The 68,118-nt window shown below is 39.7% G+C and overlaps 1 protein-coding gene across 1 annotated transcript; it reads left to right on the top strand.

Moving 5' to 3' along the window:
• The first annotated feature begins 18,876 nt into the window (after positions 1–18,876).
• Positions 18,877–49,109, top strand: LOC121388182 (aquaporin-9-like). Its single transcript, XM_041519451.1, has 7 exons — positions 18,877–18,999; positions 25,305–25,431; positions 28,399–28,536; positions 30,474–30,592; positions 36,480–36,697; positions 43,951–44,177; positions 48,215–49,109. The coding sequence occupies exons 1-7, from the start codon at positions 18,877–18,879 to the stop codon at positions 48,256–48,258; spliced, it is 996 nt and encodes a 331-aa protein (XP_041375385.1). The 3' UTR covers positions 48,259–49,109.
• The last annotated feature ends 19,009 nt before the right edge of the window (positions 49,110–68,118 follow it).

Here is a 68,118-nt window from a genome sequence, read left to right as displayed (position 1 = left end):
CCACGTCTCAATGATAGCATATCCATGAGAAAAATAGCGAGATGCCTGCAAGTGAACCATTCTGTCATCCATTAACTGCAAGGGCGTTTTCATTTCACTGGCACAGCTAATGGGCTACCCCTCTCAGACGCAATGTCCACGTGGCCCTTAACTTCTTGTGAATATTATGTTAATCACATGCTGAACAGACCACCGAAAGCCTATATTATCGTAAATTATACATATGTGTAATATTAACATTCTTCCCGTTGTTGGCATAAATATTAAAAGGGCAGACCTTAGTTTCAATCAAGGATGACCGAAAACACTTCGAATGTGCGGAAATGGATACTCTAAACAATAAAATCTATTTAAAGTATGATTTCAGTTATCAAAAACGGCTCTAATAGTAAAAAGTATAAATGTATAAAACGGTTTTGGTGTTTATCACCGCATGAATGGCAAAAATATAATGTTCAATTCTTATAATTCTAAATGCATTAATATTGCCATGATACAAAACAATATTAAAAAACCTAGTCGAACTCTTTTCCACAATGAATCCACAGACTGTAGAATTTTCCTCGTGTTGGGGCCTTTGTCAAAGTAATGCATATACGTGAGGAGTACGTGTCTTTAAATAACTTCCACTGTAAAGTCTTTTTTTGTAAATGTTTTTTTCGATGGCATCTTGGGACATGCTTTTTTCTTCGTAGCGTTTCCTCTTGATTTCGAAAGAGTCACTATTGATGTCGAATTCACACTCGATCATCAGACGTATGCCTTCGTTTTCCAGATCGGGCGACGACTCTTCATTTCCCTCCTGGTACGTTTTAAATCGCAAGTGTCGCTGCAAGCTGATCCTGTGCTCCTGCCCACACGTATCGCAAGATTGCATCATCTTGACGTTTTTCAGATAGGGTTCTGCCTCTTCATCTTCTTCGTCGTCACTTTCGTAAGCGGGTATGTCTAGTAGTTTTCTCTTGAATGCGTCCCTTTGCATGATTAGCATGTAGAGCTCTTTCTTCGACAGTGGTTGCAACTCTTCTGAAACATTCGCCGTTACGTTCGTACTTTTGTACTGTTCAGTCATGCCCGTTTCTAAACCATTGGGTAAATGTTCGGGCGTGGTCGATTTCAAGTCCACCAAGAGATATCCGCAGGGCCTTTAGGTAGCTTCCTCAAACCGTTGCATCAAATGACGAGTTTTTCCGAATCAATCTGCCGTGCCAACGTCAGAACCTGCGGCTTGTCGATGGGGTTGTTGAGCAGCGCCAGGTAATAGCAGTTTCTTCTCTGTGTCCTTACTGCAATAGAGGTTCTGATTGATGACAGTCACCGAGAAATTTCTATAGTGACTTCCTTCCGTAAACAGATCAGTGATGCGAGAATCTTTAATGGTCATACACATCAAGTCGTCCAACATGATGAGATTTCTGACTCTTGGATCCAAATAACGACCCTTTTCCAAATTTTCAGGTATGCCTTGAACAATCTAATTAAAATTAGCTCCACTATTACATGTGGATCTAACAGCAGCCTGTTGGAGCTCATGTCCAGTTGACCTTTCATTCGACCAATCAAAACCTTACTGGCAAAATCATGCCAGTGATTTGAAAAGAATTTGAAAACATTCGGGATTATGCCGAGAGTATACGAAATGATTCGGGTGAATTATGAAGTATGCCGGATACTAATTTCAATATAAAATTTTATATAAAGACTAAAAAATAACCCGTGATGGTATAGCCATAAAATCTGTTTATACTAGTTGTTTATTACTATATAAATAGTCTCGCCTGATATTTTTAGAATTTGTATGCTCCCGAATAACGCTATAAAAGGCGAAGTGTAATTAGTCGATTTTTAAATTGTTATTTATAGATGAAATGTCACCTGGACATGGGAGTCCACGCAATGCTGTTAGATCTACTGGTAGACCAGTAAATCTAATTTTAATCAGATTGTGCCTTGAACAATGATGTTGTAGAGGGGTTGCCATCGTTTGTAGAGACAGATGATACGTTGAAGCGGTGGGAAGATTTTACCATCCCTTAGCCGTTTGAATACCAAAAATGTCGTTCCAAACGAAGTGGGTCCCAACACGATCATGGTGAAGAGATATAACAATGTATTGGGATGCTGCTGCTACTGCTGTTGTTGTTGCTACTGTTGTTGTTGTTGTTGCTGCTGCTGCTGTTGCTGCTGATGTTGCTGCTTCTGCTGCTGGGAAGGTTTTTTTTAGATACAAACCACGCCATCATACTCCCCACTCCCTGTCCAAGTTGATTGCTTTGATACAAGCCACGCCGTCATACTCCCCCACTCCCTGTCTAAGTTGATTGCTTGATACAAGCCACGCCGTCGTACTCCCCCACTCCCTGTCCAAGTTGATTGCTTGATACAAGCCACGCCGTCATACTCCCCCACTCCCTGTCCATGTTGATTGCTTGATACAAGCCACGCCGTCATACTCCCCCACTCCCTGTCCAAGTACATTGCTTGATACAAGCCACGCCGTCATACTTCCCCACTACAGACACACACACACACACAGACACACACACACACACACACAGACACACACACAGACACACACACACACACACACACACACACACACACACACATACACAGACACACACACAGACACACACACACACACACACACACACACACACACACACACACACAGACACACTGAAGGTAGCCCAAGAGATATATATGACGGAACGGGACGTAGCCCAGTGGTAAAACGCTTTCCTGATGCGCCATCGGTCTAGGATCGATCCCCATCGGTGGGCCCATTGTGCTATTTTCATTGTAGCCAGTGCAACACGACTGGTATATCCTGTCTGTGGAATGATGCAAATAAAAGACCCATAAAGACTACTAATGGGAAAATGTAGCGTAATCCAGGTAGGCTATAAATATTAAATAATGTCCTTTCAAAACCAAATGCCTAACAAAAGAAGAAAATCCGTCAAAATTATCATGTTTGACATCAAATAACCGATGATTAATAAATAAATGTTAAACAATTGAAAACCCTTTACAAACTTTAACTTTGATACAAGCGGCTGGTATCATTGACGTCGTTCAATTTTTTATGAACGTTCCTAAATTTTTACATTAAAATTCCTACATCTTATCATTTGAACCCTACGCCTAACCCTAATGTTAAATACTGGGGGTGAGGGAGGGGGGGGGGGGGGTTAAGTGTGTCGGCTGTGGTCAAATGACATTATTATGTGAATACTCTGCGCCCGATACATATATTAAATACTGGTGGTTAAGTGTGTCGGCTGTGGTCAAATGACATTATTATGTGAATACTCTGCGCCCGATACATATATTAAATATTGGAGGTTCAGTATGTCGGCTGTGGTCAAATGACATTATTATGTGAATACTCTGCGCCCGATACATATATTAAATACTGGTGGGTAAGTGTGTCGGCTGTGGTCAAATGACATTATTATGTGAATACTCTGCGCCCGATACATATATTAAATACTGGAGGTTCAGTATGTCGGCTGTGGTCAAATGACATTATTATGCGAATACTCTGCGCCCGATACATATCACAACCGTCACTTTAGAATATGTTCTTCTTGGTTGCCGCAAAAATTCAATGTATTCGCTGATATATATAACGAACAGACCTCTGCGCACCAGGGCGAGTGCACCACGACTGGTACATCAAAGGCCGTGGTATGTGCTATCCTGTCTATGGGATGGTGCATATAAAAGATCCCTTGCTGCCAATCGAAAAGAGTAGCCCATGAAGTGGCGACAGCGGGTTTCCTCCTTCAATATCTGTGTGGTCCTTAACCATATGTCTGACGCCATATAACCGTAAATAAAATGTGTTGAGTGCGTCGTTAAATAAAACATTTCTTTCTTTCTGCGCACCAGACTACAGATTTACTCGTTCTGAAAGGTCACAGTCAAGGCCAATAGTTCTAACGTGCACATTCAGAGCAAGCTGCTATAGCGTAGTGGGCCTGTCCTAGGCGTACGGGCTCCCATTGTGTGTGTGGTGTGGGTGTGGGGGTGGGGGGGGGGGGTAGGGTGGGGGTGGTGGTGGTGGAGGGGTGAGGGTTAGGGGGGCAGGCTGGCTTTTGCCCGAATTAAACGAAAATGCCCGAATCTGGATAACAACATTTATTCATATTAGCCTTACTACCAAACAGCTATATATGGTTGCAAGCGATTCACTAAACAGTTTTCCATGGATTACAACTAACTTTGTGGGTAGAATGATGTAAATACATGGTAAAAAGGTCTCAGGTTAGCACATTTTCCCCGAATGTCTGTATTATTTTTGCCCGAATTTGAGGTTTTGATCCAGCACTAAGCGTACGAACCAGGAGGGCAACTATCCCCCCCCCACCCCACCCCACCCACCTTCCTGGCTCGTACGCTTATAATCACTGCCAGCCCCTCTGTCTAGGACAGGAAAGGGTTCGGGGGAGGGGGAGGAGGAAGGAGAAGGCAGGATACTCGCACACGTTCAAGGTACGACAGGCAGCCCGACCAAGGGTCGGATGCATACGAGGAACCTGGTTGCTGGGACGGAATTTGCAATGTTTGCAATAGGAATTATAGCCAAAGTATAACTTAAAAGTGCTTTCGATTTGGTGACCCTTAAAAGGGCTTTTTATTTTGGTAGCCATGAAAATGTCTTTTATTTTGATAGCTCTTAAAAGGGCTTTTTGTATTGGTAGTCCTTAAAAGGACTTTTTGTTTTAATAGCCACGAAAATGGCCTTTTATTTTGGTGTTATTGGAGAGATTCTATCTTGCTGGTTTGTTCATAATTTCTTTCTGGTAGATTCCTGTGTGATCTTGTGTGAATCTTTGTCCTTCTTGCGCGGAACGTAGCTCAGTGGTAAAGTGCTCGCTTGATGCGCTGTCGGTCTGAGGTCAAACCCGGTCGGTGGGACCATTGGGCTATTTTTCGTTCCAGTAAGTGCACCACGACTGGCCTATCAAAGACGTACTATGTGCTATCCTGCCTGTGGGATGGTGCATATAAAAAAATCCCTTGCTGCTAATCGAAAAGAGTGGCCCACGAAGTGGCAACAGAAGATTTCCTCTCTCAGTATCTGTGTGGTCCTTAACCATGTCCGAGGCCATATAACCGTAAATAAAATGTGCTAAGTGCGTCGTTAAATAAAACATTTCCTTCTGTTTTTGTCAGCCATTTGGTTTTGAAAGGACAATATTTAATATTTATAGTCTACCTGGAGTACAATTTAATTGGTCGAGTGGTGCTTACTTTTTGAGTGCTTGTTAAATTTTGTCAACACCTCAACATTTTACCATTACGATTTTGATCAAGTGTCTAAATGACAATACGTTCGACATGCGCTCATGTGTCGCTAAAAATATGCATTTGCACTCATATTGCCGTAGTCATTTAATTGTGTGGATATGTAATTGAATCCAACATTCAATTTAGTGGCAAGTGGAAGCCTTTTCAGCTTTCCTTGTTAAAACAATTGAAAAATGTGCATGGTATTTTGCTCTTTGACGGGCTACCCCCCAAAAATGAATCGGTAAATGTTCATCACATAAAATATTTTAGGTTTTTTTTTATTAAAAGAGAAAACAAAATATGTCAACACCGTATCATGTTGTCATTTTTTAAATAACCGTATGTTAGATATGAACCGAGAGACCGTGTCAAGAAGACAGAAGATCCCAAAGACGCTTCACTTTCACATATCATGGATCAGTGGCATTCTCAGTAACTCAAAGAATAAAAACATCAAGAAAGCTTCACTATCACATATTATTGATCAGTGGCATTCTTAGCAACTGAAAGAAAATGTTTTGTAGAATTTTGGTTTATTGTCTTTGATTGTACACCAAGTATAAGAATGTTCTATGACCCTCCATCCGTTACGGTGTTGACCAACTATCACACCCTGTTCCCGAAAAAAGTTGATAAAAGTATTAATAGCTTATGATTAATAAATTAATGTGCTCTAGTGGTGTCGTTAAAGAAAAAAAAATCTTCTTCTTCTGTGCCTTAAAAACTATAATTAAAGAATAGTATGAAACTAAAAAATGTATCTTATTTAAAATTGGCAATTATGAAGATTTTAAGAAACAATGGGAGTAGTAGTATAATTTATTTCAAACATCATAAAAGCTTATTAAACTTATAAAATATTGAGATATATTTGTTTCTGAAATACCTTCTAGGCACTTTGTACTCCTTTACAAACCTTTTTGTAACACTTTTTTTTATCGATGTTAATTCAGTACATGACATCTTTTCCATTTCTTTTTCTTTCCTTTTTGGCCACAGATAAAAAAAAAAAAAAAAAAAAAAAACCACACAAAACAAACACAACATTAATAACAAAGATATAGATAAGGTGTGTTGATTATGTCTATTCGTGTGTATATATTTTGCCATTTATATGTATAAATGTAACCAGGTGATATTTTAGTGATTTTAAGCTATTGCACTGCACTCTACACAAACACACATGCATTGAGTTTTAATCAGTGGGTTCATACTTTGGATCAGTAACTGTAGTTTGGGATGGTATTTGACTGTTGACCACTGACCTGTGACACCGACCACGGCTCTGCAATTGGCTAATTTAGCTAAGCCAACTGGTCATCAATTACTATTTTTTTTAAATCTCACCTGGCAAGAAGACATGTTTTTCCTTCTCTAAAAGTTCGCCATCTTTGAAATCCTGAGGTTAGTTTTCTTTATCTTTTCCTATTTGCACTTCTTTATACTAATATGCATAACGTCAAATATCATTAAGAAGTAATTGTAGTTTTGTAAATTATAGTTAGCATCTGTGTGAAGAATTAGACATAAACGTTATTTAGTTTAGAAGTAATGCTGGCTTATTTAATAGGTGGATTATAAATGTAGTTATATCTAAGATGTATATAGGTGTAATAATTAAAGTATAATTATAATAAACCTTGTGGTAGCTTAATGATTAATGATTAATAGCATTCATTTAGCATGTCGATGAGAAATAGAAAATGCTTGTATTTGTATATATTATGTATGCTATGCAACAGTTGTGATCCACGTTTTAGTATTATTTATTTGTCTTATAGTTAACTGATCAAGACCTTCACTCTCTGTGTCGCCCTTACGCCCACAGCGAAAGGTAGATTATTGTTGTGTTTTTTTAGGTCACGACCCGTGCAGTATATTCACTGCTCGTGCTAATTGTGTACTGTGTAAATGTGTATTTTTCATTATATTGTCAATGTAACTTAGTTTAGATTATTTATTAATGTTTAGCTTTATACATTGAGAATATGTTACCATGGATTATTTATTAATGTTAAATTAATAAATATTTAATTATATGCTTTAAGTAGCGCTTATTCAATTAGTGTATCTAATTGTGTTTTCTCTATTTAATCAAGAGTATTTTTTTTTTTTTTTATGCGGATGTATGTATCATCGTGTTTTATATATTTTAAGATTATTGTTATTTTTCACAGGGTTTTGTGATAGACTACGTACCCTCAATAAAGAACCCTATCAAATTGCTTTCGTCTGTTGTTGGTGATTAGTGATAGTAACATATATAATATAAAAAAACAATTGTGAGACAGTGAGCTCAGAGCACCCCAACAATGACACTGCTATTCTATGTTCTGGGCACAATACAAGATTTAATTAAAAAAGGAAATTCTTTCATATTAAAAGGCACTAGATTAATATGTGACCAAAGTTTTATTAAGTTATCTTGAACGGCTCCAGAAACATTTTAGGACGGACGGACAGACGGACGGACGAACGGTGCTAGTTTTAATATGCCTCACAAATTGCATTGCTAGAGATAAAACAGATCACAAGTACAAGAGTGGGAGGGACGTGGAGAGGGGCGACTTCAAATTGTTCGTCACGTGGTTTTTGTAAAGTTAGGTATTCAGATCTCTGTTCAAGGCGAAACACTAATCACATGAATACAAGTAGACTGGAATTCCTACGCGTCGTGGTCGGTGATAAGGCTGTCCGTGTTTTGACGTAATGTCAGGCAACTGCCATCAATCATTTCAGCGAGAAGCAAACGACTGGTGTAGTTAAGTCACCTTGTTTTACTTAAAGGACAGGAATAAAAAAAATGGGTTTAAAGAATGTCGGAAAATATCTAAAAATTAAAAATGACCTTGCGAGAGAAATGCTGGCGGAAATAATTGGGACATTCATTCTTGTGGTAAGTTTTACTTTTTGTGATTTTAAATTATTATATATTTTTTATTAGTTTTTTTGTTAGCACCTCAATGACATTCGTCAGCGGGGCTTTTCTGATATTGATTTGTCCGGCGTCCATCCATCCGTCTGTCAGTCCGTCAACTTGTTCTTTGACGTCTATTTCTCCCTACAGTTTTGATTGAATTGTTCTGAAACTTGGTAGAATGGTTCTTACGGGCACCGTCCACAAACGAATAGATATATTTTGGAAAATGTTAATTTTTTAATTTTTAATTTATTTTGATAAATTTGAAAGTCTGTTTTGATAAATCTGAAACTTGGCACTTTAATTCTCAGGGGCAGTCTTCACAACCTAATATAGAGATATTTTGCAAATTTTGAATTCGTAATTAAAAAAATTAAACATTTTAAAATGGAATTTAACATTAGGGGTATGATTGGATAGTTCTGAAACTTAGTATAAGTATTCTCAGGGGCAGTCTTCACAAACTAATAGACATATTTTTGATTTTTTTAGTTTTATAAAATTTAAAAAAAATGTAAATAAAAATTTAACATTGAAAATGTTTATTAGTTTTCAAGAAAGTTATCACAAACAGGACAGTCTCCAAAAAGTGAAAAAGGTAAAAAACAAAACAAACATTTATTATAATAAAAAGTTATTTTACAAATCTCAGAGTTTTAATTCGATAATTCTTAAACTTAACACATGGGTATTCAAAGGTGGTCTTCACAAATTAATGAATTGTGTACTACTGATAAAATTGACATTAAATAGCGGAACACAGTGATAAAAGGTAAACTTGAAAACAATTCACACCTACCAAAGGAGTAAAAGAAGCAAAACCAAACACAATTATATATACAATATTCAGTTGTCAATGACGACTCCAGATGGGTGAACCTAGGTGAAGAGCAGTGACCGCCTTTACTGGCAGTTAAACGCGCCCATAGACATGAACCTAGCTGAAGAGCAGCGACCGCCTTTACTGTCAGTTAAACACGCCATAGACATGAACCTAGGTGAAGAGCAGTGACCGCCTTTACTGTCAGTTAAACACGCCCATAGACATGAACCTAGCTGAAGAGCAGCGACCGCCTTTACTGTCAGTTAAACACGCCCATAGACATGAACCTAGGTGAAGAGCAGCGACCGCCTTTACTGTCAGTTAAACACGCCATAGACATGAACCTAGGTGAAGAGCAGTGACCGCCTTTACTGTCAGTTAAACACGCCCATAGACATGAACCTAGGTGAAGAGCAGCGACCGCCTTTACTGTCAGTTAAACACGCCCATAGACATGAACCTAGGTGAAGAGCAGTGACCGCCTTTACTGTCAGTTAAACGCGCCAATAGACATGAACCTAGGTGAAGAGCAGTGACCGCCTTTACTGTCAGTTAAACGCGCCCATAGACATGAACCTAGGTGAAGAGCAGTGACCGCCTTTACTGTCAGTTAAACACGCCCATAGACATGAACCTAAGTGAAGAGTAGTGACCGCCTTTACTGTCAGTTAAACACGCCCATAGACATGAACCTAGGTGAAGAGCAGTGACCGCCTTTACTGTCAAACACGCCAATAGACATGAACCTAGGTGAAGAGCAGTGACCGCCTTTACTGTCAGTTAAACACGTCCATAGACATGAACCTAGGTGAAGAGCAGTGACCGCCTTTACTGGCAGTTAAACACGCCCATAGACATGAACCTAGGTGAAGAGCAGTGACCGCCTTTACTGCCAAACACGCCAATAGACATGAACCTATGTGAAGAGCAGTGACCGCCTTTACTGTCAGTTAAACGCGCCAATAGACATGAACCTAGGTGAAGAGCAGTGACCGCCTTTACTGTCAGTTAAACGCGCCAATAGACATGAACCTAGGTGAAGAGCAGTGACCACCTTTACTGTCAAACACGCCAATAGACATGAACCTATGTGAAGAGCAGTGACCGCCTTTACTGTCAGTTAAACGCGCCCATAGACATGAACCTAGGTGAAGAGCAGTGACCACCTTTACTGTCAGTTAAACGCGCCAATAGACATGAACCTAGGTGAAGAGCAGTGACCGCCTTTACTGTCAGTTAAACGCGCCAATAGACATGAACCTAAGTGAAGAGCAGTGACCACCTTTACTGTCAGTTAAACACGCCCATAGACATGAACCTAAGTGAAGAGCAGTGACCGCTTTTACTGTCAGTTAAACGCGCCAATAGACATGAGCCTAGGTGAAGAGCAGTGACCACCTTTACTGTCAGTTAAACGCGCCAATAGACATGAACCTAAGTGAAGAGCAGCGACCGCCTTTACTGTCAGTTAAACGCGCCCATAGACATGAACCTAAGTGAAGAGCAGTGACCACCTTTACTGTCAGTTAAACGCGCCAATAGACATGAACCTAAGTGAAGAGCAGTGACCGCTTTTACTGGCCGTTAAAGGCGCCAACAGACATGAACCTAGGTGAAAAGCAGTGACCGCCTTTATTGTCGGGTAAACACGCCCATAGACATGAACCTAGGTGAAGAGCAGTGACCGCCTTTATTGTCGGGTAAACACGCCCATAGACATGAACCTAGGTGAAGAGCAGTGACCACCTTTACTGTCAAACACGCCAATAGACATGAACCTAGGTGAAGAGCAGTGACCACCTTTACTGTCAAACACGCCCATAGACATGAACCTAGGTGAAGAGCAGTGACCACCTTTACTGTCAAACACGCCAATAGACATGAACCTATGTGAAGAGCAGTGACCGCCTTTACTGTCAGTTAAACGCGCCAATAGACATGAACCTAAGTGAAGAGCAGTGACCACCTTTACTGTCAGTTAAACACGCCCATAGACATGAACCTAAGTGAAGAGCAGTGACCGCTTTTACTGTCAGTTAAACGCGCCAATAGACATGAACCTAAGTGAAGAGCAGTGACCACCTTTACTGTCAGTTAAACGCGCCAATAGACATGAACCTAAGTGAAGAGCAGTGACCGCTTTTACTGGCCGTTAAAGGCGCCAACAGACATGAACCTAGGTGAAAAGCAGTGACCGCCTTTATTGTCGGGTAAACACGCCCATAGACATGAACCTAGGTGAAGAGCAGTGACCGCCTTTATTGTCGGGTAAACACGCCCATAGACATGAACCTAGGTGAAGAGCAGTGACCGCCTTTATTGTCGGGTAAACAAAACACGCCCATAGACATGAACCTAGGTGAAGAGCAGTGACCGCCTTTACTGCCAGTTAAACACGCCCATAGACATGAACCTAGGTGAAGAGCAGTGGCCGCCTTTACTGCCAGTTAAACACGCCCATAGACATGAGCCTAGGTGAAGAGCAGTGACCGCCTTTACTGTCAGTTAAACACGCCCATAGACATGAACCAAGGTGAAGAGCAGTGACCGCCTTTACTGTCAGTTAACCACGCCCATAGACATGAACCTAGCTGAAGAGCAGCGACCGCCTTTACTGCCAGTTAAACACGCCCATAGACATGAACCTAGCTGAAGAGCAGCGACCGCCTTTACTGTCAGTTAAACACCTTTACTGTCAGTTAAACACGCCAATAGACATGAACCTAAGTGAAGAGCAGTGACCGCCTTTACTGTCAGTTAAACACGCCCATAGACATACACTTTACAAAGATTTACAATTGTGTGCTTCGTTTTAAAATCAAAATTAAAATCAGCAAACCTTTTTCTCTCCATTTTTCATTTTTATTTGATCTTGCATTCACATAGTACACACAGAAAATGTGGTTATGATTACAATATATATGTGAGAGAGACAAAATGTATACATACACAAATATCGTTGATATACTTATGACTGTAAAGCCTGACCAATATTTCCACATCTTTTTCTTATTCTGGAAGCGTTTGCTGGATACAAATATAATGAATACAGTTCTATGTGTGTATACGACTTAATATGTTCTAAACATGTTTTTAGAATTAGTAATAAATTTTACATTCTACATATTATATGGATATATTGTGTTATTAGTATTAAACACACATGTATGATATCAGATTTTAGAAAATTAACAAAAAAAGCCCTAACAAAAGGGCATGAATCTCGAGAGGCATAATTATGTTACATTTTGTTTTCAGTACCTCAATGGACCCATACTAAACAGTTCGGACATATTGACATTCAGCAAATAGATGAATTAATGTCTCGTTTGTGTTTCCACAAACAGTACATTGTTCGTATAAATTGCATTGCATCAATTTACTATTTGTATAATATATTCTGTAATTTATTTTAAATTGGAAAGATTGTAATTTTGAGTCATCGGTTATTTTGAAAGGAGTATTGTATGTTTTCCCAATCTTGATCAGTAATTTGTATGTGTAATTTTTGTTTCCATTTTTGTTGTGAAATGATAGGTTTTGCATCCATGTGAATTTGTTCAAGAGCTAATTTATAAAATACCTTTGTTACTTTGTAATTTTTTCATTAATTTTTTCATTTTTTTAAAAATAAATTTATATTTAAATTTGGTACCTACCTAAGTTTGTTAACATTGCCATTTGCGAGTAAGGTCTTCCAACTGTTTGATATTGAATCCAGTAGCACATAGTACTGCAGATAATTTACATTTAAGTTATATTTTCTGCAAAACGTGTCATTAAAAATGAATAAAATCCGCAAACTTTAATAGGCCTAGTCCTTATTAAGTTTGCAAAACTTCCCTCATGTTGCGGCAACACATTTTAATCTAGTCCAAATGCCAATTATGATAACTGGCAACCAAAAACCATAAACATGAAGGTGAAATGCAGTTTATAAACAAGAATGCGATAGGTTGTGGACTCACGACTGCAATATCAAAAGCCGTGGTGTGTACTGCCTTGCCTATAATATGTCACACAGAAGCTCGCTTGCTGCTAGTCTGTGGTAGTTTGCGTAGTTTGTGTAGTTTGTGTAGTTTGTGTAGTCCTTAAACCTGCTTTGAGCTTCCTCTCTTTCTTTTGATGTGTTGTAATAACCAAGATGGTACTTGCGTGTTGTAATAACCAAGATGGTACGTTGCGTGTTGTAATAACCAAGATGGTACGTTGCGTGTTGTAATAACCAAGCTGGTACGTTACGTGCGTGTTGTAATAACCAAGATGGTACGTTGCGTGTTGTAATAACCAAGATGGTACGTTGCGTGTTGTAATAACCAAGATGGTACGTTGCGTGTTGTAATAACCAAGCTGGTACGTTGCGTGTTGTAATAACCAAGATGGTACGTTACGTGTTGTAATAGCCATGCGGATACGTTACGTGTTGTAATAACCATGCTGATATGTTACGTGTTGTAATAAACATGCTGGTACGTTACGTGTTGTAATAACCATGCTGGTACGTTACGTCTTGTAATAACCATGCTGATACGTTACGTCTTGTAATAACTATGCTGGTATGATACGTGTTGTAATAACCATGCTGGTACGTTACGTGTTGTGATAACCATGCTGGAACACGTTACGTGATGTAATAACCATGCTGGTACGTTACGTGCTGTAATAACCATGCTGGTACGTTACGTGTTGTAATAACCATGCTGGTACGTTACGTGTTGTAATACCCATGCTGGTACGTTACGTGTTGTAATAACCATGCTGGTACACGTTACGTGTTGTAATAACCATGCTGGTACGTTATGTGTTGTAATAACCATGCTGGTACGTTACGTGTTGTAATAACCATGCTGGTACACGTTACGTGTTGTAATAACCATGCTGGTACGTTACTGGGTTGTAATAGCCATGCTGGTACGTTACGTGTTGTAATAAACATGCTGATACGTTACGTGTTGTAATAAACATGCTGATACGTTACGTGTTGTAATAACCATGCTGGTACGTTACGTGTTGTAATATCCATGCTGGTACGTTACATGTTGTAATAAACATGCTGAAAAGCTGGGTGTTGTAATAACCATGCTGGTACGTTATGTGTTATAATAACCATGCTTGTACACGTTACGTGTTGTAATAACCATGCTGGTACACGTTACGTGTTGTAGTAACCATGCTAGTACACGCTACGTGTTGTAATAACCATGCTGGTACACGTTACGTGTTGTAATAACCAGAATGGTACGTTACGTGTTGTAATAACCATGCTGGTACGTTACGTGTTGTAATAACCATGCTGGTACGTTACTTGTTGTAATAACCATGCTGGTACGTTACGTGTTGTAATAACCATGCTGGAAAGTTACGTGTTGTAATAACTATGCTGATACACGTTACGTGTTGTGATAACCAGACTGGAACGTTACGTGTTGTAATAACCATGCTGGTACGTTACGTGTTGTAATAACCATGCTGGTACACGTTACGTGTTGTAATAACCATGCTGGTACGTTACGTGTTGTAATAACCATGCTGGTACGTTACGTGTTGTAATAACCATGCTGGTACACGTTACGTGTTGTAGTAACCATGCTAGTACACGTTACGTGTTGTAATAACCATGCTGGTACACGTTACGTGTTGTAGTAACCAGGCTAGTACACGTTACGTGTTGTAATAACCATGCTGGTACACGTTACGTGTTGTAATAACCATGCTGGTACGTTACGTGTTGTAATAACCATGCTGGTACATTACTTGTTGTAATAACCATGCTGGTACGTTATGTGTTGGTCTTCTCTAGTGTTGGGAGTCGTTTATAATCGTTGGGATGGTCTTCGCTAGTGTTAGAAATCGCTTATAATCGATGGAATGGTCATCTCTGGTGTTGGGAATCGCTTATAATCGTTGGAATTGTCTTCTCTAGTATTGGGAATCGCTTATAATCGTTGGAATGGTCTTCTCTAGTGTTGGGAATCGCTTATAATCGTTGGAATGGTCTTCTCTGGTGTTGGGAATCCGTTATAATCGTTGGAATGGTCTTCTCTAGTGTTGGGAATCGCTTATAATCGTTGGAATGGTCTTCCATAGTGTTGGGAATCGCTTATAACCGTTGGATTGGTCTTCCCTGGTGTTGGGAATCGCTTATAATCGTTGGAATGGCCTTCTCTGGTGTTGGGAATCGTTTATAGTCGTTGGAATGATCTTCTCTGGTGTTAGGAATCGTTTATAATCGTTGGAATGGTCTTCTCTGGTGTTGGGAATCGTTTATAATCGTTGGAATGGTCTTCTCTAGTGTTGGGAATCGTTTATAATCGTTGGAAAGGTCTTCTCTGGTATTGGGAATTGTTTATAATCTTTAGAATGGTCTTCTCTAGTGTTGGGAATAGTTTATAATCGTTGGAATGGTCTTCTCTGGTGTTGGGAATCGTTTATAATCGTTGGAAGGGTTTTCCCTGGTGTTGGGAATCCGTTATAATCATTGAAATGGTCTTCTCTAGTGTTGGGTATCGCTTATAATCGTTGGAATGGTCTTCACTGGTGTTGGGAATCCGATATAATCGTTGGGATGGTCTTTTCTAGTATTGGGAATCGCTTATAATCGGTTGGCACCAACCGGCCAACTTTCGATTACACTTTTGGTTAGAATTATACGAACAGAAGAAGGATTTGAATTATAAGGACCATGCACCTATTGTCGCTCATAATCGTTGGAAATGTCTTCTCTAGTGTTGGGAATCGTTTATAATCGTTGGAATGGTCTTCTCTAGTGTTGGGAATCGTTTATAATCGTTGGAATGGTCTTCTCTGGTGTTGGGAATCGTTTATAATCGTTGGAATGGTTTTGCCTGGTGTTGGGAATCCGTTATAATCATTGGGATGGTCTTCTCTAGTGTTGGGTATCGCTTATAATCGTTGGAATGGTCTTCCCTAGTGTTGGGAATCCGATATAATCGTTGGGATGGTCTTTTCTAGTATTGGGAATCGCTTATAATCGGTTGGCACCAACCGGCCAACTTTCGATTACACTTTTGGTTAGAATTATACGAACAGAAGAAGGATTTGAATTATAAGGACCATGCACCTATTGTCGCTCATAATCGTTGGAAATGTCTTCTCTAGTGTTGGGAATCGCTTATAATCGTTGGAATGGTCTTCTCTAGTGTTGGGAATCGCTTATAATCGTTGGAATAGTCTTCTCTATTGTTGGGAATCGCTTATAATCGGTTGGCACCAACCGGCCAACTTTCGATTACACTTTTGGTTAGAATTATATGAACAGAAAAAAAGATCTGAATTATAAGAACCATGCACCTATTGTCGGGTGCACCCTACAAATGGTTAATTTTACCTAATTAATATATTTTCCTTTACGTACAAATAAAAACAAACCCAAACCACATCATATTTATATCAGTTCTATCATCTAAAGTGGAGAAACAGTTACAATTAACATTTGCCCACACAATCGATTATGGATTTTAATTGTGTATCACCAGTACAGTACGTTAGACTCTTAATAGCAACTAATTAATGTTTTAAGAAGAAGAAATCCGCTGCGGCCACTCTTTCCGATTAGCAGCATATGATCCTTTATATGCAGCAAGACAGGATAGTACATACCATAGCCTTTGTTACACTATTTCTGGAGCAATGGCTGGAACGAGAATTACTCCAATTGTATCGACAGACGGGGATCGATCCTGGAGCGACCGACCGACAGAGAAAGAGAAAAAGAGATAGACAGAAAGATAGAGAATGAGCTAAGAGAGAGAGAGAGAGAGAGAGAGAGAGAGAGAGAGAGAGAGAGAGAGAGAGAGAGAGAGAGAGAGAGAGAGAGAGAGAGATTAAGAGAGAGAGAGAGAGATTAAGAGATATAGAGGAAGTTAGAGAAGGGAAAGAGAGAAGGAGGAAGATAAGGGAAAAAACCGCTGAGGTCACATCTGGTGTTGGAGACATGTTACTTTCCACATGATTACAAATACCATATACATTTAGTAGACCATATTTCATTATACCACTTGATTATAAATACCATATTCATTTAATAGACCATATATCATTATTATAGTGACACGACTTGGCCGTGCACTTCTAGAATGATAACTTCAACCTTTCATACTGCAGTATAACGTTATAGCGTTTTCAGTACCTTATGAATAGTTTTATTAGGATATAGCCTATCTCTTATCATAAGGTCAACATGAACAAGACCCTCTTTTCTTTAAATCAACTTATATCATAAAAGTTAAATATTGCGATACGGGAGAATTTCTTGTAACGTCAAACTGAAATGAATTGAGGATTGGATGGTGGAGTACAAGGTCACAGATCACATATGAAATTCGGAAATATATCCAAGCAAGTAGTTTGCTGTTTGACTGTGATTATTTTATGGCAGAGAGCTTTGTAGTGGCAACTATTTGACTGAAATTCCATCCCATGCAAATGTAGTACGTTTAGTGTAAAATAGGTATACTACGGCCAGGTTTAGTGGTGTACTCCGGCCGGGTTTAATGGTGTACTCTGGCCGGGTTTAGTAGTGTACTCCGACCGGGTATAGTAGGTGTACTCCGGCCAGGTTTAGTAGGTGTAATCCGGCCAGGTATAGTAGGTGTAATCCGGCCAGGTATAGTAGGTGTACTCCGGCCAGGTATAGTAGGTGTACTCCGGCCAGGTATAGTAGGTGTACTCCGGCCAGGTATAGTAGGTGTACTCCGGCCAGGTTTAGTAGGTGTAATCCGGCCAGGTTTAGTGGGTGTACTCCGGCCAGGTTTAGTGGGTGTACTCCGGCCAGGTATACTGGGTGTACTCCGGCCAGGTATACTGGGTGTACTCCAGTCAGGTTTAATGTGTGCACTTCGGCCAGGTTTAGTGGGTGTGTTTATTTAAACCAATATCCTGGGAAGAAGAGCTGGGCACGAGGGTTGTCTTTCTCTGGGAATGTTCCCGCCTGGCAGACAAACGTGAAAACCCCCATCCATGGGTCTACTGATATTAATAAACGTGCTATAGTCACTAGCGCTAAACAGAAACATATAACGTAAATAACTGTGGTCTGTGGCCTGTATCTAAATACAAATTATGTTAAGTTTTGTTGTCCAAAACTAGCCATTAAAGATCGATGTCTATTGCGTCCAGAACGAGTTGTCTTCCCACAACAGTGTCGTTCCTCCTGTTTTGTGGTAGTCTACTGCCGCAGGGTCTAACTCAATCTGATTAAAATTAGCTCTACTGGGTCTACCAGTAGATCTAACAGCATTGCGTGGACTCCCATGTCCAGGTGGCATTTCATCTATAAATAACAATTTAAATATTGACCAATTACACTTCGTTTTATAGCGTTATTCGGGAGCATACAAATTCTAAAAATATCGGACGAGACTATTTATGCAATAGGCGAACTTGTTGGTCTATTTCAACATTGAAAAAACAGTGGTAAAAGTGCAGTAATAAACTATGGATTGTATAGTAGTATAAACAGATTTTATGGCTATACTATCACGTTTGTTTTTTCGTCTTGAAAGGAATTTTATATAAACATTTATATTGCAATTACTTTCCGGCATACTTCGTAATTCACCCGAATCACTTCGTATACCCTCGGCATAATCCCGAATGTTTTCAAATTCTTTTCAAATCACTGGCATGATTTTGCAAGTAAGGTTTTGATTGGTCGAATGAAAGCCTTTAAAGGTCAACTGGACATGACCTCGAACGGGCTGCTCTTAGATCCACATGTAATAGTGGAGCTAATTTTAATGCCATAAAGGAAACATATTTTTGAAACTGAAGAGACTCCTGATTGTTGTTGTTCTTGTGGTGACACCAAACAATGGAAAAACCATTGGCGAGTTCTGGAGGACGGGCGCTCACTGAACACTTTGACTGGTTCCTGCGTATCTTCTCCCAGCCCAGTGACCGACCGCGAACATTTGGCATTCAGAACGTGCGCCCAGTAAGCTATATAGGCAGTCTTTCTTTTCATGGCGGCGCCATGTTTGGAATTGTGCTTTTCAATAATTAATTTTAATGTAAATGTTAATTTTATGTCATTCTTTTGCGAAACAGAACGCAACCAATACATTAGCGTGCACTTTTCTTTTAAAATGATTGAAATAAAGGTTCAGTATGTCTATACGTGTGATATGATGGCCGGATGAAACACCACTAAGATCAGCACCAACAAAACATGTCAACATTGTCAGCAGCGAGAGTAGAGTGGAAAAAGACATTAAATAATACCCCCCCAACCCCCCCCCCCAAAAAAAAAAAACCAGTCCCCGAAAACCCCAAACAAAAGACAACAACAAAAAACATCAACAAATCAACAAACCCCCCCCCAAGAAAAACACCCAAACAAACAAAAAAACCCCAACGAACCAAACAAATAAACAAAGAAAATACCCTCCACCCCCCCCCCCCACACCAACAACACCCCTCAAAAACCCCAAAACAACCCAACAACAACAACACACAAGAAAAGAAACCCAACAACAAACAAACAAAGAAAAACAAAACATACTGTATGGTGTCTTAAACATGCTTGAAATACAATATCATCAAATACTCTCATCGAAACGTATACACGTCTGCTTAAAAATACAATATCATCAAATACTCTCATCGAAACGTATACACGTCTGCTTAAAAATACAATATCATCAAATACTCTCATCGAAATGTATACACGTCTGCTTAAAAATACAATATCATCAAATACTCTCATCGAAACGTATACACGTCTGCTTAAAAATACAATATCATCAAATACTCTCATCGAAACGTATACACGTCTGCTTAAAAATACAATATCATCAAATACTCTCATCGAAACGTATACACGTCTGCTTAAAAATACAATATCATCAAATACTCTCATCGAAACGTATACACGTCTGCTTAAAAATGCCCAAGTATGCAGCAAAAAAAAGCATTTATTAAAAATAATAAGTTGGAGAATGGTGGGACATTACCTCACACCCTCCACGCATGGTGGCACCAACATAGGCCTTACCAATAATTTTGGGCTTCTTACCGTTTTGCAGGTGGAAATACACGGAATTGTTAAGAGTGAGGTGTCTACATTGTAGACTGTGGCGAGCGATGTTTCTAGGGGTTGTCGGAAACTATATTTTAAACAAAGAAGAAAACTGTCTTGGAGCCGTGGAGTTTCAAGCACCGAACTCGCCCCCCCCCCCTTCCTTCTGCTCTCACTCTATCTCCCTCCCCCCCCCTCTCTCTCTCTACGGGTTTTTGTATTTACCTCTCTCCCTCTATCCCCCTCTCTCTATGTGGGTGTGGGGGGGGGGGGGGGCTGGCGTGTGTTTAAAAATACTTTATTTTTATTTGTAGAGGAAGAAGAAAGCCGCTGTTACCACAGCTGCCAGTGGAGCCATATTACTTGCCCACATCAAACCTGTTGCATTACTGTCACTCTGTCAGTTCGCAACTCCGCCAAGTATATGTAGTATTCTTTTAAATACCAGAATAGATTTAATACGTAAGTCTGTCATTTCAAGACGTATTCCTCGACGTAACTGTAATTAAGAACACGCAGACAGAAATGAAAAAGAAATTAAAGGGACATTCCTGAGTTTGCTGCATTGTAAGATGTTTCCGACTAATAAAATATTTCCACGATTAAACTTACATATTAAATATATTTTCTGGTTTAGAATGTCAGTGTCTTTATATTTAATGTGTTTCTGGTCGTCTTAATATTTGTAAGAAGCCCAAACTGGATTTTGTCTTCAAATAATTTCGTACGTATGAAAAAATTATATTTTAGGAAATAAAATGAAATTTAACCTAGTATAAATATTAGAACGATCAGAAACACGTTTAATATACAGCCACTAATATAGTATACCGAAAAATATATTTGATATGTAATTACAATCGTTAAAAGGTCTTTGTTAATCGATAACATCTTAAAAATTGCAGGAAACTCAGGAATGTCCCTTTAATGTAAGTTATATTTCATAAAACTACGTAATGACTGTGTACATTTGGTTTTAGTCCGTTGTCTGAAGGAGCCCACCTTGCACACACACACCCCACGAATTGACTAAACTATGGGTTTTAAAAAAAAAGAGTTTTTGACCTATATTTTAGGATTATGAATATTAACATTGATAAACTGGGACACACTATGGCAAAACCATGGTTAAAGTGAACCATGACAGGCCCGTAGCCAGCAAGTTTAGTGTGTGTGTGTGTGGTGGTGGTGGTGGTGGGGGGGATCGAAATTTCATGTTGACGGAACTCATCAAACGCGAGCGCCGAAGGCGCGGAGCCGTAGACGGGGGTGGGGGGGGGGAGGGGGTTCCCCAGATATATATATATATATATATATATATATATATATATATATATATATATATATCTATACACAGAGTCAAACTTGTCCTAGCGGCCACCTGTCATCAACGGTCATCTGCCTTAAGCGGCCACTTTTCCCTCCCAAACGATTTATAATGTAAATGCACCTGTAATAAGCGGCCACCTGTCTAACGCGGCCAGCAGCCACCTAAATCGGATCCCAAATCGCTAAAATATATGTATTAAGCGGCCACAGTAAATGTTTACTGTTATATAAAAGGGATATTTTAACAACAGAGATAAGGTGCTGTGCTCAAAGAACCGATCTTCACATCTTCAGGAATACTAGTACCCATTCAGTCCCGGCATCTCTACTGTGTATCAATTAAGAAAGTATGATTCTGGAATGCATCTAATTGCCTCTGGGCAGGCCACGCATGACATACATGTATGTAGATTCACTTACTATGACAATACACCGCATGAAGTAGGAATTAAATGGAAAAAGAAAACAAAATTGTTGAGAACGGTTAATTTAATACATTTCAGTTGCATTTTTTTCTGAAGTTGATTTATAGTCAGCTCTAAAGCACACATCCGTTAATTAGCAGTACAGACGGTAAAACAAGAAAAAACAACATATTTTAAAGACTTTATATGTGTATATGTGGCAACCTATAATCAGCGGCCACCTGTGTTAATCGGCCACTTTTATTTACTCCCTTGTGTAACCGCTTAAGACAGGTTTGACTGTATATATATATATATATATATATATATATATATATATATATATATATATATATATATATATAACCCCTTGCCAAACAATGTGATGACGCCAATTACACTCGAGAATAATACACTAAAGCTAAGATTCCATTGACGCGATAAGCAGATGCGGCATGCGTGATGCGTGATGCGGCAAAAATGGAACTGCATATAGACGACGCACGAGAGTGATTCCACATGTCCGGCTGCGGATGCGATTTGTCACGCGGCTGCGAACGGCTGCGAATGCGGAAACTGAATCGCTCCATGTAGCGATTCGTGCGGGAACTGAACGCAGCACGCATGCCGCATCCGTTTACCGCGTTAATGGAATCTTAGCTTAACTTTTGTTGCGAAATACACGTTAACAAGTTCCATTAAATTGTGGTATGCAAACTATGCATGTAAAATGGCCTGGTCACAGAGCCACGACAAGAAACCGTTTGTTTTCAGTCAGGGACGAGACGTAGCCCGGTGGTAAAGCGTTCGCTTGATGTGTGGTCGGTCTAGGATCGATCCCCGTCATTGGACCTATTAGGCTATTTCTCGTTCCAGCCAGTGCTCCACAACTGGTGAAACAAAGGCCGTGGTATGTACTATCTTGTCTGTGGGATGGTGCATATAAAAGATCCCTTGCTGCTAATCGAAAAGAGTAGCCCATGAAGTGGCGACAGCGGGTTTTCTCTCTCAATATCTGTGTGGTCCTTAACCATGTCCGATGCCATATAACCGTAAGTAAATTGTGTTGAGTGCGTCGTTAAATAAAACAGTTCCTTCCTTCCTTCGTTTTCAGTTGTACCAATGTATTTATAATAGATGACACATCGCAAAAACTATAACAGATTTAATCCTACTGGAACACATTGACTACTAATCAGGGGTTATTGGATGGCAAACGCACAGTTACATCGACACTTGGTCACAGATGAAATCCGCTGTCGCCACATGGCTACTCTTTTCAAATAACAGCAAGGAATGTTTATGTGCACTTCCCACATCCCACAAACAGGATAACACAAACGACGTCCTTTGATGGACCAGTTATGGATCACTGGTTGGGACGGGAAATAATCAAACGGGCCCACTGAGGAGGATCGAACCTTCAGCAAATGGAATCTCAGACAGACGTTCTTGATACGTCCCGCTTCTTAACTTGCATAAGATCATATCATTTCATTGTATAAGTACAGAGTCGACTTGCATTTTCCTCGGGTGCTGTTGGGCGAATAATGTTGCAACATCTATATCTTGGTCATAATGAATCGTTAGGAGCGCCAAATTAGAAAGGCGGACCTTCCCCATAGAAGCACACATATACTGTATGTAGTCGCCGGATGGTTCTAAAGCTTCGGTCAGACTCGCACAAAGTAACCGGTAATGCGCACGCGATCTTTAGCAGAACGAAGATATTAGGAAATATCGGTATATCACACGGTTTTAGGGCCTGTGCGAGGGAGCTCGGTTTGTCTATGGCCGTCCTACATTTATGCCGCCATTGATCCAATTCTGTTGTCACAAGATGAGGCGTTGGCAAATCATCAACATACATCGCTACATAATACATTGTTATTATTTAACCATACCGATATAACTGATTTGACGATTGGGGCGCGGTCTAGTCCGACAAGTAGCAAACCCGGTTACGTTATCCGGGTCATTTGGAGACAAACGTTTATATGTAAAATCCGATTTTTTGTTTTCATTTGAGCGGAACTCTCAATCTTACGGGCCTGCATGACGCAAGAGTTTTGCATTAGAATTATGGGGTAGGGATAAAAAAAATGGACATAACTTAAGTTTAAATTGACAAAAAATACTCTGTGATCAATATTGGTATTGGTGACCTCTGTTCGTTGATGTGTCTAATCGTTGTGTCATTATGTAGGTCACCAAAGGTCAAAAGGTCACTTATTTCAGGCAATGCTTAAAATCTGACATATAAGCATTTATTTGATTAGTACTCTCTTAATATTCAATTATTTTTGTGTTAACAACTTGATCACTTGCTACTAATGATAAAATGTAGCGGGTTTCCTCTCTAACACTATGATAAAATTACCAAATATTTGACATCCAATAGCCGATGATTAATGAATCAATGTGCTCTAGTGGTGTCGTTACACAAAACAAACCTTTTTTGGTGATTGTCGGGCACTTGTCGTATTATTGTATGAGACGGCCCCTGGAAGACGGAATGGCTGAGTGGGCGATCTTGTGACACAACGCCACGATACAGGTCGGCGAACTTAGAATTCTGCTGTCCGGAGTTTGCCGAAGCTTAGCTGAATGTGGGTGCTGTCGGAATTCTTTCTCTAGTGTGTGTATTAGTAATTAATATCTAAATTTGTTTTGTTTTTTAATCAAGGAACTCGAAAATGGTCGATGTAAATGTATTTGACGTCAAACATAGAATTGTTGTGGTATTAGAGCGGAAATCTTTGTCTACATTTTGGTGGTCGGCGATTGCCAAAAAATTAAATAGCTTGGTCTCTGACTGTAATGAGAGCGTATTTATGTCCAAATGTCCGTCTAGCTCTCTTACAGTCGGGCTAATCCTGCCGGTACCCTCCCTATTTTGGGGTCCCTGTTTACAGGACTAATATAGGGACCCAGATGTTGTAAATAAGAAGCCATATTCAGTATGTAATCTTAGTCGAAAACATCTCACAATGTCAGCAAACTCAGCATAATCCCTCTAAACGTAATTGAATAGTAACCATTATTAAAACAAAACCTTTTAAACATTCCCTGACCTTTGGTATACCAGTCATGGGATACTGGTTGGAACCCCACCCCACATCCGAGAATGGATCCACCTGGAGTTTTCATCCTTTGAACGAAAGCACCGTAGGCGAGCGCTCTACTGACTGAGCTAGATTCCACCCCCCACAACAACGCTCCCTCTCCCGTTAAACCCCCCTCCCCGCAAATAAAAAACATATATTCTGATTTTCGTGTTTCATAGTGTAACAAAGACCATGGTATGTACTATGATGTCTGTATGATGGTGCATATAAAAGATCCCTGGCTGCTAATGGAAAATAGTATAGCCCCTGGCGTGGCGGAAACGGATTTCCTTTCTCATTATCTGTGTACTCCTTAACAATATGTTCGACGCCAATTAACCGTTATTAAAATATATTGAGTGGTCCTTCCTTCTTGTTTCAGACGTTTGCTGTCGGTTCCGGTGCGCAGTATATTCTTAGTCGTCAGGAACTGAGCAGCTATTTCACAATAAACGCCGCTGGAGGAATGGGCTTAACTCTCGGTATCTACTGGGCTGGCGGGGTATCAGGTCAGTCACATTAGGGCTTAACTCTCGGTATCTACTGGGCTGGCGGGGTATCAGGTCAGTCACATTAGGGCTTAACTCTCGGTATCTACTGGGCTGGCGGGGTATCAGGTCAGTCACGTTAGGGCTTAACTCTCGTTATCTACTGGGCTGGCGGGGTATCAGGTCAGTCACGTTAGGTGTAAACGCTTTGTATCTACTGGGCTGGCGGGGTATCAGGTCAGTCACATTAGGGCTTAACGCTTTGTATCTACTGGGCTGGCGGGGTATCAGGTCAGTCACGTTAGGGCTTAACTCTCGGTATCTACTGGGCTGGCGGGGTATCAGGTCAGTCACGTTAGGGCTTAACTCTCGGTATCTACTGGGCTGGCGGGGTATCAGGTCAGTCACATTAGGGCTTAACGCTTTGTATCTACTGGGCTGGCGGGGTATCGGGTCAGTCACGTTAGGGCTTAACTATCGGTATGTATTTTCTCATGATAATATTCATTCTGTAAATACTAAATAGACTGTCAAAATGGGCCTAACATGTCCACAAACCATTACTAATGATAGTAAACATAAAACCTAATGGGATTCAAAATAAAATAAATTAAAAAAAACTAAATAATATTTCTTTTGTTGTTGACTATAATAAATTAATTTTTATAAAGAGAACAAAGACTCTATTAAGACTGAGCTATTGGTGCGCTATATGAGCAGTGTGTTTATACATTGCCGAGCGTATACATATTAGCCTATGTAGCAAATTCAAGTGGAGAACAACGCATAATTTTCTTCCTTAGCAGAAGAGAGTAGGCCCATGATATCATTCTACTGAAAACGAATAATAATGAGTTCGCTACCCGTTACTTCGAGTGGTCTAAGGGAAGCAACTCTCATTAAACCACAGCATACAGGCATTAGGTACCAGTATACAGTTAGCTCCCTTGTGTACCCGACGCGCAAAGAAAGAATGAATGTTTAATGACACCCCAGCACGAAGAATACATCGGCTATTGGGTGTACCGGCGCGCAAGGAGTTCGCTTGTTGGTTTTGCACATATCCATGTTTGAAGGCTAATTATTTAGAATTAGAAGTAAATTATTAGACTTAGTAATAGCCAAGGAGTTATTTTTAAAAATGACAGTTGGTTTTCACGAGCAGTGCAAATGGTTTGGCTGTAACGAGGCTTGATATTCATACACCAGATTTCCCCTGTGACAAATGAGGGTTTTTGTAAGGTTTGATGATCAGAGTTTCCATAAATATATAGAGGATAATAAACGAGATACCGGTTATTATCAGATTTATGTCCCGAGTGAAATTTGATAATAACTGGAACCGTGTTTGTTATTCTATTTATTACCTCAGCTATTTTTTTCTTTCTAAAAACCTTTATTTTCCACGCACATGCACGAAGGCCAACCTGTATAGAAATGATGTAAACCACTAAATACGCACTGTTCTGAGAATTACTATAACGTTGTAATTTAATCACGTTCATAGATAATTAAAAAAACACACAAGTTCTCTTTATTCTGCTTCAAACTCTATAATGAACTGCATTAAAATGACATTTTGTTATTAATTTAACACCAAAAACAGAGACCCGTAAACGCAAACTCTTTAAACTACATGGCGTCATTTTGGGTTTGTCAAATAGTAATGACGTCATATTTAGTACCGACAAAGTCATTGGTTTGTAAGCGTCAAATTGTCCAATAGTATTGTTCGTTAAACCAATGCAGAATATTTCTCACTGAGAAAATATGGAAACTATTTTCCCTGTTATGAGTGACCGCTGGGGTAATAAATGTGTGATATCCGCCAACTCCCGCTTGGGTGTGGTTTGTATGGGTGTGGTTTGTATGGGTGTGGTTTGTATGGGTGTGAACATTGTCAGAAATTAGTTCTGAATTTTAAATATTTTCATTTCATTTATTTCATTTCAACGTATTTTCGTGCTTATATCCAATAAAAATGAAATGTTACCACTCTTTACTTCGAGGGGTCCTAAAAGGGAAGCAACTCTTATTAAACCACGGTAGACAGACAACACGGTCCATGATATGTAATTCAGTCCTAGTTGCAGGAATCAAGCCTGTTTTACATAATTATTATGGAACTTTGACCCCTTTTCAATATTATGTAAACTGCCAGTCAAATGAGTTCTGATAAAAACCCCAAAATAAACCCTAAAATCAAAACAAGAACTCCCAACAACACGGGCGTAGCGTGATCATGACCTGGGGGGGGGGGGGGGGGGGGTGTGTGGATTCGAATATGAACCAAGTGGACCCTTTTCTATTTTATTTTTGCACCACCAGAAACTCCATATATATAAACCTGTATAGGTTTTAGTTCTGCAAACGGACCATTTACTTCAGCGGTGGTGGTGGTGGGCGGGTCGTCCAAACCCCCGACCCCCCCCCCCCCCCCCCCCCCCCCCCCCAGCCTACGCCCCTGAACAAAAACAACAATGGAAAACGTAACAAACGGGTCAGTCAGTCAATGGAACCATATTTGCTGTTTGGCTGAAATAGTTTTCCCAATGTTTTCCCCCAACAATGCCTCGGGCTATTGAGCTGTAATTATGTATATAGCTTTATCGTGTACTATAACAGATCAAGTTTGACTTTATTGACGATTTATTCAGTTTTGACAGAGTTATGGTCCTTGAACCTAGGAGATACGAAAATTAGTTTTCCGGACTTTATTTTTAAAATGCCTCCAGATATTGAGCTGAAATTTAGGGTAATCTATAGCTTTATGTTCTGTTACAGATCAAGATTGACTTTCATGGCGACTTACCCATTTTTCACAGTTATCGCCCTTGAACCTAGGAGATACGAACATTTGTTTGGCCCGGTAGGGGACCTGTATTGCTTTAGCAGCACTTTCAGAATGCTTGTTCATTCATTCACTCACTCACTCACTCACTCACTCACTTACTCACTCACTCATTCATTCATTATTTCTTTCTTTAGGAGGCTATCTAAACCCGTGTGTGGCATTCGTCTTCTGTTTACGTGGTAATACAGCGTGGTGGAAGCTCCTGTACTACGCCGTCGCAGAATTCGTGGGTGCCTTCGTGGCCGCTGCCGTGCAGTTTGGGGTCTACTATGGTTGGTATCCGCGCAGTTGTTAACTGATGCATCTCAGGGGAAGTCCGTAATACAGCTTTTACAACGGAGAATAACGCCATAGATTTATATTTTGTTAAACATATTTTTGTTTTGTAAATGTCAACGTCTGTTTTTATACGCAGTCTGTTTCTAGACGCTATAATCTATAACAAAGAAAGAAATGTTTTATTTAACGACGCACTCAACACATTTTATTTACGGTTATATGGCGTCAAACATATGGTTAAGGACCACACAGATAATAAGAGAAAAACCCCGCTGTCGCCACTTCATGGGCTACTCTTTTCGATTAGCAACAAGGGATCTTTTATATGCACCATCCCACAGTCAAGGTAGTACATACCACGGCCTTTGATGTACCAGTCGTGATGCACTGAAATACCGGCCTCGGTGGCGTCGTGGTTAGGCCGTCGGTCTACAGGCTGGTAGGTACTGGGTTCGGATCCCAGTCGAGGCATGGGATGTTTAATCCAGATACCGACTCCAAACCCTGAGTGAGTGCTCCGCAAGGCTCAATGGGTAGGTGTAAACCACTTGCACCGACCAGTGATCCATAACAGGTTCAACAAAGGCCATGGTTTGTACTATCTTGCCTGTGGGAAGCGCAAATGAAAGATCCCTTGCTGCTAATCGGGAAGAGTAGCCCATGTAGTGGCGACAGCAGGTTTCCTCTCAAACTCTGTGTGGTCCTTAACCATATGTCTGACGCCATATAACCGTAAATAAAATGTGTTGAGTTCATCGTTAAATAAAACATTTCTTTTTTTCTTTCTTTGATGCACTGGCTGGGACGAGAAATAGCCCAATGGGCCGACCGACGGGGATCGATCCCAGACCGACGGCAAAGCGAGCGAGCGCTGTACCACTGGGCCACGTCCCGCCCCTAATCTATAACAAATGAACTATCTGTTTGTAGACGCTATAATCTATAACAAATGAACTGTCTGTTTGTAGACTCTATAATCTATAACAAATGAACTATCTGTTTCTAGACGCTATAATCTATAACAAATGAACTATCTGTTTCTAGACGCTATAATCTATAACAGACATCTGTTTCTAGACGCTATAATCTATAACAAATGAACTATCTGTTTGTAGACGCTATAAACTATAAGAAATGAACTATCTGTAGACGCTATAAACTATAACAAATGAACTGTCTGTTTCTAGACGCTATAATCTATAACAAATGAACTATCTGTTTCTAGATTCTATAATCTATAACAAATGAACTATCTGTTTCTAGACGCTATAATCTATAACAGACATCTGTTTCTAGACGCTATAATCTATAACAAATGAGCTATCTGTTTGTAGACGCTATAAACTATAACAAATGAACTGTCTGTTTGTAGACGCTATAATCTATAACAAATGAACTATCTGTTTGTAGACGCTATAATCTATAAAAAATGAACTGTTTGTAGACGCTATAAACTATAACAAATGAACTGTTTGTAGACGCTATAAACTATAACAAATGAACTGTCTGTTTGTAGACGCTATAATCTATAACAAATGAACTGTCTGTTTGTAGACGCTATAAACTATAAGAAATGAACTGTCTCTTTGTAGACTCTATAAACTATAACAAATGAACTGTCTGTTTGTAGACGCTATAAACTATAAGAAATGAACTATCTCTTTGTAGACGCTATAAACTATAACAAATGAACTGTCTGTTTGTAGACGCTATAAACTATAAGAAATGAACTGTCTGTTTGTAGACTCTATAAACTATAACAAATGAACTGTTTGTAGACGCTATAAACTATAACAAATGAACTGTCTGTTTGTAGACTCTATAAACTATAACAAATGAACTGTCTTTTTGTAGACGCTATAAACTATAACAAATGAACTGTCTGTTTGTAGACGCTATAAACTATAAGAAATGAACTATCTGTTTGTAGACGCTATAAACTACTACGACGGCGGTGTCCGGATGACGGAGGGACCAAATGCGACGGCGGGGATATTCTCGACCTTCCCCAACCCCAACGTGTCCACCCTCAACTGTTTTTTTGACCAGGTATAATCAAGACTGCGCTGTTTCTCTAATGCCTAAAATAGCAACTCAAGTTGCAAACATAGAGAAAACTGCATTTATTATGTACCCATTTAACAAAGACCATTCTGACCGTGCAATAAACACAATATTTTATTGAACATATGTGTACAAAATCTCGCCTACGTAGTTTACGTGTTCACGTCATTTTCTGTCAATTCCACAACATTCAGCATAATTTCCTGACGAAGTAATCTATATTACTTGATTAAACTTTTGTTATTCATAATATACAAAGGTGGTATGTAATAAATACAGAACCATATACCACTTGTTTCATATGTTGTGGTATATAATAAATATGAACCACATACCACTTGTTTTCACCGTGTTGTCGTATGTAATAAATACAGAACCACATACCACTTGTTTCATATGTTGTGGTATATAATAAATACTGAACCACATACCACTTGTTTTCACCGTGTTGTGGTATGTAATCAATACAGAACCACACACCACTTGTTTTCACCGTGTTGTGGTATGTAATAAATACAGAACCACACACCACTTGTTTTCACCGTGTTGTCGTATGCAATCAATACAGAACCACATACCACTTGTTTTCACCGTGTTGTGGTATGTAATAAATACAGAACCACATACCACTTGTTTCATATGTTGTGGTATATAATAAATACTGAACCACATACCACTTGTTTTCACCGTGTTGTGGTATGTAATCAATACAGAACCACACACCACTTGTTTTCACCGTGTTGTGGTATGTAATAAATACAGAACCATATACCTCTTGTTTTTGCCACGTTGTGGTATGTAACAGATACAGAACCATATACCTCTTGTTTTCACCATGTTGTGGTATGTAATAAATACAGAAATACAGAACCATATACCACTTGTTTTCACCATGTTATTTATGGAACTCGTTCATAGTGCGTAATATTTAACCCACTAGACCGCCACGTAGTCTCGTAGTATGATATTCTTACGCACTATAAACTCGGAGAAACAAGTATATATGTGGTTCTATATATGTATGTTACACGTTGTTTCAAAAAGTACCAATGTGAGCGAGTTGATTACGATTTAAACAAAACGTAAAATAAATAGTATGTAGAGCGAACCGAATGTAGAGTTCGATTTCTTACAAATACTAAAAAAACACACAAAAAACCCCGGTACTTACGCTTTTAGTTTTAGTTGTGTTAAGTTAAGTGGATGGTTTTACTGTGATATCTAGTCCATCGCTATGGAACAGCCAATCAATGTCTTGAACTCACCGTCTGATCAAAAATAGCTTACGCAAAATGAGAATTGCGCGAGCAATCCTTGCAATTAAGAAAATTACCACGGCAAAAAACAGTGCCGCAACAAAATAGTGTCCACCGCATTTTCCACGGCAATTTTACCGTTAACATATTTGCAACTGGATTGCAAGTACATTTTAATGATGAGTTTGTTATTTGTTTTGTTTACCAATATGCTGTAAGATTCATTTATGCCAGTGTTGACTGAAAGTGACGTAACAGTTAACACGCGAATGACACGTGCACGATCAAGGACAATGGGGCTGTAAGGGGATGGCAATTTATCATATACAGCGTAGTCAGTCCGCAGTGAACTCCCTTTAATGCTGGATCGAGTTCACCCAGACCGAGCAGCGAAACGTCCGCTAGACTAGTTTAAGCGCTTCGTGGTAAACAAAATGACCACGTCGGGAATCAATCAAATATAGTTCTCGAACGTTAGCGAAACGTTTCCTGGTTGAACTTTGGGCGAGTGCGAATAATTTTAACATGCTCATATACCACTAGAGTTTCGAACATGTCCGTCCCGGGTCCTGTCTCTGGATAGCCAGTGACTTGCTCCGGGACAGAACAAAATTAAGGGGACAATTTTGAAATTTACATCCAAAAATTAAATAGTGGGCCTTTAAAATTTTGATGCGCATCTCTAATTAATATAATTAATAAAGAAAATTCTACTCATTAAATTTGGTCGCTAGATTAGATTGGGCAGTCAAAATGAAATTAGATAGATAACACGCCTGATTTGGGATGGGGGGGGGGGGGGGGGGGGGGTGAAAATGGACAGATTTGAAAAATAGCAATTAGTAAAAGAAATTAGTAGGATTAAAATTAGAAAGAAAAAAGTTACAAGCCAAAAATAAAAAGAATTGACTGCTCGGTCGAATATTTATATAATTTGGAGCATTTTGGAAGGACAGTTCAAAAATAAATAAGAGAAAGAAGAGAGGATCGGACTATTTAATAATATTTAAAAAAAGAAGAAGTAATTTCGACATGAATTTTTTAACGAAGGTCTAAAAGTTTTTGAAGTCCGATCTATACGTCCGCGTGAGTGGCCTCGTTAAGGCCGTTAGGTTGTTACGTCGGCGAGGCTGGAGTGTCCCGGAGGTTCGGCAGCAGATGTTGGCGTCGTAACAGGGTACTGACTACCGTACTGTAGTCGGGGCCGCAGACCGCTCGGATCATCTTATGTAGATTCCAGTTGTCCAACTTGTTCGAAAGTATGGCCTGTCTATAGGTCTGCTCCCTCCGGTGCGTCACGACTACGGTGTGGTGAGTACCGAACATCTTGCTGTGAAGTTCGTACTCGCTGCCGTCCTCCAGGGGTCTCCAGTCCGCGTTGAGGTAACTGCCACGGAGCTTGGTCGGGTCTGTCGTGTCCCCCTGCATGTACTGATGAAGGTGTTTCTTCAGTCCGCTCACTGCGACGGTCCACTCGGACTCTTCACGGGGGTGGGGGGGGGGGGGGGGGGGGGGGGGGGGGGGGTGGGCGACTACATTTAATCTGTTTTCAGTTCACCAAGTATATTTTATTTTTAACAATAAGGAAAAAATACATCTTGAGAGAAAAAAAAAATCCAATATAGTCCACGGCAAAACAAATGCCGCAGAGAATGAAAAACTCCGCGGCAGTCTCAACGGCATTGGTCATTTGCCGCGAGCAATTGCAGGGGTTGGCGAGTTACGCGCCAACTTCACGTTCGTTTACGCAATTATCAGAGGCTTGCCACAGGTGCGTGTGCAGTGGGCTTTTAGGGGGTCAAACCCCCCTACTCGACCCCCTCGACCCCCTCATAAAGTTCGCTCGCTTATATTTTATAAAAGCTAAAGTTTGTTTTGTTTATCAACACCACTAGAGCACATTGATTTATTGAACATCATTTATTTAATGTGAAACATTTTGAATTATTGACATATAGTCTTAAAGAGGAAACCCGCTAATTTAAAAAAAAAAATGTCATTAGTAATAAAGGATCTTTTGTATGCATCTTCCAAGACAGGGGCGGGACGTAGCCCAGTGGTAAAGCGCTCGCTTGATGCGCGGTCGGTCTGGTGTATCGATTCCCGTCGATGAACCCATTGGGCTATTTCTCGTTGCAGCCAGTGCACCATGACTGGTATATCAAAGACCGTGGTATGTGCTATCCTGTCTGTGGGATGGCGCATATAAAAGATCCTTTGCTGCATTCGAATTTTTTTTAGCGGGTTTCCTCTGTTGACTATGAGCCAGAATTACCAAACGTTTGACATCCAATAGCCGATGATTAATTAACCAATGTGCTCGAGTGGTGTCGTTAAACAAAACAAACAAACATCCCAGGCAGTATAGTACATACCACGGTTTTTGATATACCAGTCATGGTGCACTAGCCACAACAAGAAATAGTCTTATGGACCCAACAACCGTGCATCAGACGTGCGCTTTATCGCTGTTACGTCCCACCTTCCCCGGCACGGGTTGGGGGAGGGACCCAGTCAGAGAAATGGTTCACCGAGGGGGTTCTGTTCGTTAAACAAACGTTAACAGAAGATCATTCAGGGTTACGGTTAGGGTTAACACATCATTCAGGGTTATGGTTAGGATTAACAGATCATTCAGGGTTACAGTTAGGGTTAACAGAAGATCATTCAGGGTTATGGTTAGGGTTAACAGATCATCCAGGGTTACGGTTAGGGTTAACAGATCATCCAGGGTTACGGTTAGGGTTAACATATCATTCAGGGTTACGGTTAGAGTTAACAGATCATTCAGGGTTACGCTTAGAGTTAACAGAATATCATTCAGGGTTACGCTTAGGGCTAACAGAATATCATTCAGGGTTACGGTTAGGGTTAACATATCATTCAGGGTTACGCTTAGAGTTAACAGAATATCATTCAGGGTTACGGTTAGAGTTAACAGATCATTCAGGGTTACGCTTAGGGCTAACAGAATATCATTCAGGGTTACGCTTAGAGTTAACAGATCATTCAGGGTTACGCTTAGAGTTAACAGAATATCATTCAGGGTTACGCTTAGGGCTAACAGAATATCATTCAGGGTTACGCTTAGAGTTAACAGATCATTCAGGGTTACGCTTAGAGTTAACAGAATATCATTCAGGGTTACGCTTAGGGCTAACAGAATATCATTCAGGGTTACGGTTAGGGTTAACATATCATTCAGGGTTACGCTTAGAGTTAACAGAATATCATTCAGGGTTACGCTTAGGGCTAACAGAATATCATTCAGGGTTACGCTTAGAGTTAACAGAATATCATTCAGGGTTACGCTTAGGGCTAACAGAATATCATTCAGGGTTACGCTTAGAGTTAACAGAATATCATTCAGGGTTACGCTTAGGGCTAACAGAATATCATTCAGGGTTACGCTTAGAGTTAACAGATCATTCAGGGTTACGCTTAGGGTTAACAGAAGATCATTCAGGGTTACGCTTAGGGCTAACAGAATATCATTCAGGGTTACGCTTAGGGCTAACAGAATATCATTCAGGGTTACGCTTAGAGTTAACAGAATATCATTCAGGGTTACGCTTAGGGCTAACAGAATATCATTCAGGGTTACGCTTAGGGCTAACAGAATATCATTCAGGGTTACGCTTAGAGTTAACAGAATATCATTCAGGGTTACGCTTAGGGCTAACAGAATATCATTCAGGGTTACGCTTAGGGCTAACAGAATATCATTCAGGGTTACGCTTAGAGTTAACAGATCATTCAGGGTTACGCTTAGGGCTAACAGAATATCATTCAGGGTTACGCTTAGGGCTAACAGAATATCATTCAGGGTTACGCTTAGGGTTAACAGAATATCATTCAGGGTTACGCTTAGGGTTAACAGAATATCATTCAGGGTTACGCTTAGGGTTAACAGAATATCATTCAGGGTTACGCTTAGGGTTAACAGAATATCATTCAGGGTTATGGTTAGGGTTAACAGAATATCATTCAGGGTTATGGTTAGGGTTAACAGAAGATCATTCAGGGTTATGGTTAGAGTTAACAGAATATCATTCAGGGTTACGCTTAGGGTTAACAGAATATCATTCAGGGTTACGCTTAGGGTTAACAGAATATCATTCAGGGTTACGCTTAGGGTTAACAGAAGATCATTCAGGGTTACGCTTAGGGTTAACAGAAGATCATTCAGGGTTACGCTTAGGGTTAACAGGTCATTCAGAAAGACCCCCACCCATCTCCAATGGTTAGGTTTAGGGTTAACAGATCATTCAGAAAGAATCACCCCACACAACCAGCTCCAAGCGAATTTTCTTTTTTCCAATGAATTTTCCAAAGTATCACGACCCGACCCCCTTTAAAATCGTCGCTCGTCACAGTACAATCCCCCCTCACACACACACACACACACACACACACACACACACACACACACACACACTGTACAATTTCCTGCACATAGATGTTGATATTTGTTGCCATTATTTTGACTGGCATTTACCTCGCAATCACTGTCCTCAAAATGTTATTACACAATTAAAGAACTACCCCACTGACTTTAGTAGGCTTCCACATTAACATTTATGTCATTAAAAAAACCGTTTTATTTTTTAACACAGGTGTTTGGAACCTTTATTTTGATTGGCTGTATCCTAGCAATCACCGATCGTAAGAACATGTTACCTGACAAAGGCCTACTCCCATTGGCTCTCGGCGGGATCGTTTTTGCCATCGGCACCTGCTGGGCCCTCAACTGTGGTTACGCCATCAACCCGTGTCGAGACTTCGGGCCGCGCCTGTTCACGGTTGTAGCTGGATGGGGCTTGGAACCGCTGAGGTAGGTCATTCTAGACGAGACGTAGCCCAGCCGTAAAGCGCTCTCTCGAAGGAAGGAAGGAAATGTTTTATTTAACGACGCACTCAACACATTGTATTTACGGTGATATGGCGTCGGACATATGGTTAAGGACCACACAGATATTGAGAGAGGAAACCCGCTGTCGCCACTTCATGGGCTACTCTTTTCGATTAGCAGCAAGGGATCTTTTATATGCACCGTCCCACATATAGGGTAGTACATACCACGGCCTTTGATATGCCAGTAGGCGCTCTCTCGATGCCCGGTCAGTCTAGGATCGATCCCCGTCGGTGATCCGATTGGGCTATTTCTCGTTCCAGCCAGTGCACCACGACTGGTATATCAAAGGCCGTGGTATGTGCTATCATCTCTGTGGGATGATGCATATAAAAGATCCCTTGCTACGTATTGACAAATGTTGCAGGTTACCTCTCTAAGACTGTCAGAATTACCAAATGTTTGACATCCAATAGCCGATGATGAATAAATCAATGTACTCTAGTGGTGTAGTTAAACAAAACACACTTTAACGTTTTAACTTTTCTAGTGCATCTTTCAGTGTTTTGAATCAATGCGCCACGACTGGTATATCAAAGGCCGTGGCATACATGTGCTGGCCTGTCTGTGGGAAAGAGCATATTCAATTCAATTCATTTATTTTTCAAAACAATTACGAAAACCCCCCCAAAACAACCCAGCGACATCAGACAAACGTGTAAATATACACGTAACATGGTATTGCATCTATACTAATTATTAAAATATGTAGTAATAGGTTAGGAATAAATAGAAAAGTAAAATAACAATTTCAGGATGAACACAGTTTAGAATTAATTAGCCAGTTCTCTGCGTTTAGTAGATTGGATCAAATTTCTCCCAAGATTGCGTAATTGAGTTACATTTTGAAGACTTACAAGTGTAATCAGTTTAAATGCAGAAGGTTTTTTTTCCAGTAATACTTTTTAATATATGTAGCACGCAGATACTATTAATGTCACAGAGACTGCAGGTCCTAAGTTCAGGTTCAATATTTCTATAAAGGAAGGAAATGTTTTATTTAACGACGCACTCAACACAAATTATTTACGGTTATATGGCGTCAGACATATGGTTAAGGACCACACAGATATTGAAGGAGGAAACCCGCTGTCGCCACTTCATGGGCTACTCTTTTCGATTGGCAGCAAGGGATCTTTTATATGCACCATCCCAAAGACAGGATAGCACATGCCACGGCCTTTGATGTACCAGTCGTGGTGCATTGGCTGGAGCGAGAAATAGCCCAATGGGCCCACTGACGGGGATCGATCCTAAACCGACCGCGCATCAAGCGAGCGCTTTACCACTGGGCTACGTCCCGCCCCCAATATTTTTATAACGACCAGTTGATGAGCATCTTCATAAATCAAGGCTAATATTCGTTCCTCGTATTCAGCCTTGATACATGTAGTCAAGATTACTGATATCCACTACTAACGCCCTCTATTGGATGAAAATTTTTAACACCGATTATGTCCCTTACACGATGACATCGCTGACCAATCACAGCATCGGTAACATGTGACAATCTTGAAAGCAATATCAAAAATTAACCGCCTAAACCTTTTTTTAACATATCGTGACAAACACGACATGTTTTCACGGACGCTGACGCTGCCATCTTTGTTTACAATAACAAGGGAATCTATAAGGAGCGTTGCGATTCGTTGCAATCAGATCTCATCGCATCCAATGACATTTAAGCATTTTGTGGCACGATTTCTTGACGACATGTATCAAGGCTGAATACGAGGAACGAATATTAGCCTTGATTTATGAAGATGGTTGATGAGCAGAACATTTAAATGTACAAATGTAACTTCTAAATGCAAAAGAAAGTTTTTTGTTTGTTAAATACATGTAGTACTGGAGACAATGATTATTAGTTAAATACTTATAATTAAACATTTTGAAGAAACTGAGAGAGAGAGAGAGAGAGAGAGAGAGAGAGAGAGAGAGAGAGAGAGAGAGAGAGAGAGAGAGAGAGTAGTAGTAGTAGTAGTAGTATACTTTTTTGAATAAATCTATCTCTTAAACGAATTGCAACATATGTGATAAATATTGCTTCATTAATAACATTCTGACGTATCCAGACATATGACATGCCAACGTTGTCAAGAAGTTGTTTGACATGTGTAGCCCAATTTACATATTTTCACAATCTTTAATCATTTGTAGATACAGATCCTACAAAATACAATTGTCAGTTCGTAATACTATCAACCAGTATTTTAAAATAGCAATATAACGTGAACTTGACAAAGGGCATCGTCCCAATTCGTGCTACACCATGTGGCTTGTGGATTTTCGACTGACGCCAAGCAAATGTTTACAGAACATGAAGTGAAATTTTTTAATATCCAGTGATTTGGCGAATCCCCATATCTCGCAATCATAGTTAGGTAAAGGTAATATATATGTATTGAACAAAAAAAGTTATGTTTCAACATTAACTTACATATTGTTTTTAGATCTCATGAAGGCATGCACTGAAGACTGTGAACCGGGTTACTGACATTAAATCTAACATTAATTGACAAACATTCGCACATTGTATTTTATACCACCCCCACGACGCTCACAGTCACTGAATTTTATACCACCCCCACGACGCTCACAGTCACTGAATCGCACAAATGTATTTTATACCACCCCCACGAGGCTCACAGTCACTGAATCGCACATTGTATTTTATACCACCCCCACGACGCTCACAGTCACTGAATCGCACATTGTATTTTATACCACCCCCACGACGCTCACAGTCACTGAAGTTTGATCCTCAATACCAAGTGTTCCCTTGGTTTCTTCCTCTCATGGAATCCCAAGAATGAAAACCTGAAAACAGAATTCGCATTATAATGACCTGTTGTTATATGTATGTACAGACGACAAACATACTAAAGACCTTAAAACTGCCTTTTATAATGAAAAATTCTATAGTTATAAAACAATACCACACAAACACATAAACTGTAAAACATACTATAATCATTATATGCCATTATTAAGCCTACAGGTACCAAAACAACAGCCAGGTGTAATTATTAGTGTTCAGTCCGAATATTCGAATAGTCACTCGCTAATTTGCCATTCGAATATCTTAAGTTTTTAAGTCGGATGGGAGAAATGACTCTAAATAATGCGGTTTCTTTTAATTATAAGATCGGTTATGCACAGCGCTTGCCTCGTGTATTCAGTCGGGAAGATAAAGCATGTCTCGAGTTTCAGAATAGTGTACTAGTAGTGACCTGACGCGGGTGGCTGAAATTAATTAAAAACCTATTTTCGCGGTAACACTGGAATGGGGTTGATCTGCCCTAACCAATATGTCGATATCAAATCCTATAAACAATGATTAAAACAAATCTCAGATATCAACAGTACAACAATAGTTGTTCAGATATTATACATTTTTCTAGTGGCCAATTTGATATATTATTTAAAACAAATTTGACAAGATTATCGTACCAAAATAGATACTGAATAACTACGTCAAATTTAAAATGACCACTAAAAACAGGTAGATGGCTTAACATTCGTAAAGAAAACATGCGATGTAGACTTCATAATCCTGATAAAGAAAACATGCTGTGTAAACTTCATACTACTAATAAAGAAAGTACGTGATGTAGACTTCATAATACTGATAAAGACAACATGCTATGTAGACTTCATAATACTGATAAAGACAACATGCTATGTAAACTTCATAATACTGATAAAGAAAACATGCTGTGTAAACTTCATAATACTGATAAAGAAAACATGCCGTGTAAACCTCATAATACTGATAAAGAAAACATGCTGTGTAGACTTCATAATACTGATAAAGAAAACATGCCGTGTAAACTTCACAATACTGATAAAGAAAACATGCTGTGTAAACTTCATAATACTGATTAAAAAAAGTACGCGATGTAGACGTCATAATACTGATAAAGAAAACATGCTATATAAATTTCATAATACCGATAAGGAAAACATGCGAGGTAGACTTCATAATACTGATAAAGAAAACATGCTGTGTAAACTTCATAATACTGATAAAGAATACATGCGATGTAAACTTCATAATACTGATACAGAAAACATTCGATGTAAACTTCATAATACTGATAAAGAAAAAATTTGATGTAAACTTCATAATACTGATAATGAAAACATGCGATCTAAACTTCATAATACTGATACAGAAAAAATTTGATGTAAACTTCATAATACTGATAATGAAAACATGCGATCTAAACTTCATAATACTGATACAGAAAATATTCGATGTAAACTTCATAATACTGATAAAGAAAACATTCGATGTACATTTCATAATACTGATAAAGAAAACATTCAATGTAAACTTCATAATACTGATAAAGAAAACATGCGATGTAAACCTCATAATACTGATACAGAAAACATGCTGTGTAACCTTCATAATATTGATAAAGAAGACTTGCTATGTAAACTTGATAATACTGATAGACGAGATTAATACCATTACTTATTCAATTGTATAAATCAAAATATTGAAAACAGTAGAAGAAAGTATATATGCAAATATTGCAGAACTGATGCTAGCGTGTTTAAATGAAAGGTATGTTATTTCTGTGTAATGCACCTTTATTGAAAAACCTTGCTTTATTTATAACCCTCCCCCAACCCCCCAAAAAAACCCCCAACAACAACAAAACAAAACAACAACAACCCAAAAACTATCCAACAAAACAACCCATCTAAGCCTTGTGAACTTTCTTGTTCGCACATATTAGTTGTTTTGTTTACGTACGAATTGTTGACTATAAGTATTCTGTGTTGATGAGTGCTCGTGTCGTGTATTTGCACTGTCCTCTTGCTACATAGTGTGACGTGTTTGTTAAATAAATCCATCCGAATCCGTCCAGTCGGCAGTTGAGAGCGCGTCTCGAAATCAATTAGAGCTGAGCATTTAGAATGATACATTTTCTAGCAAAAGAATCACCCCCAACCCCCCACCCTCCAACCCCTCTCCAAACCCCCAAAAACAACAACAACAACAACAACAACAACAACCCCAAAACAACCCCAAAACAAAAACAAAACAAAAAACAAAACAAAGCAACACGATCATGTGAACTGATCTCGTGGTTTTCTGTATGAGTTCACATTTATTTTGATCATACTCTTTTAGTCTCTTTTTTGTATTTTGATGTTTGTAATTCAGTATTTATAATTTTGACAAGTGAAAATGCAACGAGTCACTACTGCATTATGATTTGTATTTGTTTCTATAGTAACTTGCTTTTGTGGGGGTTATTCATAGGCGTACGGGCTCCCATTTTTATAGAGGTTTTTGCCTGAATTAAAACGAAAATGCCCGAATCTGGATAACAACATGTATTCATATTATTAACATTGCTGCCAAACAGCTATATAGGGTTACTAACTAATCACTGCGCCACTCTCAAACGGATATGACGTTACTAAAAGTCATTTAACCATCTCACTCAGTTGTTGTTTAATTGATAGTCGAATATTCGCTCGTCATTTCGATCGAATATTCGAATACCATTTTCAGGTCGAATACCGAACGCTAGTAATAATTACATTCTTGCTGTAGTTTGTTTCTAGTTTCTGTGTTTGTATGGTAGTTTTTCAGCAAAACGAAAACGTTTCTTCTATAAAAGGCAACTTCTTGATGTTTATGGTCCCTTACTGGCTCACCTACAGTTTTACGTTCATATTCAATTATATTTTCGATTATAGTGTAGACGTCGTAACAGTTTTTGATAGAAACAAATATTAAGCCCCCCCCCCCTCCCCCACGATGATTTGTTTACAAACTGTACCCACCTAGACCAATGCAGTATATACTCCTTAATATTAAAGACTAATACTATTTAGTTTATTAATGTTTACCCGTTTTTGACGAACCTGAAATCACGAAAATATACTCTTCAAAAAAACAACAACCTGACATTGATTTGCAAAGTTTAATAATAATAAAAAAAACCCTGGTAGACATGATACAAGCAACCAAAGATCAAGACGCCATGGGAAGGGGATTACTCTGTACATGTCCGAAACAGTATATTTGGGAATCCACCTGAAACATGTACACAGGAATATGTGTGACATAGAGGTGGGCAAAATGTCAGTATTGGTTATGACCACCACAAGCCCTGATAACAGCTTGACAACGGCGACGCACGGAAGCAATCGAACGTTGCATAACACGTTGTTGAATGCTCTACCACTCATGTTGCAGTGCCGTAAGAAGTTGCGGATGTGTCTGGGGTGGTGGATTTCTCCGGCGCACACGCTGATCCAGTGTATCACATAGATGTTCTGTTGGGTTTAAATCCGGCAAACGGGCAGGCCAAGGTAATGTCTGGACGTTGTCCTCCACCTGGCACGTGTCCATCTCACCCTCTGCTGGCACCACTTTAGACACCCCACTAAGTGACTTGGGGTCAAAACGTTATGTTGCACTAGCCTTCTAGGGTAAATTCCTGCCTCCCTCAGTCTGGTCATAAATTCTGCGTAGTCCAGGGATTTGTGTCGCTGTGGTTGTTGCTGTTGTGGTTCGGTTTCGAAGATGACACACCCAGAGGTATCGAACTTGAGCGGCAGTGGTTACTCTGGGACGACCTGACCTTGGCCTGCCATTAACTCTTTGAGTGATGTTGTACTGTGCCCATAAAGCAGTAATGGTCTCTCTGGAGATGCCAAAGTGCCTTGCCACAGCTTGTTGATTTGCCCCTGCTTGCAATCTTCCAATGGCATTATTGCGTTGAGGTGATGTCAATCTTGGCATTATTGCGTTATCTACAGGGTCGTTATGCGGTCTGTTTGAATTACTGCTGATGTGGCCTTTTATGCCCCACCAACAGAGGTTTTGGCATGCAAAGTTACAGAACTTCATGATGCACGTGCTTCTCTGAGGATTACACTTTTGCGTTTCAGTACAAACGTTGACTATGGCTACGTTTATGCGAATCGGACGTGTTTTCTAGTGTTTTTGCTCACTTACTTGATTGTCTTTACGATGTCTGTATGATAGCATTTTTAATTGTTTTTTTGTGTGTTTTTTTACCAATATCAAGTTTCTTTTTTTGAAGAGTATATTTAATAAATGGTCCCTGCCCCACGAATTATGTAATTAGTGGAGTCGTTTTACAAAACAAACTTTGACTTTTCTTCTTCTTTCATTTCAGCTTTCGAAACTACAACTGGTTCTGGGTGCCGATAGTTGGGCCCGTGTGTGGCACCCTCCTGGGCTGGCTGGTGTATTGGTTGTTTGTGGAACTTCACTGGGAACCAGACGACATCGATGACGCGAACGCGATCCTGCACGATGACAAACAAATAACTATGTGTCAACAAAATGGAACGCCAAACAGCATGAAAAAGTTTGGAATAAATAATGATGCGTTTATCAGTGGTACGATACTATTTTCTTATATCAATCTTAAAACAGCAGGCCCAAGTTTTTAAACATAACGGCTCATATTTCACTCTCTGTTTGTGATAAATCAGATATTACTTACATCTTGTTGTTTATCTATTCCGAAGTGTTTTGGTCATCCTGGTGTTTTTCATATAACAAAAGGCTTTTTCCATAATTCTGAAAACGCACATTTTTGAAAAGTAACAGTTATGGAGACGAGTTCTAGTCTATTTTTTAGATGGTATTTTCTCATTTCCACATCACAGAGACTCTTGTTTCAAGTTATTGTACAAAACTTTATACAGAAGTGTTACAGCTTTGTAGATTAACTAAACTTAGTGTCCATTTTCACGGGCTGAAACTAGGGTCTGCGCCTTTAATATATTAACTTAAAACCGCCGGGGTTGGGCTTAGTATCGTGACAGACAGCTCGCCTGAGGGGTGGGTCTTAGTGTCGTGGCAGACCACTGCCTGAGCGGTGGGGCTTAGTGTAGTGACAGACCACTCGCATGAGGGGTGGGGCTTAGTGTCGTGGCAGACCACTCGCCTTAAAGATAGGCTTAGTGTCATGACAGATCACCTGTCTCTGGGGTGTGGTTTATTATCTTGACAGACTACTCGCCTGAGAGGTGGGGCTTAGTGTCGTTACAGACCACTCGCACGAGGGGTGGGGTTTAGTGTCGTGACAGACCACTCGCATGAGGGGTAGTGCTTAGTGTCGTGACAAACAGCTCGCCTGAGGGGTGGGGCTTAGTGTCGTGACAGATCACTCGCCTGAAGGGTGGAGCTTAGCTTCGTGACAGACTACTCACTTGATGAGTGTGGCTTATTGTCGTGTCAGACCAATTGGCTGAGAGGTGTGGCTTATTGTCATGACAGACCAGTCACCGGAGGGATGGGGCTTAGTGTCGTGACTGACCACTAGCATGAGGGGTGGGGCTTAGTGTCGTGACAGACCACACGCATGAGGGGTGTGGTTTAGTGTCGTAACAGACCACTCGTATGCGGGGTGGGGTTTAGTGTGACAGACCACACGCATGAGAGGTGGAGTTGTAGGATTAATACCGTTTGGTAGAGCATTTGTAATGTTCCCATTATAACAATTGGCCCCCACGATTAGTTTATCAAAGGCTATAGAGTATATTCTGTTCTGTTGTATCTCTAGGAAATGCCTATAAAATATATCATGTTCTGTCCTGTATTTGGAAAATGCTTGTAAAAGACATCTTGCGATAGAGTATATCATGTTATGTCCTGTGTCTGGGAAATGCCTGTAATAATAAGCAATAAACAAATTGGGCACTTTTGGTTAAAAGCATGACACTTTGCACATGTATACCGTGATCCACAACAAGCATTTTCAGGTATGGACCCAAGTCAGCAACGCTCCCTGGTGGAAAGGAAGGATCTACAAGTCTCCCACACTCCTTTTAGTGGGGCAGCTGACACAACAATTGGGCGCTTTTGGTTAAAAAGATAAAACTTGACCCATTACAAACATTTTCATATATTGTTCCAAGTCAGGAGAGCACCCTGTTGGCCAGGGAGGATCAACAAATACCCCCAACCCCTTTTAGTTGGGCGGCTAAAAATAAAGTGTGCACTTTCGGTTAAAAGCATGAAACTTGGCACATACATACATTGACCCATTACAAACATATTTAGATATGGACCCAAGTCAGCAGCGCCCCCTGTTCGCCAAGGAGGATCTGCAAATGCCTGTATGTGTAGGGATGTCTTAATTAATCTCTGCTAAGTAGTTGCATTCAAATGCATGATTCTCACCAATTGTTTATGCTACATCAATTCTAAATGCATACAGGGACAGACTGAAGGTGGGGGATTGGTACATAGGTGAGCAATATTTTGGTTGGAAGGAAACCATTAGTATCAATATCTGACGATGTGTGTACGATTGTCGACCAAACCTGAGCACAGAAAGATCCTTGCTAAGTGCAAAGAAAGCGATTGGCAGTGTGGATCAAAAGACGCAAAGCGATGGGAAAGATTAGAAATTGTTGAAAAGACCTTGCGTATTATATCATAGATTACAGATTAAAAGGCAACTTGTTGTGATTAGGGCATTCTGGGTGGGTGAAATGGTTTCCAATGTCTTACCCTTTTTGCAGAAAAGCATCGTCTTTGCTCTGTCAGGATGCTCCAACCCACACCCCCGACTCGTTTTACATTTCCAAAGGAAGCAAAAGTATTGTCACATCACGTGAAGCTGTGGAAGAGAGGCAGGGCCGATTATTTCTCTTTACCCAGGACATCATATATACCATATTGTCTGCTTTCTCGAACACCTTTCCTCACTTTATTTTTGACTTCCTTGTTGCTGCTCGATATATATGTGTTCCATACACATCAACTATTTTATAATGTTCTAACTGTGTAGTGATGTATGTAACAAATATACTGTTGACATTGTGATCAAATATCAGGTTGCTGGTAGGAACAAGATTACAGGGAAGTAGGCAGGCGTTTTACATTATCCAACCATCAAGTAGGAACTTTTTTCATTCCTCACCACCACAATTGCCACTATAGACTGACCTGAAGAATAGGAAATAATCATTGCATATGGTGTCATAGTTATTCTTCAAGGAACCGAGTGTTCAATGCCACCATCTAACGACGAGGTAACAGACACTAGGCTTATAATTCATGTTCACGATGCTATTCTGAACGGTTTTGTCAGCAGTCTGGTGTGCGCTGTTAACTCACGTATGCTTAGCATCCTAATTGACAATTTCCATCATTTGATTACCTTGAATCAAAATGTGACTATTTGGGTTGCTTTTGGTACAGGCAAATACTTTCCATTTTATATATCGGTGGCATATATGACATATTGGGTAAAGATACATTCCTGTCCCTACCTCTAAGGACGTGACACTACCTCTGCTTTCCTGGGAAAATGTGAAATGATAGCCCGAGGTACAAGAAATTGTTACCCTGATATCACCTTTATCTACATGGTGCTCAAACCGTACACTTTCATAGATAAAGATGCTCCATACTTCCAGCTACTGGAATTCTTCACAGACGAGCGACCTAAATCATGCTGACAGTCATATACTGCCAGAAGGGGACGACAAAGGAAACCATTCCACCCACCCAGGATGCATCATTGCAGCACTCAACATGAGTTGCATACCAAGCTGGAATGTGGTCCACATGTGGCGCCAAAAGCTTGCTGTGATTTTGATTCGTGTGGTTGCAAGATTCTGAAAGGATGTTACGTATGATTGATTCATGGAATAAAAGTACAAATCCTCCACACCCCAAATGTTGCTCATCCTGCACGCTTCAAATCTGCATCTCATCTATTTACAATTGCGCTCCTAACTGTGATCCATATCTCATAATGTTTGTAATGGGTCACGGTATCTATGTGCCAAGTTTCATGCTTTTAACCAAAAGTGCACAATTCAGTTAAATATTGTGTGTTAAATGCCCCACTATAAAACAATATCTTGTTATATCATGTTCTGTCCTGTGTCTGGGAAATGCCTGTGAAGATTCCTTGCTATATAGTATATTAAGTTCTGTCCTGTGTCTGGAAAATGCCTGTGAAAGAGTCCTTGCTATAGAGTATATTATGTTCTGTCCTATTAATGTGAAATGTCTGTAAAACAGGAACAGTGGAAGCAAACTGACATTCTGATTGAGATCGAAGCCGAACGTTTCTAGGTGGTTCAGGAGGTATGTAAAAGAGACCTTACTGCTGTGTGCTAGGAGTATGTGATGAGACAGCATAGAATTTCCACTCTCTAGATCGTGTCAAAATAATCATAATTATATGCTAGACAGCCAATAGCCGTAGTCCAAAATATGGTGAGGTGCTATTAAACAAATACTTATATTCCTTTCATAATGAAATTAAAGTGCAATGTTCATGCCTAATTGTTTCCACGAATACGGGGATCAGGAGCTTGTGGTTTGTTGTCGAATTACGCTCTTACACTGTATCTTGTTTACAGATTTTAATTATTTGTGATTTATTTCTGTTTCATTTCGGTTTTCAGAAAATCTACCAGATCCAGTGTCAGACGAATCCACCAAGCTTTGATTTGATTGGCCATCCACTTCGAGGCCATGGATAGCTGTGATAAGAACTTTTCATCTGACCGCACTGACTTGCCCACGATGCTAGATTAACCCCATAACTATTAACTGAAGTCAGTTTCATTGTTGTCCACATACCGCGTAGAGCCAGATTAACCCTATAACTGTTACCAAAGTTAGTTTCAATCATTGTCCATATACCGCGTAGAGCCAGATTAACCCTATAACTGTTACCAAAGTCAGGTTCATCGTTGTCCACATACCGCGTAGAGCCGGATTAACCCTATAACTCTTATTACTCTATACAAGATTCAGGAGGCTGCGTGTTCACGGTCGATCGCTAGACTAGTTTTTGTGCCTGGCGTTCATTATATAAAATAGGTTTGCATGCAATGGGAACCAGTCAAATTATTGGCGAACACTAGGCCTCCTGAATATGCTTCAGTTTTCCAGCCTACTATTCCGTAAACGCCGTCATCAACCAGTTCCAGAGATGGTGAGGAGACAGGCGCATGTGCAGAGGGTGGTTTTAGGGGTCGACCACACCCCCTGCTCCAAGTTAATTTTATTTCCAGGCGAGCATGATCCGACCCCAACACTATTCTGTCGCCACAGTCTAGACGCCTCCCCCTCCTCTGCACAATTTCCTGCAGGTCGATTCCATGAACACGGCTACACTAAGGGAAATAGCGAACACGTGACAGGACACCACCATCATCAGTTCTTCTTCGTCTCCTCGCTGGGCCAATTGAACTATTTCTCGTTCCAGCCAGTACACCACGACTGGTATATGAAAATACCGTATGTGCTATCCTGTCTGTGAGATGGTGTATATAAAAGATCCGTTGCTACTAATGGAAACATGTAGCGGTTTTCCTCGCTTCGACTATGTATAAGTAGCCGATGATTAATAAATAAATAAATGTGCTGTTGTGATGTCGTTAAACAAAACAAACTCAGTGTCAGTGATAACTGTGTGAACAGATACATATATATATATATATATATATATATATATATATAGCTAATCTGGTGGGAAATACTGATCAGTGATATTGGAAGCCGACGCAGTGTTCGCTACAGACGGTAAACGACTGATGGATAGAAATAAAGGATCACACCATCACTAACATGAAACAGTGACTCCAACCAAAACGCTCATCCATAGCGTCAGAAAATTAACAATGTTACTGACATTCAGTCTCACATTACTGATATTCAATCTCACATTACTGACATTCAGTCTCACATTACTGACATTCAAACTCACATTACAGGCATTCAGGGTTATGGTTATAGTTATATTTATGGTTATGGGTATGGCTTAGGGTTGGGGTTGGGGTTGGGGTAGCGTTAGGGTTAGGACTAGGGTTAGGGTTAGGATTAGGGGTTAGGGGTTAGGGTTAAGGGTTAGGGTTAGGGGTTAGGGTTAGGGTTGGGGGTTAGGGTTAGGGGTTAGGGAATTAAACACTTTTGTTATTCTGACTTAAGAAAAAGTAATTATACCATTATGTAAGGGGTATTTCCCTGATAAAAACCACCAGAGCAATTTCCTTATTCGAGCGTCGTATATACTGACTTCCGAATGGGTTCTTGTGTTTAAAGGGTGCACGGCACCCTGTGTGAGTGATATCCATTCATTATTTAATAAAAACGGTGTTTATTCGACCACTTATGACCCACCGTTCGTCAGAAATTCATTCTGGGACAATTTCGGCCCGCAAAAATTGCTTTCAGTTTCTTCACCAAATATTTGGGCCAAGGACTAAAATAAATGTGCCTATAATTCGCCCACACAGTGCGTACATTCGATACATACATTTGTCTTGAAATGTACACATTTTATTTGAAGGGGTGGGGTGAATTAGATTTCAGAACACATATCAATGCTTTCACCACTATAGTGCGTTCTTGTATGGCGGTCATTGCCTCATATACTGACTTCCAGAAAGGGTTCTGATATTTATAGAGTGGAAGTGACTCTGTGTGAGTGGTCCCTATCCATTATGTAAGAAAAACGTTGTTTATTCGACTTTTTATGACTCACCGTTCGGCACAAATCAATTCTAAAAAATTCGGAACCAAAATTGTTTTTTTCATTTATTCACCAAATATTTGGGCCAAGGATTAAAATAAATGTGACTATAATTCGCCCACGCAGTGCCTACATACGATACATACATTTGCCTTTGTATCTGCACATTTTATTTGAAAGGGTGGGGTGAACTAGATGTCAGACCACATATATCAATGCTTTTACCACTATTGTGCGTTCTTGTATGGCGGCTATTGCGTCATATACTGACTTCCAGAAAGGGTTCTGATATCTATAGAGTGGAGGAGACACTGCGTGAGTGGTTCATTATGTAACAAAAAGTTTGTTTATTCGACTGCTATGACTCAGCATTCAGAAAAAATAAATTCTGGAAAATTCGGCCCTAAAATAGATATTTTCACTCATTCACCAAATATTTGGCCCAATGACTAAAATAAATGTCCCTATAATACGCCCACGCAGTGCGTACATACGATACATACATTTGCCTTAAGATGTACACATTTTATTTGAAGGGGTGGGATGAATTAGATTTCTGAACACATATATCAATGCTTTCACCAGTATAGTAAGTTCCTGTATGGGGGTTATTGCCTCATATACTGACTTCCAGAAAGGGTTCTGTTATCTATAGAGTGGAGGAAACACTGCGTGAGTGGTCCCTATCCATTATGCAACAAAAAGTTTGTTTATTCGACTACTTATGACTCACCATTCGGCAAAAATCAAGTTTGGAAAATTCGGCCCCAAAATAGGTTTTTTCACTTATTCACCAAATATGTGAGCCAAGGACTAAAATAAATGTGCCTATAATTCGCCCACGCAGTGGCTGCATTCGATGCATACATTTGGCTATGTATTTACACATTTTATTTGAAAGGGGTGGGGTGAACTAGATGTCAGACCACATATATCAATGCTTTTACCACTATTGTGCGTTCTTGTATGGCGGCTATTGCCTCATATACTGACTTCCTGAAAGGGTTCTGATATCTATAGAGTATAGGAGACCCTGCGTGAGTGGTCCCTGTCCATTATGTAACAAAAAGTTTGTTTATTCGACTGCTTATGACTCACCATTCGGCAAAAATCAATTTTGGAAAATTCGGCCCCAAAATAGATATTTTCACTTATTCACCAAATATTTGGGCCAAGGACTAAAATAAATATGCCTATGATTCGCCCACGCAGTGCGTACATACGATACATACATTTGTCTTGAGATGTACACATTTCATTTGAAGGGGTTGATTGAATTAAATTTCAGAACACATATATCAATGTTTCACCACTATAGTGCGTTCTTTTATAGCAGTCATTGCCTCATATACTGACTTCCAGAAAGGGTTCTGATATTTATAGAGTGAAGGAGACTCTGTGTGAGTGGTCCCTACCCATTATTTAAAAAAAACGATGTTTATTCGACTACTTATGACTCACCGTTTGGCACAAATCAATTTTGAAAAATTCGGACCCAAAATTGTGGCTATAATTCGCCCACGCAGTGCTTACATACGATACATACATTTGCGGTGAGATGTAAACATTTTATTTGAAGGGGTGGGGTGAACTAGATATCAGAGCATATATATCAATGCTTTTACCACTATAGTGCGTTCTTGTATGGCGGCTATTGCGTCATATACTGACTTCCAGAAAGGGGAATGAAATCTATAGAGTGGAGGAAACCCTGCGTGAGTGGTCCCTATCCATTATGTAAGAAAAAGTTTGTTTGTTCGACTACTTATGACTGAGCATTCGGAAAAAATAAATTTTTAAAAATTCTGACCCAAAATAGATTTTTTCACTTATTCACCAAATATTTGGGCCAAGGACTAAAATAAATGTGCGTATAATTCGCCCACGCAGTGTCTGCATACGATACATACATGTGGCTATGTATCTACACATTTTATTTGAAGGGGTGGGGTGAAGTAGATGTCAATTTGTTTATTCGACTGCTTATGAGTCACCATTCGGAAAAAATCAATTTTGGAAAATTCGGCCCCAAAATAGATATTTTCACTTATTCACCAAATATTTGGGCCCAGGACTAAAATAAATGTGCCTATAATTCGCCCACACAGTGCGTACATACGATACATACATTTGCCTTGAGATGTACACATTTTATTTGAAGGGGTGGGGAGAATTAGATTTCAGAACACATATCAATGCTTTTACCAGTATAGTGCGTTCTTGTATGGCGGTCATTGCCTCATATATTTACTTGCAGAAAGGATTCTGATATTTATAGAGTGGAGGAGACTCTGTGTGAGTGGTCCCTATCGATTATATAAGAAAAACGTTGTTTATTCGACTACTTATGACTCACCGTTCGACACAAATCAATTTTGAAAAATTCGGCGTCAAAATGTTTTTTTTACACTTATTAACCAAATATTTGGGCCAAGGACTAAAATAAATGTGGCTATAATTGGCCCACGCAGTGCCTACAGACGATATATACATTTGCCTTTGTACATAGATATTTTATTTGAAGGGGTGGGGTGAAGTAGATGTCAGATCACATATATCAATGCTTTTACCACTATAGTGCGTTCTTGTATGGCGGTCATTGCCTCATATACTGACTTCCAGAAAGGGTTCTGATGTTTATAGAGTGGAGGAGACTGTGTGAGTGGTCCCTGATTATGAAAGAAAAACGTTGTTTATTCGACTACTTATGACTCACTGTTCAGCACAAATCAATTATGAAAAGTTCGGCCCCAAAATAGATATTTTCACTTATTCACCAAATATTTGGGCCCAGGACTAAAATAAATGTGCCTATAATTCGCCCACGTAGTGCTTACATACGATACATACATTTGCCGTGAAATGTACACATTTTATTTGAAGGGGTGGGGTGAATTAGATTTCAGAACACATATATCAATGCTTTCACCAGTATAGTGCGTTCTTGTATAGCAGTCATTGCCTCCTCATATACTGACTTCCAGAAAGGGTTCTGATATTTATAGAGTGGAGGAGACTCTGTGTAAGTGGTCCCTATCCATTATGTAAGAAAAACGTTGTTTTTCGACTACTTATGACTCACCGTTTGGCACAGATCAATTGTGAAAAATTCGTCCGGAAAATTGTATTTTTCACTTATTCTCCAAATATACTGAGCGCAAGTAGAAATTTACTCTGCGTAAATTTGACCGCACAAATTAAATACAGGGTGCATGACTATAAAACTGCTATGTAAGGATGTCGATATCATTTGAGAAGCAATACAGATTGACACAAGTCGATGTGAGGATCAATTTATTGCGTATTACCGCCTGATGTCATGTGATCCCCCAAAACGATTTTCACATGATGAGACATTGGCACGTTCTGAAGTCAATAACGTGTGTGACCGCCTCGCGCCGCCACCACAGCCGCACAACGTCTTCTCATCGACCGAAGAACTCCTCTAAAAATCCGTACCGGAATTCGTCGCCATTGGTTGATCAGTGCCTGCCCATGAGCTTGAAGGGTCTGCGGTGCGTTGACCTGCTGTCTCAGTCGTATTCTCAATTCATCCCAAATGTGTTCGATGGGATTCAGGTCTGGTGAACGGGACGGCCAATCCATGACGTTGATACCGGCATTTCGCAAGAAATTGCGCGTCAAGATCGCTGTATGGGGCATAGCGTTGTCTTGTTGAAATGTCAATCCTGGACCGTGTTATTGCATGGACGGCAGCAGTTCCGGTGTCAACACTTGATCACGGTATTGTGCGACAGTGAGGTTGCCCTGGACGACAAACAATCGGGAACGACCATGGGAACAAAATGAACCCCAAACCATTACGCTGCCGCCACTAAATCTGTCGACCTCCTGAACACAACACTGCGCAAAGCGTTCTCGCGGTCTACGCCACACCCGTACCCTGCCATCAGCAAACCTAAGTGTGAAACGTGACTCTTCACTAAAGACAACGTTATTCCAGCGTCTTTGATTCCATCTAACGTGTCGTCGGGTCCATTCCAAGCGTTGACGACGGTTAAATGGCGTGAAAATGGGTCATTTGTATGGTCTCTTAGCTCGCAGAGCAGCAGTCCGCAGTCGATTCCTCATGGAGAATTGTGACCCCAGAACAATTGACCCCTCCGTATGACGAGTTAACCACGCCCCCCCCCCCCCCCCCCCGTGACACGTGATGCAAGGTTAGACAAACATTCAATAATAGCTGCCAATTCGCATAGGTCGATAGCAAAATCAACCGATCTGCCGATTATGTTTTTGCCTTAATTTATTTACAAATATCGTTGTTTAAATAAAAAGCCGACAAGAGGAGACATTCAAGTATTTCACTACAGGGTACACTTACGATGACAACGTGATTTAAATAGACGAAACCAGTTTTACTTCAGTAAATTTTATCGAAGCACAAGAACCCGGAAGTGAACGTCGAACCAAAAGAACATTTAAAACATCCTATGCTCGTTTTTTTTGTCAGAACTGATAAATTGAAATATCTTGTTTGTTTCTTTTTTCTTCTTCTTTTTCATCTTAATTTTTGTTGTTGTTGTTGTTGTTGCTGTTCGACTTTTATATTAATGGAATCCCGATATGCCGAGGAACAAGAGAATAGAATGCGCGGCAACGACCCGGCCTCGACCCGTTTAAAACCGTGGCGTCTTTATTTTTGGTCGGGTTGCGTTAAATGTTTTGTTTAAAAAAACAAAAGGGAGGGACGTGAGCAGTAACATTAAAATACAAGGCGTGTGGTAATGCTATGAGTGTAACAAAATTTTATGCACGAAAGTCGCCTGTGCCAACATTATGCAGGCAGTGGTTTAGATTGTGGGATTGCGATATTTATGGGGGTGTATTCTTACATAGCTGCACTGCTTGAATCAACCGATATACGGCACTTGCCCTATTTATGAAACCAAAGCCATACACGAAAAAGAAGAAGAAGAAAAAAAAAAAAAAAAAAATTCACAACTGGCGTAGCCAGAGGGTGGGTTGGTGGGGACCACATCTTTGACCCTCCAGTTATGTATACTGACATATTGGCCCGTCTCCGTTCTGACAAGATATATTAGGGCTGTTTACGTTTGGGTGCCCCATCCCTTCTATATAAAATCAGGCTGTCCATCACACCCTTTTGAAAAAGTTGGACACAATTAGGAATGAAAATATAGAAAATGTAGGACAAAAGTAGGAAAACGTAGAACAAAAGTAGGAGTGAAGCAGTATGTAGCGACATTATTCATGCTCAAAACACCGTTTTATGTAGTGCTTAGTTTGTACATGTATTTTGTGTTCTATCAAAAATAATGTGTATCTTATGCAGGCCCGTACGCAGGGGGGGGGGGGGGGGGGGGGGGGGGGGGGGGGGGGGGGGGGGGGGGCGACGGGTGTGTACGCCCCAACCCCCCAAATTACTAAAGGTCCACTTTTCTCTATTAAATTTAAATGTTACGTAATTGTTGTTTTGAGGGGTTATTTTTATGTTGATTGGTCCCATCATGAGCAATTCGCACCCACCCATTAAAAATCCTGCGTACTGGCCTGATTATGTAACGGTCACGTTATAGTCATTTCAAATTGCTGTACACTATATTAATCAATATACATATTTACATGCATAGGAATGCTGATGCACAGTAAAACAGAGTTAACATGATTAATTTAAGTTTTCCCATAATGTATTATAGATTCTGAAGTCATACGTACACATTGTACATTATAATCATATTAATCATTGGAAAATATGTTGGCTTTGAGGGTGTAATTTTAATATGTTGAGATTATATGGTGCCACAAATTGGGAGATGTATCTTGCTGCCAAGAAAAATTAAAATAATTCCCGTAACTGATGACTTTTATAATATTACAAGGAATATGCACACTTTAACAGCAATTCGTGGCATTTTCAAACAAAAAAGTACGAAAAACCAAGTATTCTGAAGAAAAAGTAGGAAAAATAGGACAAAAACCAAAAAGTACGAAAAAGTAGATGGGCAGTCTGTAACATATTTGCCAATTAAGCCAGTACAACAGTGTTTAAATAAATTATAAACTCATGTGTTGTGGCAACAACTGTTGGGAATCAAACTTGAAGCTTCTGCACCCCCCTCCCCCCCCCCCCCCCTAATCTCACACAACCCGCCCATTAGTTATCCTACTGTCACACAAAATGTACTCAAAAAGCTTTATCTGCTCTAGAGGCATAGGCAGATAAAAAATAGTAATAAATATTATAAGACAACCCATGCCTACAGAACAATAATAATACAAAATAAAAATTTAATTAAAAACATTTACTAGCGGAAAAAAGTAACTGTGTATGGTTATCATGTTGATAAAAACATAATTTCAAGACGTAAAACGATGAAACGATCAGATAGCATGGTTAATAGGCAAATCTGCAAAACTTCAATTCATTTAAAATGTCACAGCATCCGTCATTTCATTGGTATTGGGGATGAAAGACACGGGGGTAAAAAACCAGTTCACAAAGTTAATAGCGCGTATGGCCACGGTTTGCGTCGATGCAGGCCTGGTACCGTCGCCTCATAGAGCCTACCAAATTGTTGAAGAATGCCTGGGGAATGCCGTTCCAGATCTGGACTAACGTCTGACCCAGCGCTGCCAACGTCACCGGCTGGTTAGGCAGCGCACGTACACGACGTTGCATCTCATCCCAGACGTGCTCGATTGGTGCAAGATCGGGTGAGACTGCAGGCCACTGCAACACATCGGTATTCTGCTGAGCTAGAAATCCCTTACCACCCGGGCGACGTGAGGTCTAGCGTTGTCTTGCTGAAGCGTGATGTGGCGTTGCTGTCCTTGCACAAATGGGATGACGTGAGCCTGGATAATGTCGTCACGGTAGCCTACGGCGTTCAAATTGCCATCGGTGACCACAATAGGTGTTCGTCCAGTTGACGTGATACCACCCCCAAACCATGACACTGCCTCCGCCAAAAGCATGTCGCTCCACAATACAGGCGTCACTAAAACGTTCTCCAACACGACGATAGACTCTTTGAAAGGCCGTCGCTGCCGTCTAAGTGAAACCTGGACTCGTCCGTAAACAGAATACCCGCCCAGTCTCGGTGATTAAAGCGCAAGTGTCTTCTACACCAAGCCAGACGCGCTACACGATGGCGTCTTAGCAAAACTGAACGGACAGCCGGACGTCGCGGACAAATACGCCGTTCACGTAATCGATTCCGTACAGTTCTGGGGCTGATGGCACGCAATCCAGGAATGGTCCGCGCTGTCAGACTTTCCGTTTGGAAGTGATTCCTGAGGTGCACGAGTCGGATATGATTGTCCTGCTGTCGTGACGTCACGCGTGGACGACCTGCACGTGGTCGGTCTCTGACATTACCAAATTGTTGAAAACGTCTCGACAAAGCCTGAATAGTGTTTATGTTGACACCAAATTGCGTAGCAACAGCGCAATGGAGATTTCAGCCTGGATCATACCAATTGCGCGAAGGCGGTCATTTACATTTAGCTTGGGCATTGCTCTACGACCACTTTCAACCGAAAAAACCTGCTTTTCTGTTCCACCGTTTGCCAAACAATGACCCGACAGTAGCAAAGTCGACAAAAGCTGGAGCAGTAAAATGTTGGGCGGAAAAAGCTTGAAAAACAGACCCATGTCCAAGAAGCGAAACGGCACGTGCCAATACGGAATTGACCCCACGATTGTGTGGCGGTGCGTTCACTGGTCAACTGTGCAAAACATCAGGCTAAAATATTGAGCCGTGTTAATTTTATATGATGTTTCAAGTTACACTGTTACTTTTTTCCGCTAGTATATATATAAAAAAGAGAGGCAAAATTATATTTATATATATATATATATATATATATATATAGAGAGAGAGAGAGAGAGAGAGAGAGAGAGAGAGAGAGAGAGAGAGAGAGCAGGGTTTCTGCCAGAGGGTAAAATGGGTATGGTGCCATACCCAAATTTTTATTTTTTTAAGTTAACATTTTGACAAAATTAATGAATCTTTATCATTATTGTATGATTTTCTTAAGCCTAACCCTAAATGTAACCCATTTTATTTGTGGAGGAGACCCCCCATAGCCCCTTTTGACTGTGGTTGCATTCAATAATATAGCGCCATACTCAAAAAATTCTTTCTGGCAGAAACACTGTATATATAATTTATATATAACATAAAACTAAACCAGATTGCAGTTCGCACAATTTGTTTAATATTGATTATGAGAATACTTCCTAACATTTTCTTTTTTCTCAAAGAGAGGGTCTTTACATATTAATCCCCATGCAATCTGGTACAGGTAAATATATCTATTCAAAAATGTATCTTTCTGTGGCATCCATCTCCAAATTATTATCCTCGAAACTTGTACAGTCAACTGAGCAATTAAGGATTACCATTTGATGGGTGGTATCAAACTGAATCCCAAGTCTTGGAAGTCTGAATTACTCTGAATTAGCAGCACTGAAATTTCAAATTCCACAATTAAATGCTTTCTTAATTCATTGCAATAATATTTTACACCGATATGTAAATCAATAATTACGAAAATGCCCCATAAAAGTATTAAAACATCACTCCCGTAGAACACTGCCGGAAACGACCGAGTAAAATTCTCGGTAAAAACATTTGCCTGTAAATAGCCGTGACGTCACGAAGGGAACGCGCTTCACAGAAACCTACCACGAGATGACTTCCAGCGCAAGCGAAAGTGGGGCCGACAGCGACTGCCAACCTTGATCATGCGATTCTTCTTTCGATGATGAATAGTGTAGTAATGACGACTGGACTAATATTTGTGCAACACAACAAATAATGCCTTATCAGTTTGAACCTGGAACATCTTCCGACGAACCACCGACCTGACAGATGACGATGAAAATGGTCGTGGAGACAGCTTACCACTAATTTACAACTTTTATTCTTGTTTTGTTCTTTAGCTTTTCGTGCGAATTATTTTGCTACACTGTATGTTCTAATACTTGTGATGTAGTAGAAAAGACGATAAATAACTCTTGAATTCTACGAATCAAGTGGACCCGATATCGGTAATTTTAAGAAATAAACAAAAACGACTTTTAGTCCGTCCCATCCCTCCATGAAGATGTTTCTTTTGTGTGAATAATTTCAGTTTAGTAAAAAAAAAGAGTAAAAGTGTTTTGGAAATAACAAAACAATACTATTTTTTGTGTGCAGTTGTGAAAACAGTCTGCTCAGAAATAAATAACTTATAGCACATTCCATAGTATGAAAAAAGGTTTTCTCTGTGGGAAGGTATAGTAAAATTAATTTAATGTATTTATAGTCTGTTTTACAGGGAACGCCTTTTTTCATACTATGGAATTTACAAGTCATTTATTTCTGAGCCGATTGTTTTCTAAGATGCATACAAAATTAGCTTTTTTTCTTTTTTTTTCTTTTTACAAAAAACCCCTACATTTTTGTAGGATGGGACGGACTAGGCTATAGATACTTACTTGTCTGTACTTTATTGTTTTAATGTTCTCGAACTGTAAAGAAAAATCTCAGAAATGAACGAGATGCAAACGACAACAAATCGGATCTCGATGATTGCACGAACCGTGCATGAGAAAACAAACTGACCGGAGTTGAAAGCATAACGCAATTTGGGACATTGATTATTGACGATATGCACCCCAAGGTCGTTTCGGTGTGGATGGCGTCAGCTTGTTGTCATTTGTTTTTTGTCGCAGAAAAATTGTTGGTACGGCATCTTTTTTTAAAAGCCATAACACATGGTATTCCCATATCTCGCTTAAGCCGACAAGCCAGTTCGGACGAATCGAAACTAAAGTGTCTGCTGTCGCAACGGTCTCCGGCATTTTCTTCCTGTCCAGTATTTCCACGTTGTTTTAATCAAATTCACACACAGCTTTCTCACAGCAACATTACTAGGAAATGCGTGAAGACTAAATGTATCGGCTTTTGTATTGCTACAGCCGCCAACAACACGCCGTTTAACCATAATAAACACACAAGAAGCAATGAACAATGGCGCTGACTATCGAAAGGAGTTCCCTTCGTGACGTCACGGATCAAATCTTACGGAAATTCCCGAAACGAATTCAGCTGGTTCTGTTTTTCAGGGGAATATTTTTAAATGGAAAATATACCGGTATATAATTTTTTTACATTTTTCTTTTTAATTTTTCTAATCATATTAAATAATATGTTGATTGACATAGCCCAATACACCATACATCTGGAGCAGCACTTTAAAAGAAATTGTTGAGTGTTTCATTTTCAGCAGCAATTTCACCCCCTACCCCAGTTTTTCTTTCACATATCAGTTGAAACTGTTCTATTATTTCTATCATTCTGTTCTCAATATCAAGATGCAATGTAATTTGTTTAATAGTTTGTCTTCAGAATCTCATTTTCGACATCTAAGCAATGACTCCACATCCATTGGTCCAGTTGCTGAAATATATAAAAGCATGTTAAGTATTTCACATCCATTTGAAGAAGTACATTAGTCTGTAACTTAATTACATATCATTGTATTAATTTAAAGTTTAATTTAATTTTAGGAAAAAATAGTTTTAACAGGAAACAAAATCAATGTGACTAAACAAAGTATAAAATTAAAAAGTATAGCAGTAAATTAAGAAAAGTAGTGAACAATGTATTTAACTTTGATGATGTTATTTGATTTCTATTAGAAAGTTGCACAAAGCTACATATAAGATGACATGTGGAAGAAGGAAAATTCCTATGCTTTGCTAAAATTTGGGGTATAAAATAATGATGAAAAACAAAACTACTGTCTCCAAAAGAAAATCATATTTAGGGTAGGTAATAAAAACAAAACAGATGTAAGTGCCTCATCTAGGTGGTTATGGGTTTGAAATATTTTGAAATTAGGGTTAGGACATTATATTTCAAGCACATGACCATTTTTAAACAGCTGTTCTTTTACTTATCATTTATCTGAACATTAAAAAATATATCTATTAATTTCCAAGATTTTTTAAATTATTATTATTAGTTTTTGGCTTCAAAACATTTCAGGGTCCCTACATAAAATTTGTCTAATTTATAACTTTCCAGACAATACTTCCTTATCCCCCTAAAGCTTACAACCATATAGGTTACTCCCTCACTCCCCCCCCCCCCCCACCACACACAAAAGTACATACACAGACTCACGCCTACACACATGCAAACAAAACGAAAAAGAAAAAATGCTAAGACTTTCAAACGTTCCAGCATGCTTGTTAATACTATCACTAACCCTAAACCTAACTTACGCCTAAATTAACTGAATGCTGGAACGATCGGAAGTCTTGCCAAAACTTTTATTTTGGCCATTCGTCTGACTGTGTATTGTTTAACGACGGATTCTTGACGACAATATATACATCGAAGACTGATTAAATGAGTCAGTAAATTCCATTGTAAACTGACTGGAGTGTGTTCTGTATTGTGATTGGTTAATTACATTCTTTTTCCGGGATCAAATAGACAATAACACCCGGAAAGCTAGCAATTGGAACAGGCGAACTTGACGATTCAAGGGTCTACAGTTAGATTGTAGCAGGGTATTTTTTTTCAAGAAATGCCAAATATACAGTTAGTTCTGTAGAAAAACGATTCAGTTTACAATGGACATAACCATATGGAGTTTTTAGATTTGCGGATGTTATTGTCTATTTGATGCCCGCAAATGTTTCATTTTTGACCTCTGGCTAACGCCTTCTGTCAAAAATGACATTTGCGGGATCAAATAGATAATAACACCCGCAAATCTAAAAACTCCATATGGTTATCTCCTAATTACATTGGAGGGAAAGTGATTCTTAAACTCTTACCTTCGTAGAATTTATATATCAGTTGAATTTTGATGGATTTCGGCAAAACTTCACTTTCAATACCATGTGACGGTTTCGCAGGAAAACACTGATTTTACGTCAATCGTAGGTTCCGCATAGTTGTCATCGTTGTTAACACTTGTCAGCAGAAGTATATGTTTACTATGATTATAATTCAGTTGGAGGTGACAATTATTTTAGCTAATTTTAATGCTAACTATACAAAAACGTTACACATCGAAACAAATTATGTTGTCTAACCTAATGGCGTCCAAGCAAATTTGGGCCCGCGGTTTTTGAACCGCGAAACATGATTGGTCCAGAGCGGTTGTCAATCACGCCGTACGGAGGGGTCAATTGTCTGCTTGTGGACGCGTCCGTCTCGAACCGATTACGGAGATGACGTAATCTGATTTGTCCATCCCCTCGGCGTGACGTCACACGCGGATGTCCTCGCCTCGGACGATCCGCCACTACACATGTCTGTTGCACACGGGTTCTGAGATTATGAATTGTCTGTCGGCTGCATCCTAGTGTGCGAGCAACTGCCGCAACGGATTGCCCTGCGTGCAGCCTACCCACAGCACGCTCACGTTCTGCATTTGTGAGGCGTGGCATTCAGTCACTAATTTGTCACCAGAAATGTTTATGTGTTTTCCTGTTAAACAATATACTATGAATTGATTTGAAGGCATACGCGTTCACTGTGTTGATCACGTGACCATGTGCACGTGTTTGTCAGGTTTTGCGCTTTAGACGTGCAGAAAGGCAATATGTGCGTTTTCACTCCGCCCCGCCGATGCAGTATCATCGGGAAGACCTTTGTCATCCATTATGTAACGCAAATTTCAACTGATTTTCTCCCAAATAATTTACGATAAAAAATATGATTGTAAAGTTTCTACTTGCGCTCAGTATATTTGGGCCAAGTACTAAAATAAATGTGGCTATAATTGGCTCACGCAGTGCGTACATACGATACATACATTTGCCTTGAGATGTGCACATTTTATTTGAAGGGGTGGGACGAATTAGATTTCTGAACACATATATCAATGCTTTTACCAGTATAGTGAGTTCTTGTACGGTGGTTATTGCCTCATATACTGACTTCCAGAAAGGGTTCTGTTATCTATAAAGTGGAGGAAACACTGCGTGAGTGATCCCTATCCATTATGTAACAAAAATTTTGTTTATTCGACTACTTATGAATCACCGTTTGGCACAAATCAATTTTGAAAAATTCGGCTCCAAAATAGTTTTTTTCTCACTTATTCACCAAATATTTGGGCCAATGACTAAAATAACTGTGGGTATAATTCGCCCACGCAAGGCCTACATACGATACATACATTTGCCGTGAGATGTACACATTTTATTTGAAGGGGTGGGATGAATTAGATTTATGAACACATATATCAATGCTTTCACCACTATAGTGCGTTCTTGTATGGCGGTTATTGCCGAATGTACGACCTGCGTGGGCGAATTATGGGAACATTTACTTTAGTCCTTGGCCCAAATATTTGGTGAATAAGGGCAAAAATAAATTTTGGGGCCGAATTTTCCAAAATTGAGTTTTGCGGAACGGTGTGTATTAAGTAGTCGAATAAAGAAAGTTTTTGGTACATAATGGATAGGGACCACTCACACAGGGTCTTCTGCACTCTATAAATATCAGAACCCTTTCTGAAAGTCAGTACATGGGGCAATGACCGCCATACAAGTACGCACTATAGTGCTGAAAGCATTGCTATGTGTGTTCTGACATCCAGTTTACCCCACCCCTAAAAATAAAATGTGTAACTGTAAAGGCAAATGTATGTATCGTATGTACGCCCTGCGTGCGCGAACTATAGGGACATTTCCTTTAGTCCTTGGCCCAAATATTTGGTGAATAAGGGCAAAAATAAATTTTGGGGCCGAATTTTCCAAAATTGATTTTTGCCGAACGGTGTGCATTAAGTAGTCGAATAAACAAAGTTTTTGGTACATAATGGATAGGGACCACTCACACAGGGTCTCCTGCACTCTGTAAATATCGGAACCCTTTCTGAAAGTCAGTATATGGGGCAATGACCGCCATACAAGTAGGCACTATAGTGCTGAAATAATTGCTATACGTGTTCTGACATCTAGTTCACCCCACCCCTAAAAATAAAATGTGTGAATGTAAAGGCAAATGTATGTATCGTATGTACGTCCTGCGTGGGCGAATTATAGGAATATTTACATTAGTCCTTGGCCCAAATATTTGGTGAATAAGGGTAAAAATAAATTTTGGGGCCGAATTTTCCAAAATTGAGTTTTGCCGAACGGTGTGTATTAAGTAGTCGAATAAAGAAAGTTTTTGGTACATAATGGATAGGGACCACTCACACAGGGTCTTCTGCACTCTATAAATATCAGAACCCTTTCTGAAAGTCAGTATATGTGGCAATGACCGCCATACAAGTACGCACTATAGTGCTGAAAGCATTGCTATACGTGTTCTGACATCTAGTTCACCCCACCCTAAAAATAAAATTTGTAACTGTAAAGGCAAATGTATGCATCGTATGTACGCCCTGCGTGGGCGAATTATAGGGACATTTACTTTAGTCCTTGGCCCAAATATTTGGTGAATAAGGGGAAAAATACATTTTGGGGCCGTATTTTCCAAAATTGATTTTTGCCGAACGGTGTGCATTTAGTAGACGAATAAAGAAAGTTTTTGGTACATAATGGATAGGGACCACTCACACAGGGTCTCCTGCACTATATAAATATCAGAACCCTTTCTGAAAGTCAGTATATGGGGCAATGACCGCCATACAAGTACGCACTATAGTGCTGAAAGCATTGCTATGTGTGTTCTGACATCCAGTTTACCCCACCCCTAAAAATAAAATGTGTAAATGTAAAGCGAAATGTATGTATCAAATGTACGCCCTGCGTGCGCGAACTATACGGACATTTCCTTTATCGCCCAAATTTGGATTTTTATTTGGTGAATAAGGGCAAAAATAAATTTTGGGGCCGAATTTTCCAAAATTGATTTTTGCCGAACGGTGTGCATTAAGTAGTCGAATAAACAAAGTTTTTGGTACATAATGGATAGGGACCACTCACACAGGGTCTCCTGCACTATATAAATATCAGAACCCTTTCTGAAAGTCAGTATATGGGGCAATGACCGCCATACAAGTACGCACTATAGTGCTGAAAGCATTGCTATGTGTGTTCTGACATCCAGTTTACCCCACCCCTAAAAATAAAATGTGTGAATGTGAAGGCAAATGTATGTATCGTATGTACGCCCTACGTGGGTGAATTATAGGAGCATTTACTTTAGTCCTTGGCCCAAATATTTGGTGAATAAGGGCAAAAATGAATTTTGGGGCCGAATTTTCCAAAATTGATTTTTGCCGAACTGTGTGTACTAAGTAGTCTAATAAACAAAGTTTTTGGTACATAATGGATAGGGACCACTCACACTGGGTCTCTTGCACTCTATATATATCAGAACCCTTTCTGAAAGTCAGTATATGGGGCAATGACCGCCATACAAGTACGCACTATATTGCTGAAAGCATTGCTATACGTGTTCTGACATCCAGTTTACCCCACCCCTAAAAATAAAATGTGTGAATGTAAAGGCAAATGTATGAATCGTATGTACGTCCTGCGTGGGCGAATTATAGGAATATTTACATTAGTCCTTGGCACAAATATTTGGTGAATAAGGGTAAAAATAAATTTTGGGGCCGAATTTTCCAAAATTGAGTTTTGCCGAACGGTGTGTATTAAGTAGTCGAATAAACAAAGTTTTTGGTACATAATGGATAGGGACCACTCACACAGGGTCTTCTGCACTCTATAAATATCAGAACCCTTTCTCAAAGTCAGTATATGGGGCAATGACCGCCATACAAGTACGCACTATATTGCTGAAAGCATTGCTATACGTGTTCTGACATCTAGTTCACCCCACCCTAAAAATAAAATGTGTGAATGTAAAGGCAAATGTATGCATCGTATATACGACCTGCGTGGGCGAATTATAGGGACATTTACTTTAGTCCTTGGCCCAAATATTTGGTGAATAAGGGCAAAAATAAATTTTGGGGCGAATTTTCCAAAATTGATTTTTGCCGAACACACCGTTCGCATTAAGTAGTCGAATAAAGAAAGTTTTTGGTACATAATGGATAGGGACCACTCACACAGGGTCTTCTGCACTCTATATATATCAGAACCCTTTCTGAAAGTCAGTATATGGGGCAATGACCGCCATACAAGTACGCACTATAGTGCTGAAAGCATTGCTATACGTGTTCTGACATCTAGTTCACCCCACCGTAAAAATAAAATTTGTAGCTGTAAAGGTAAATGTATGTATCGTATGTACGACCTGCGTGGGCGAATTATGGGAGCATTTACTTTAGTCCTTGGCCCAAATATTTGGTGAATAACGGCACAAATAAATTTTGGGGCCGAATTTTCCAAAATTGAGTTTTGCCGAACGGTGAGTATTAAGTAGTCGAAAAAAGAAAGTTTTTGGTACATAATGGATAGGGACCACTCACACAGGGTCTTCTGCACTCTATAAATATCAGAACCCTTTCTCAAAGTCAGGATATGGGGCAATGACCGCCATACAAGTACGCACTATATTGCTGAAAGCATTGCTATACGTGTTCTGACATCTAGTTCACCCCACCCCTAAAAATAAAATGTGTGAATGTAAAGGCAAATGTATGTATCGTATGTACGTCCTGCGTGGGCGAATTATAGGAATATTTACATTAGTCCTTGGCCCAAATATTTGGTGAATAAGGGTAAAAATAAATTTTGGGGCCGAATTTTCCAAAATTGAGTTTTGCCGAACGGTGTGTATTAAGTAGTCGAATAAAGAAAGTTTTTGGTACATAATGGATAGGGACCACTCACACAGGGTCTTCTGCACTCTATAAATATCAGAACCCTTTCTGAAAGTCAGTATATGTGGCAATGACCGCCATACAAGTACGCACTATAGTGCTGAAAGCATTGCTATACGTGTTCTGACATCTAGTTCACCCCACCCTAAAAATAAAATTTGTAACTGTAAAGGCAAATGTATGCATCGTATGTACGCCCTGCGTGGGCGAATTATAGGGACATTTACTTTAGTCCTTGGCCCAAATATTTGGTGAATAAGGGGAAAAATACATTTTGGGGCCGTATTTTCCAAAATTGATTTTTGCCGAACGGTGTGCATTTAGTAGACGAATAAAGAAAGTTTTTGGTACATAATGGATAGGGACCACTCACACAGGGTCTCCTGCACTATATAAATATCAGAACCCTTTCTGAAAGTCAGTATATGGGGCAATGACCGCCATACAAGTACGCACTATAGTGCTGAAAGCATTGCTATGTGTGTTCTGACATCCAGTTTACCCCACCCCTAAAAATAAAATGTGTAAATGTAAAGCGAAATGTATGTATCAAATGTACGCCCTGCGTGCGCGAACTATAGGGACATTTCCTTTAGTCCTTGGCCCAAATATTTGGTGAATAAGGGCAAAAATAAATTTTGGGGCCGAATTTTCCAAAATTGATTTTTGCCGAACGGTGTGCATTAAGTAGTCGAATAAACAAAGTTTTTGGTACATAATGGATAGGGACCACTCACACAGGGTCTCCTGCACTATATAAATATCAGAACCCTTTCTGAAAGTCAGTATATGGGGCAATGACCGCCATACAAGTACGCACTATAGTGCTGAAAGCATTGCTATGTGTGTTCTGACATCCAGTTTACCCCACCCCTAAAAATAAAATGTGTGAATGTGAAGGCAAATGTATGTATCGTATGTACGCCCTGCGTGGGCGAATTATAGGAGCATTTACTTTAGTCCTTGGCCCAAATATTTGGTGAATAAGGGCAAAAATAAATTTTGGGGCCGAATTTTCCAAAATTGATTTTTGCCGAACGGTGTGCATTAAGTAGTCGAATAAACAAAGTTTTTGGTACATAA

Source organism: Gigantopelta aegis, chromosome 2 (genome assembly GCF_016097555.1).
Source record: "Gigantopelta aegis isolate Gae_Host chromosome 2, Gae_host_genome, whole genome shotgun sequence".
In the NCBI taxonomy this organism is placed as follows: domain Eukaryota; kingdom Metazoa; phylum Mollusca; class Gastropoda; order Neomphalida; family Peltospiridae; genus Gigantopelta; species Gigantopelta aegis.
This window is presented reverse-complemented; position numbering and strand designations above follow the sequence as displayed.

Bases quoted from the DNA above. Each gene is read 5' to 3' on its own strand.
- LOC121388182 (XM_041519451.1), top strand. From the start codon at position 18,877: ATGGAAAAACCATTGGCGAGTTCTGGAGGACGGGCGCTCACTGAACAC. The intron at 36,698-43,950 runs GTAGGTCATTCT...CTTTCATTTCAG, and splicing joins TGGGGCTTGGAACCGCTGAG to CTTTCGAAACTACAACTGGT. The intron at 44,178-48,214 runs GTACGATACTAT...TTCGGTTTTCAG, and splicing joins TAATGATGCGTTTATCAGTG to AAAATCTACCAGATCCAGTG.